Consider the following 70,421-nt stretch of genomic DNA (forward strand, 5'->3'; position numbering starts at 1 on the left):
GAAAGAAAAGGAGTAGAGAAGTTAACTTACACAGCAACTGTGAAGTAATAAAGGGACAGTGCTACTAGCAGTCGGAGCTGCTACCTGAAATAGCAGAAAAATATACCTGTGCATTTGCCCAAACGCAAATGTGAAATAAAGTGTTAAAAAAAAGTACTGTTTGGGCAATGAAGCAGTAGGATCAGCCCAGTCCTCCCTGTTTATTTACACCCTGTACTCTGTTTTTACATTATTAGGTAATCTGAGATAAGGTATGAGGTAGAAGTAACTCACACAAATAAAATGTAGGATTCTTAATGTTCCATTATAAACAAACCAAGTTTGTGGCACAATGTTTGCTTTACAGATTATATAAAATGTTTATTAGGAAGTAAAGTGCTCAGTTTTACAGATCAATACATTCTTGATCATTGTAGAAGACTTGCATAATTAACAGCTTCCTAATAAGACCAAACACTGTACATTACTATGCAAAAACCTTACCTTTGTAATAAATGACAAATAATATTATAATCTAAAGTTGAAAAATGAAGTAATTAAGTGTTTGTAACATTTGTCAAGTGGCCGCGCACTGACTGCAAGGCCCACTGTCAGCACACACGGGTACCCCATGAAAACTTACTGCACTTCAAGATGAAGTTTGTTCTTAAGTAACGACACGTTACAGAAATATACCTCAACAAATACAGCTATGAATGCCAACATTTTCATAATAAACATATACTACAAATAAAATACGAACTGCGTGATTGAATTTACATTTTGAAAGATACATTTTTTACAGGAAAACTATTTAAAACCATACTGACAGGTTTAGTTTTGCTTTCTTCCCCCCAAGAAGGCCCGACGTCACCAACAGATGACCACTAGATCACTTCCACACACTCCCCCAGTGTCTGCTGCCACAAACCTCAGCATGCCACCTGCGTTACAGGCCACAGGCACAAACCTTAACACAGCTGGACAATTCAAGTTGGGTCATTTGGCCAAAGTCATTGATTTTAAGCACCTGATTAATTTAAATACTATCTTGGCATTTAGGTAACCCTTGACCCCAGAAACTCAACATCAGTTACATGTTACACGCATGTAATTAGCTAGCATGCCTCAAAGTTTAAGCTGTAAATCATGTCACATACCAACACACTACACATTTTGAATATTAATATAAAGACAAGGCTATGTATATTTAAATTGCTTTGTATTGTATTTTCTATTTTCCTTGCACACCAGCTGGCCATGTGTACAGATAGTGTTTCTTTGGTTTGTTTAAAGTCAGAAATGCCAGTTCAACACTGAAAAGCTTTCCTCAGGAAGGTTTCTAAGGTCCAAAAACTTTCAATCAAGGCAAGACAGAGCTTAGTCTACGTGTCTCTCGTTTTACACAAAAGCCCTAACCACTGTGCCGTGCGCCGTTTTGGGAAGTTGTCAGGGTCTCTTGTGAAAGAGTATGAATTTCTTCCTAGGACAGGACAAAATAACCCACAGAAAGAAAAAAAAAACTTCACAAGAATCACTACCTGTTTTCCCACATCATTCTGTTCGCAAGCCCAAAGCTACTAAGAAATTCCAGTCACCACACTGAACTGCCTCCAGCTCCAACTTACATTATGAGAAACCATATGCACAGCAACTTTAATTAAACTTAAAAAATAGGGAAAGGCATGAAGTCTATTTAGTTTTAGCAAGTTGTCTAGTTAGAGGGAAGGCTCTGAGTCACTGCACATCCAGGCAATGCAGTGGTAAGAACATATGCAAGACGTAAGCTTTGCTTAAGCAGTACTACCATCAGAATGAGGTGCTGACCCCTGGCAATAACCTCTTTTTGAAACAAAAAACACCAACATAACATATACATGCTACTTATACTTTGTTAAATAGGCATTTTTTCCTCTATATACCCTACAAATACCTAAGATGTGTTTGATTATGTAGCGTTATGTTTTCCTTTATACCAGCTCTAAGTCTTTAAATTCAAGACAACTGGCATGTTCAGGAAAAAAAGCACAGTTGACAACATCCCTCCTAAACCAGCATTCCACATATGGAAACATCTCACTAGGCAAAACCTCAAACACTATGCCTCAACGCTTTCTATGGGAAACCCATGTCATTTCAGTGTTGCATCTCCTTCCAAAAATCAAAGCTTCTATGACACAGAAAGCAGAGGAAATGAAATACTAAAAATCAGTGATCACACTACAAACACCTTCCCAAAGGAATCATGTGCTGCACCTCAGCAGAAAAACATATGTAGAAATACACCTAATAATTTTACAAGCAGTTCTGTTAAATGCAAATATAGGCTACATAGTTAAGACATGATTAGAACTTGATAGAGCACATGATCAGATTTTCCCAACTGTCAGCAACTTCTCTGCCCCCTTCCCTGTAACACCCCAGGAAGTTAGTGTTTTTCAATTTTGTGTGATTTTAAATAATATATTTTCTGCAAAGTAATCATATTTAACGAAGAATCTGTGGATTGTTTATCCCAGGAACACTTAGATCATGAAAACACAGCATTAAAAAATGGGCACTTTGCAACAAAAGCTGAAAGTGGTTATGCTAGTTGGGTGTGAAAAGGCAGTTCTCAAATGTTACTTTTGAAGTGCTAATGAAATGCAAAACCACGTAATGTGTACAGTTTCTATTAGAGAATAATGTGATTTACAGTTGTACAAACTAAGTGCACTTTCTCCTGTTTAAAGAAATGTAGTGTTTCTCAAAAACAGGAAAAAATTAACATTTTAAGTGAATTAAAATGTTAGTACACCAAGAATAACTCACAAAAATAGAAGAATCTCAAAGGAAAAAAGTGTGCTGTTTTATCACTTCAAAAAGTGTCAGCTGTTATAATGAATGAGACAATAAACTGATGCCATCTTCTTTCAAAAATTGCTTTTAAAAGCATTTAAAAATCATATTTTCCAATAGAAAACTTAGAGCCCGTCATTTGAGCGTTTTAGCCATAGCACATTATTTTGTCTGAGACCTGCTGTCCTCATGAAAGTGTCCCCCATAATACATGTATGGAACCAAAATTCTGTCCAGGTAGATTTTGTCACACCTGGTTTCTATACTGTTTTCTGCATTTTCATTTCCAAGGCTGACAGTCTCACCACTGGTAACCTGAATGTGACACATGGCTTACATAGGTCTGAAAATGCCTTATGAAGAGAATATTTACTTTTACCCAGCAGTGAGAACTGTCCTTAGTGGTCTGATCACAATGATCATCTCATGCTGGGAAAACAGTGGAGTGGTGTGTATTTGTTGGCTTAATACTGACCTGAAACATTCAGAATCACCTACAAGGTTAATTCTACACGTGGATGTTATTCCCCCCATTTCCTCCTCCCCCATCCACACCATCCGACTGGGAGGAAGATGGCCGAGAGTTCCTCGAACGCGGCTGGCCGTTCAGTCCCAGCGGTGTTCCCAACCGATGGCTCATTTGGGAGGCCGTATCATCAGATTCCCATCGCTCCAACTCCTCTCGCACGAGTCGCTCCATTTGTTCCCTGTGGATTTCATTGTCACGACCCAGTCTTTCATCCTAAACAGATTAAAAGACAGAAGCTGGAAGCGCAGCTTCCAAAGCGCAGTCGAAGCAAAACGCTATGGGAAATTCTTACACCGCTCAAGTACTTCTGTAGGCTAGTGGAGAAACACAGCTACTGCAGTAAATTGTTTTCTTTCCAATGATGTAATGCCCAGATTGTCACCTTCACTTATGAAAGCACAATTCGTACTACAGTGTCTAATATTTAAATCCACCTTCAGAAATGTAAAATATACTGAGCAGAGCACGCCAAAAAAGAAAGCCCCATCTCAAGAATGGAGCAGAATTATTGGCTGGAACAACCGTAAAAAGAGGGCAGCTGCAAGTCTGACCTACATAACCCACCAAGACAGTCCATCTCACCCACCCCTCAGCAGCCCTTTTCTGGCTGTTCTTGCCCCATCAGGAAGCCTGACAGGTTTTAGCGTCCACAGAAATAACACATTTGTCCCACTGGCCACTTCCAAAGGGCCCCTCAAGAAAGAGAAGGTGGGAGGGGAAGCAATAGAAACTATATAACCCTGGGGACAGAAGCAACCTGCTTCCACCTGCCACACACAATCCCAAAAACAACACAGGAGAACAGCAGGCTGCACGGGCCTGCTGGGCTGGATCCCCCAGACTCCAACAGACTAGTCCATAAAAAGCTTTGTATTAATCCCAACAGACACCAAGGGACGAACGAGCTGCTTCAGCATCTAACAACCAGCACTGCTGTCCAGTTCAGGGGTTTAAGTGGTGCTCTGTTGCCCTCATTGTGACACACGTCTGCCATAAGATGGATTGTCATACCTGAAACTTGCATCATGTCCCTATCATTTCATGTTTTAATTTTCCTGTTTTCCTAACACAAAGCTGAAATCCCTGAGCCACTGCCAAAGCACTCGCCTTGTCTTTACCACCACTGCCTCAACCCTCCCAAGCCAAGCAGTACGAAGTAGTGCTAACAGTAATCAAGCCATGCAGGTCATGACCAGACAGGAGAGAGTGGGTTTCTTACTTCTGTCACTCCATCTAGCAGTCTTCCCAACACATCTCTCCTTTTCAGTTTGGCTCTCTCCATTGCTTCGAGCTTCACAATAACTGCGTCGATCTTGGAGACAATACTGCCGATAGAATGCTCCATGCGATCGACCCGCCTCATGAGCCTGAGGGCAACAAGCGTGAGCTTCAGTGACTCTGACATTTCCGAGTTCTAGCTCATCAACACACAGAGCAGATAAAGATGGGACACCATTTTAATTGGAGCACACATCCGACTTTCCACAAGTGAGCCCAGGAAGGGGCAAAGTACACAAGAGCAAGAAGGTAACACAGGAGTAAGGCAGATGGGAAAAAAGTACATATTCCACTCTGTTTTCCCTGCTTTTAGGGCATCCTCATCAAAATTTGTTGGTCCTAGTTACTCAAATTCTTCATTCACCTAGTGTTGCTATAATTAATTAATATGGAGATCTATTTTAGACAAAATACACACTCACAAGTAACTTATTCTTATTAAAAACAACAGCTGAAGTTCTCACTGAAGCTAAAACAACCTCAAGGTTTTACTACTAAAAAAACCTAGAAAAGACTTCTGGGATTACTGTAGCATGACCATTTTCTCTGTCTTTTTAATGACCAGGTTTTAAGGACAGGGGTTTTTTTGTTGGGTTTTGTTTGTTTTGATTTGGTTTTGGTTTTCTAACCAATTCCCATGACCCTCTCCAAAGTACTTTCAGTTCAGATATTACTTGAAAGCTACTAAAAGGAGTGACTTAAGCACCTTAAAAACACAACATTTGCTTTTATGAACAATTTGATTAATATTCAGAGTTATAGGAGAGACTACTATATAACTGAAAGAAGAAAACCCACAAGGAAAAAATAAAACCCACAAACCACCATGCAGATTTGTTCCCCTCAGAAGAATAAACTTACACTTGGAACTCTTCATAGGAAACCCCACTAGAGCTGCTGCCCCTCCTCCTGGAGCTGTGCCCACTATCTTCATCCTCATCCTCCTCGGAGTCGTCCAAGCTCCGGGGGAAGCTGCGGCTGCTCAGAGGACGTGGCAGAGAGCTCCTATCCATGTCCAGATCCTCCTTTGTGAAAACACAAGGCACAGAAATGATGTAAAGACTTTCACCTGTACACGGAGGATGGAGGTGAGAGACCTCCTGCCCTCCATCAGCTCCCCCTTGCCTTTTTACAGTTTGGCTCAGCCAACCGGCCAGGGATGACAGGCATTGTGAAAGGAAACAAGAGGACTCTTCTAGGGCAGCAAATCAGCACAGGGAGAAGGCTGGCAGACAGTGCTGGTGGCATACCACTCCTAACGCTGAGCTCACCCTCTCTTTCTCCAGGTCATCTCTCATCTGCTGATGCTCATGCTCTGTCAATTCCTGGTCCCCATCCTGGTCATATTTGGTAAATATTGCTTCAATCTCTGCATCTGTGTGTCCCTTCCTGAAAAGGCAGTAAAAACAGTTCCCTTACTTTCCATTTTTCAGATGCTGAATGAACTTAAAAGTATTAGAAAAACAATTTACTCCAAACAGACTTTCATCCCCAAGCCAAAGGCATGACTGATCCCAGTACTGCCTATAAATTCACAACACCGATAACAAAAAGCTCAGCCCTCACCTTTCATTAGTTAATAGCACAAAACTCTAGACTGCACCCTGCTCCTTCACAACCACCCCTTTTATACCTCCTTGTTTCCCTTTCCTTGGGACTCCTGCCTGTTCACAGTCCTGTGGTGGCTCTCATAGAAACATTATCGCTTCCTCAGAGGCCTTCAGTCTCTCCTTCCTCAGACCCTTTTTGCCTCACAACACAGCAACTCAGGGAGGTCGGGCCTCAGAGCACCAAATCCTTCCTTCGGTGTGGGATGCTGCCCTACTGCAGGAACACCAGCCATAGTGCAGACTCCACAGGCCAGAGCTCAGCAGACCTCCTTAGTAAAGGCTTCTCTTTTCCATTCTTTTCCCATTCTTCTCCTTATGCAGTTCCATGCCAGAGTGAATTTTCCCTTCTGCAATGCCTGCAGACCCATATGCAAAGATTGGCTGTTTGTTTACATAAACCTCCCAGCAGACAGTGAAAAGCACTTGCTTTGTTGCCCACTAACCAAAAGAAAAGTACTCAGCTGTGTTGTCTTTACTCACATTAGCATACCCTTGACAAATCACAGAAATGAGAGAAGCTCACATCAAAGACTTTTAACATCACATGTCTCTGCGGAAACTATTCAAGATAAGAAGTAACAGCTTCTTTACCCTTTTAGATCTTGCCGGAGTTCATCAAAATTTAGTTTTCCCCCACCTTGTCTCAGACTTTCTGAAATGTCATCAACAGTAGTTTTCTTCAATTTAAGTTTGATCATGGCTTTGTTGTAGCCCTAAAAGAAAAAGTGAAATTTTGTGTTTTACTTGTCATGAAATGTTAACACTTGATTTCTAATAACTTTTTTGATTACAAAAATCAGCTAGTGTACACTATCATTCAGTGTGTTAAAAAAGCCCTGCAAGAATTTGTCTTTTCCTCCAGTTTATCCATCTTTTATTTCAGCATTTAAATGGGCAACATACAAATACCTTTGCTGTTAGAAGTAAGGCTTTCATCATTCAATTTGAACTGCAGGTCAGTAGGAATGGAGTATTTTGTCCCAGTAAGACAACTCTGGCAGTTACTGACAGTTAAGTGACAGTTTTAAATAATGCTGACAAAACAGGTACAACCTTCTCTGGTCATTTTGCTTATCTTCAGTTGTAGGAATGACTTTTTTTTTTTTTTAAAGTCCTCCTCCCAACAAAGTAGTGCTTTTCATTTTTTCTCTGCTCTGTTTTAATAACCAGTTTCCAAGGTTTAAACTCTGAGTTACTGGTTATGCCAAGTATGTGTTTAGACATTTCTGACCATAGTACAGCACCACATCCATGCCAGAGTGCATGGACGTGCACATGTTTTTCCTAAACTGGGATTCAGCTCAAGCTCTTAACCTTGTATTCAACCACCTTACTGGCAGCTGCCCCTGGGAGCTCCCAACACATTGTCCAAGACTCGCCTCATCGTATTGCCTGAAACAAGGTAATTCTGAATTCTGTGATCAAACTAAATAGCAGTGTAGTTTCACCAGTTCAGTATTTCTGCATGTACCTAGACAGACAAATCCTACATCACATTCAGTAGGCTGATCATTCAATGTAGTCTCAGATGACTAAGATGCATCGCGATGGAAAATTTTGATTAATTTAATTTACACTCGGCTCAGATTCATTTATTTTAATTAAGAGATGTGTATTTTCATCAGCTGCTGCCAGCTTTACTTTGCACAGCTTTGTATAGCGTTTTATGCAGACGTGAGGAATGAGATGTCCCGAACAAAACATTACTTTTACCTTCCTGATAAGGTCAGACAGTTCCATTTCTGCCTTCTGTTGTGCCATATCCGATTTGACTTCAGAGTACGTATCATTGATAATGGCCAAAAACATGTTCTGTTCATGAGAGAAAAAAAAAAAGCCCACTTAAGAATTTCAACAAGTCTGAGCCCTGCTACTCCTATGACCTATACATGATTTTTTTTAAAAGGTCCAGGAGAAAATGGGGGGCTGTTTAAAAAGCATCAAGGACTTGAGATATTGAAATATGATGCACTGAAGTATAAGAACTTTTAATCAAGACTACTGGTTATTAACATAACTGGAGAATTACTTTCCAGAGAGGGTTCATGCCTACACACAGCAGCTGCAATAAACCATGCCTGTTTAACATGACATGTTTGAGTTCAGCCTTCTACCTGCAAGACCAAACTTACACAGATAACAACTGTGAATTAATCTAGGCAACACAGCTGGCAACAAAGATGCCTGAGGAATCAAGTTAACTATTCATCCTGTAATAACCAGCACAGACACAAGGTTCTTATCTAGTTACAGCTCTGCTTGCATTTCAGACTAAAGGTAAAACCAAAAGAAGCTTAAAATCAGACACTTGGCACTTATGCCACCAAATCTGAAAAGAGTCTGGTCACTTGTTCAGACAAAAGAGAAAAAAAACTGGTCTCACCAACCCTGTGCCGAGCATATAATTTACTTGAACCACACTGTCATTACTGAAAGGCTCCTGCTGAACATGGAGTAAACATGACTGAACCGCAAGCTGGACATGCAAGTTCAAAAAGAATTACTCAATTTACTGGCACGTTCAAGGTGCCACTCATGCAGAAAGGCAGTGTTAGCCTCTATTTCCTCATGGACTTAAAATGCTTTAGGAGAGCAATCTTCCAATGCGGTATCTTTATGCATTCTTGCCCAACACCAGAGAAGGAAGAGGTAACTTGACTTCTGTCTGTTTTGCTTTCAGCTGCCCAACGTTAAGAGTTGGTACTTTCTGCCCATCTTTCCTAATTTAGTTTCCAGGTCTCAGACTGTTCTCAAGGAGCTTACAGCAACATTTCACTCCAGCCAAATGACAGGATGGGCAGATATTAATAAGCACACCAATGACAGCGAGTAATTTGGATAACCTGCTGCGCCTTCACACTCCAGTGCTTTTCTGCTACACCTTAGAAAAAATATTTCTTTCGCTTGCTGGACCCTAGCCTCTGCTCCTCTGTATTTTGTGAAGTGCTTTGAAGCAAATATGAAACCCACTTCATGTGCTTCTTTGGCCAGAGTAACCCATATGTTACTTTCCTATTGACTACTGGTCCATCTCATGGAACACTTGAGATTCTCTTCCTTACTAGTGAATAGCCAAGATGAAGTCTTCTCCTACAATTATATCTGAATGCCATTTCTCCTCATCTCAAAGACTAATAAAAAGCCTCATTAAGTACAAGGGTCATTAAATAACTCTAAAAGTTACGATGACACAGGACTGCTGTACTGTTTAAAGGTTAGTAAAATCCTGTTTTAATGCTTGCCACCTTACCAAATCACCAAAAGACACACAGTTTGGGGAGTTATCTGAGGATTTCTTGCTTACATAACAGCTTCTGCCTGGTGGTATCATCAGAAACAAAGTTACTGTATATTAATGTCAGTACCCAACTAACTGAAAACTACATCCAGGCAGAAGATACTAAGGCTCTTCTATCAACATAAAAAAATTTACTTGGTCTCCTAGGTTTCTAAGAGAGGTCTCCTCCCTCTACTTTGTTATATAAATTATTAGTAAGACTGTTATATGGATTCAATACTAGTATTAACAGAGAGTCCACAAAAGATGAGCACTCACAATATACTGCTTGAATTTATTTGTCAGACAATCATGTCTACATACTGCCTCTCAGATAAGCTGAGCTTATAACACTCTTTGTCAAAAAGTGTACAGGTAGTCTGCACTGGGAAGGTAAGAAAGACAGGGCCCAGCTCCGCCCTGGAGAAGGCAAAGAGGACAGAAAAGAGGCCTTTTCAGGCAAACCTGCATATCTGAAAGCTGCTGCACTGCTGATGAATTAGGCTCTTCTAGCAGACAAGCTGTGTATTGCATGTGTGAACTAGGCTGTTGTAAACACAGCCAGCCATGCATTACAACACTTTATAAACTAAGAGCCTGTATGGAACATTACAGTTACTTTTCACCAAAAGATATGGGCTTGCTGTGTATGCCAACCAGGCACTATACAGATTTTAAAACTAAAAAATTCTTTATAATAATAAAAATTATAAATTAAAAAAAAAACAACACACAAACACTATGTGGAGCACTATATGGGAATGACAACAAACATACAATGCAAATCTATTTTAAATGAAGGAATAATGAAAGAGTGTAGTGACTGGCCTTGAAACAGTCAGGCACCCTCATGGACTGCACACTCACTATTATCAAAAAAAGCCCCAAGTAGCAGTAAGAATCAAAGAATAAGAGGTACAAAAATGGCCACCTACCCACCCCGCATAAACAGAGACGTACATACCAAAAGAATGAAGAACATAAAGAACACAAAAGTAGTGAAATAAATTGGTCCCAAAATTCGATTAGCTTCTTCAACCTCTGTGAAGTTGAAGTCTCCCAAAATGATGCGGAACTGAGTAAATCTTAAAAAACAAAACACATGCAAGAGTTGAAAAAAACCACTTTTGGAGCTGTGCAAGTATTCTCAAACTGTTTTACCCTACCAGTCTGACTGATGGGCAGCAGAGAGGTCCACACTACTGTAATACTTTATCAGGCAAATTCCTCAAGCCCCTCTCTAGGCATAACCAAACTTGCAGTCAGATGCTACACACACAGAACAAAACTAGGCTGCTTACTTCTGGCTTTCAGTCACAACTGATAATGGGGGCAACAGGAAGCAGAGCAAACCAATGATTACCATTGTGAAGCTTTAAGACCCACTCCTGTCCCTCTCCTATGCCTTCTGCCTTTCGCATAGACACAGCCCCAGCCCTCTCTCCTTCTAAAGCTTGTCTGTACAGAAGAGGCTTAGCGCTGTACAGCACCATCAGCACACTTCGAGTCTCTCCACTTCTCTACGCTTTTTGCGACCCTGCCCCAACGTAAAGGGGTGGGGGGAAATCGATAACTAACAACCTGGTAATTACCTCAGTTAGAATCAGGTTATGCTGTACCAAATCAGTAAAGGGAAAACTGATTAACGACCCTATATTAAGTCCTATCCCTCTCCTGGATTCCAGCAGATACTCACAAATTTACTAGTTGGCTAACACGGACTCCATTTGTGAGTCTACCAACTACACATACTATCAGGAACACAGGATTATTATGCATACAACAGTTCAGTAAGCATTACAATCAAAAGTAAACATATAATCATTCAGCTGCTGAAGACAGAGTTATTGCTTTGTCTAGGAATGTGACCAACTGTTATAAAAACTATGTCACTTCCACCAACCAAAATCTGCCTTTTTTAGCTCATTGATCTAACATATTTTTAATCTCACAGCAAAACAGTTTTTGAATTAAAAATGTTACCAAAAAATGCATTTGCTACTGAGCTGCATCAACAGCGATATGTCTGCAGCTTCTCTGTTAAGATGGATGTCATAGGATTTGTTTGGTCTCTTGATGAGGCAACCAAACCCATTTACTAATATATTGAGAAATTATTTGCATTTTTTATTCTTGTACTTACATGCAGTCCTGGAAAGTGCTGAAGGCATCGATTTGAGTGCCAAAGACAAGAAAGGCCAACTGAGCATATGCTAAGAAAATAATAAAAAACATAATAGCAAAGCCAATGACATCTTTGACACAGCGAGACATGGTGGTGGATAACTGACTCATTGTTCTGTTGAAGTTAACAAACTTGAAAAGCTGTTAAAAGAAAACCAACAACTGTAAAGACAAGGAAGGCAACAATTTCTTAACACAATCACTCTCCAGCCTTTTACACATGAGATGTCTTACTGAATTTGACTGGAGACAAAGTCAGTTAATTTACATTTAGAAATACATCACTTCCTAAAAACACTGCGGCTTGAAATGTGAAGAAAATTCAGTGAGAATGACAAGGTCTTGTTTGGGTGTGGTGTTTTATTTGTTTGTTTTTTCAGTCCTCTATTTGGTTACCAAAATGCTTCCAAAAGCCTATTTATTTATCTTCAAATAAAGGTGCTAGCTATGAAGTAGTAAAATGCAAGAAAAGATCTTGCAGCTGACTGCTGTGAGCAGGTGCTTGGACCAGAGACTTCCCAAGGTCCCCTCCAACCTGCATTATTCTGTTACTCTACAGTCTTATAATGAGCCACTTTACTGCTAGAACCATGACGCAAAAATTAGATGCAACCTTGTCTTATAAAACAGTAAGAGATTAGCTAACTTGCTTGATAAACCTAAGTATCAGTTTGGAGCATCAGAGTGGAAATTCACTTATTGATCTCATTTTCCCCCATTAGACAGTTTATTAACTAAATGTTCCTCTGCAACTTTATACATACAGAGGACAGGAAAATTGAGTACGGATGCAAAAAGAAGGAGGCAGTAAAACAGAAATTAAGTTTAACTAAAGTAATATACCTAGTTTTAAATGAATTGGACTAGCTTTATCAACCGTTCTAATGACTCAGCAGTTTTACGTAGACTAAACGGGCAGAGTTAAACCAGGCTAGGAAAAAGCAGTACCCAGTAAGAATTACTGACTTACCAATTCAGCAATAATAAAAACGTTTCTTTACGTGTCTGCTGTGACAAAGCACTAGCACTGACTACATCTTCCAGACTTAAACAAGGGCTGACTAAACCTATGTCAAATTACAACCTTGTTTTAATCTGCAAGAAGTTACCCCTGTGCTCTTTGGTCATGACTTTCTCGCATGATCAATTTTAGGAGATACACGACTAAACCTCAAATAACGTATCACGCAAAACTCAGAATACTGCTTACATTCTAATGTTAGAATAAGGATGTGTGTCTTGGAGTTACCTTAATCCAGACAAAAAACACAGTGACTGCAGCAATGTTGTTGAACTGCATCTGCCAATATGCCAGAGGTTCAAAATCGGGGAACAAGTTCTGATCTTCCAGCAGCTTCTTCAGGAGCAGATCAACAGTTGATGTCCTATAGATGCTAATTCCTATAGCTACCACGGAGAGCTGAGTACAAAATAAACACACAAATATATGAAGGTCGATTAGGGTTTTAAAACAACTTGGTTTAGCCACATACACCAAATAAATTTAAGATATGAGGAACTTCACATTACTTATAGCACTGCTAATAACGTGAGCTTTAAGTAAAAGCAAATATATTGGTTTTAGGGTGTCCTGACTATAAAGTTTCAAACAGGAAAGTAGCAGCTAAAGACTGCACAGAGCCTAGAAAAAAGTCACTGATACAAGCTTCTCGCAGTCCTTCAGGATCAACCCCAACGGCCACTGATCACATCACTGCCAGATGGTTACGGGGACTGGAGGTGGCCAGGTTTCCCCACTGTTCACTCACGAGTAATTTAAGAGCCCAGTGGCTGCTGTTTGAGATACGTCCAGAAACTCTACTTTGGATCCTATCAGGAAATACATTTCACACCACCACTATTATACTCTTAGACTACAGCCAAATAGCCTGGGAGTAAGAAGATTTGGAAGTCATTTCCTTGCCACAGTTGAAGAACAAGATGATAGCGAAGCCTAGTGGGCTCAGAAAAAATGAAGCTGTCACAGAGAAGGAAATGTAAGAAGAGATAGATGACAACTCAAAAAGACAAAGGTGAAAAAGAGTAAAGAGCAGAAAGAAAGCAATAGCCAAAAAGGTACTACAGTTTCTCTGGAGTATAGACTGACCAGTATTGCACAGAACAAGCAACAGCAGAGAAGCTCTAGTTTTACCATACAGGTAAGGTATTTTGCTTTGACATCTGCAAATGTGCTTTTTTATTAGTGTAAGTGAACACTTCAGCATGTATACAGTCATAAAGTACATAATCCTAAATTTAAACAATGTCCCTCAGACAAGGTACAAACAGAATTTTGACCCTTTGTGTGAAGTGAATTTTATACCCACACTTGAATACACTCCAGTGACTGCAAGAGCAAAGCATCTTATTCCTGGCACCGCTGTTAAGTGTAACAAATGGCACACTGTGTGCGTAAACATCCTCCTAACTGGTCCTTCATTTACAAAGAACTGTGATTTCTCTAGATTACAGATACTATCTTCAAGACTTAATCCTTTCATTCATCCAAGCCTGAAGATGTGCGTGCAACAGGAACTGTTTCAGCACTGCTGGCTTTGCATGCTTTCAGTAAGCACATCTTGATACAAGTCCAGAGAGAATTATATTATGTAGCTTTAAATTCAAAGCTCAGATTTTCTGCTGCACCAGGATTACTGATGTGCAACACTGTCCACTTAACCAAGAAAGCATCCCTGACAGTTGCTAGCACTCTACAATTTAGAGACACTTCTTCAAACTTTGTACTAGCTGGTGAGTATTTTAATACCACATTAAATCTTTGTGGTTCTTTGCAAACATGCAAATCCCAGTCCCATTCAAGTGCAAATCACTACTTGAAAGCAGATGATTTGCTTACTTGAAAGCCACTGCAATGATCTGTATCAGATATATAGAAGAGAAATGAGGGTGAGTTTGTTATGTATGTTTGTTATTATGTACCCATAATGGCTGTACCCTTATAGACAAAAACGGAAAGAGTATACTGAACAAACACTCTTAACTTTTCACCTGGATGCGAAGGTTAAAGCCACCGAAGACAGAACAAGCAAATTTGCAAAACACGCCAACATTACAACACAGACTAAAACTGTCTTATTTGGACTGAACAGCCCAATAGTCTGTAAGTATCCTTCCTAACAATGGCCCTACCCCTTAAACCCACAAGAGGAATACCGAGTCATTAATGTCTCCCACAAAGTACATTTCAGAAAGCAATTTTAGCCATATTATAAAGATTACTTACCACAATGATAAGGATATCAAGGCAATTCCAGAGACTTCTGAAATAGTGCAGTCTATGAATATGGATTTCTAAGATCTCTTCCACCATGTAATAAAGAACAAAAAGACAAAATGCCATTTCACAGGCTGCCAGGAAAAAATCAAAAGTGGAGATGTAGTGAATCAGCCTCACTGGCTGAAACTGCCAAGACGTAACAAGGCCTCCAGTTGCCGGAAACTCCACTAACAACCTGTGTTCAGAAAAAAAGACAAAGAAAAAAAATTTCATTTACACAGCATTGGTGAAAATCACTACTAAAAGATATATAGGTTTATTTACATAATTATTTAATAGAACAGGCAAAAGCCCACATATGATTCAGAGAAGACACTACATAGAACAGGTGTAAACCAGACTGCACTCAATTTTGACTAAAACCCAAAGCATTTCAGGAACAGCAAGAAAACCGAGACAGAAAGACCAGTCTTCATCTGCATCTATTTCACGTTGTCTAAAGACTGATGTTGTATATCCACGTATTTACTTTAATAAGCCAAGTCACTACAGAAGTTGCCTGCAAACTGCACCCAAGCTGTTGCAGCACCAGGAAAGTCAGAACTGCCTCCAGCTGGTGAGTGCAGCTGCCAAGTGGAGCCCCACTTGTCTGACAGTGAGGCATGCCACTTTGTCTGTCGCTTTTATACAAAACATACCTTTACCCATGTCCTCAAAACAAAGCCATCACAAGAAAACCCCCAACCCTACAACCTACGCTATGCAATTTGAACACTGTCGTGGTTCTGTTCATACCTGACAACACAAAATAGGTTGATGTTTGCATTGTATACAGAGAAATCAATGAAAGCTGCTCTGGTCCCTCTGTCCAGCCACAGGTTCTTCTTAAGACTAGCAATCTGCACAGCTGTCACTTCTCTGGTCCTTGAGAGGTCTTGGTAATAACCAGCTCCACTGTATGTGGCAATCAAGCCCCAGTGGCTGCTCCCATTCAAATCCTTCTCATTCGTGTACGTCCAGCTAGTTCAGAAGTAAGTGAAACAGAGCACATTAGTCTTTCCACTTTCAACTTATATTTGTTTTTTGGTTAGGTTTCACTGGTGTCTGTTCTGTTAATTCTGATTTCATTTAAGAGGTACTTGTAGAAAGTTCTGATGTACCCTGGAGTAAGAGCTTACAAAGTTCCTTTGACTAACACAACAAAATTAAGACAGGAAGACGGGTCACAAGTATATTAATTGTGAAAAGAGAACACATCTATCTACTCACTTAAAATTTCTGTCCTCAGGAAAAGAAACAAAAATTGCCAGTTACATAGTTACATTCCACCTCCAAAACCTTTTACAGTTCAACTCACACATGGTCCTCCAGGAGAGGCAATGCTATTCCCATTTTTAGCCAGGGAAGACAACTCAGTGAAACCCACTGCAGTAAAACAATCTGGAATTACAGACCAGGTGCTCATGAACTGCAGTGCTGCGCTCAGACCACAGCGTGTCTCCCATGTGTAACAGATACCAATGGCACAACCACAGCACCTGAACTCCAGTGGATCAAGAGAACAGTCCTCTCCAAGTTTGGTAAGGTTTCTCCATGAGCAGAACTGGCAGCTGCTTTGGATTTCCCTGGCTTTATAGACAGAACATACAGTAAATGCAGAGCTTCCTCTGCCAAGTGACTTATCATGTAATTCAGCATAACCCAGGTCAGGAAAAAAAGTATTTGTCTACAGGAATACTACGTACGCTGTTCCATTTCGAAGTCCAAAAGGAGCAGTATCTTCATTAGCTACAGAATAGACATCATAGCAGTCTTTGATTTCATCCTTTAAATCTTCAGGTATCGAGCATGAACCATTTCTCACTTTCAGCTGCCGAATGCGAGGCACCCCTAGGAGCAGGTTCTCATAATAAATGAAGCTTTTGTTTTCTGCCATGGTTTTGTTGTTGTACCACATCTCCCAGTAAAGACCATCCAGCAAAGGGCCTTCTGTAAACTGGGGAGGAAGAGAGAGTTTTAGTTTGTATGTTGCCAGCACTGTTTTTATAGATCTGCATTCCATGGATGTGTTAGAATTGCAGTTGATAATTTTTCTGACCTAAGGCCTTACTGTTACCTGTCCTCCAAAGACATCTCACAATCATGCCCTACCCTGCCCCACTAGCAATACCTGGGTTCTAAACTTTCGCATATTAGAGGCCTACTTTGTTCCACAGCTTTGACACTGTGCACATAGATCTTCGTGCACAAACCCTACGGCATTAGAAAAAAGTTCCTGCAGGTTAAATTTACAGGCCATGACAGGACAAGTGCATCTCAGCAACAGAGAGAAAAATTGTTTTTAGATTACCTTCCAGAAGTCATCCATTGTGGACAAAGTTTTGAAATCAGTTTTCTCCATTTTTGATACAGGTGTTTCCAGGAAGAGCTGCGACATAACCCTTGTGTAATAGTACATACTGGAACTCACTGTCCCATAAGTCACTGCAAAAGATTTAACAAGGAGTGAGAGGTAAAGACATGGGGGAAAGAGAAGAGAAGAGAAAAAAAAGAAGAAAGAAAGAAAAAAAAGAGAGTACTTTGCTTGTTTTGAATACATCAGGTTGTATTTGCACTGAAAGGTTCAAGCTTCGGAACAAAAAAAAAAAACCCACATCAAGCAGCATTTGCCTGTCAACTGCGATTAAAATACAAAAATCAGTGAAGAACAGACTGATCAATTAGTTTAAAACACACAGTACTTCTTCCAACACTTCATTCTATTATTCATGCTTCTACAAAAGCTAACTTCAAAAAAAACAAAAGCATGATTCATCATCCTGAAGAGAGGCAGCTAGCGCCTTTTTAGTTGACTTATGCTATCCCAGACATCCATAGATAGCTGGCACAGATGGCACAAGACCTCAGAAAAACTGCCCTGCTTGAGCAGATAATGATGGTCAACCAGGATATCAGAGGGCACTGTGAATGACATTAGCCCCCTATGATTAGACAACAACACATAAACACATGAAGAAATGTGTTTTCTGTAGCAACCAGAGAACAAGAGCTATTTTTAATAGACTTCTGCTGTGGCACATGGAATGTATCACATGACTATGCAATACCTGGATTCTCTCTAAATATGTAATCTCAAAAACACAAGAGTACAAGAAATGCCCATATCATTTAGCTTGTACTGGAAAGCTCTTTCCCAGGGCACGCCAAGACACAGACCAGTCTGTCCCATAGTTACCACTTACCTGTAAAATTAAAAAGGATAGTATTTAAAAAAAATACTGAGTTGGCAATATCTGTAGATATTTAACACACTACACTTTTCCTTTGTTCTGTTATCAAAAATCATTTTCTATAGCCAAACAAATTGTTAACAGCCTGTAAACTTCTCCCACTGAAACCAACTTCACTTTATTTTAATTCCGGTCCCTCACCGCCACACCCCTCCTGGTGGTACAGCATACCAGCCACAAGCAGTCTTACACTACTTTGTCCATAAACTGAGGACTCAGGAAGGAAAAAAACGTGATATTTAGTATATAACCATACTTGCAGTACAACACGAGAACAGTTGTGTCAATGGTACAAAGTTTGGGGGTTTATTAATAATTCTACTTCAGACAAGCAAGACAGGCTTGCTCTTGGAGCCAGTGGGGTTTTGCATTTTCTTTTCTACTCCAAGTTTCTCTCTCACAAAAAATAAAAACATCACCTTGTTCTATGACAACTGATCATAAACGACAACTTAAGTGTCACTGACATTACAGGCATATAGAACAGAACTGCCCACACTAAAACTGGAGGATTGAAACACAGGTGATTAGTGACAGAACAAGAGGGAATAGCTTTAAACTGCAACAGGGGAGGTTCAGACTGGACATTAGGAAAAAATGTTTCCCCAGAAAGAGTGGTCAGACAGTGGAATAGGCTGCCCAGGGAGGGGGTGGAGTCACCATCCCTGGATGTGTTTAAGGGTCGTTTGGATGAGATGTTGGGGGATATGGTGTAGGGGAGAACTTTGTAGAGTAGGGCTGATGGTTGGACTCGATGATCCCAAGTGTCTTTTCCAACCTGAATGGTTTTGTGATTCTATATCAGCTTTCTAAAGATACACTAACTTAATACATACAGATTTTGTTGTCATTCTCCCTAGTAACCAAATAAAACATCTATTTCACAACTCCATAGCAAGTTCTACTTTGCACTGTCTTGCTAATTTTTATGCAAATATATGAACATGCCTCGTTTTGACTATTAACTCAAAAAACCCTAGAGATCTTGAAATAGAATCATGTAACAGTTTCAAGTTCCCAAAGCCAGAAAAGAAGGCCATGCTCAGAACCATTACATTACACCAGCCACAACTGTTCACTGTGCTGTGTGAGGCCTGTTACAAACATCCTGTACTATCTGTACTCCAGCATCACAAAGGTTCTTCACTCTGAAAAAAGAGCAGCAAGCTCAGTTCAGGTTGCTTTCTTAAACTCTATTTGGGTCCAGAACATTGTTGTGTATGAGGCTAGAGATCCATCAAAGCTCCTCACTTCTTACTAAGTCTGTATTTAGTAGAATCTGCTAATACTATCTTCAGAGTTGGTTCTAGAGCACCTACCTCAAAGCAGTCACCTATTTGAAAGCCAAATAAAATAATAATAAAAAAAAGAGTAAGTTGAATGTTACTCTGTTCTGTGTTCTGTAGTGTTACAATACTTCACATGGTATCATAGACAATGAAACAAACAACACTTAAATCATGGAAGTCTCCAGCTGTGATCCATATACACTTGAGTGTATATAGGGTGCAGATGCGTTTAAAACATCCAGCACCATGAAAACACAGATTATCAGATATTTCTAAGTAGCTAGCATTATCTCTGCCTTTCCAGCTACTATCAAGAACTTCTATTCTTAGAATGACCTGTACATAAGCTTGGTGATAAATCCAAAACTTGGTGATTTAATTTAATTTTTTGTCCTAGATGACTAACGCTTCACATTTAACAGTTCTCTTCAGTGATTTCAGAATGCGTAGCAGAAGCATTACACTGTGGTACAACATTAAAAAACATGCTCCCTTAAAACAAAGAGTAAGTACATTATCATCCTGCTTAAAGGTTCAAAACTTGTTAAGGCACAGAAAGTTGCAGTATTTTCAATCTCAAGCAACAATCCATGCGCAGAAACAGGAGAAAGATTTAATTCCAAATATCTGCCTACACATCTGCCCATTAATTCTTCTCCAACATCACTGAAACAACCTTCATTCTGGAATCACAGAGAGCAAACAGATAGTAAGGAAACGGATGTATTAGCGCTGAACAGTACTTACGGACACACAAGACCACAAGGAAAATCATGTACGTAACCAACTCCCGTAAAACACTTTTCAGATATCGCTCTCTGCTGGTGTTGCTTTCTTCCATGAGTCTTGTCCCCCACAAACCTTAAAAGGAAAACATATATAATGAGGTACACAGATGTGAGACCCCCCCATGCAGTGCTGTGTCCAGCTCTGGAGGCACCAACATCAGAAGGACGTGGACCTGTTGGAGCAGGTCCAGAGGAGGCCATGAAGATGCTCAGGTGGCTGGAGCACCTCCCCTGTGAGGACAGGCTGAGAGAGTTGGGGGGGTTCAGCTGGAGAAAAGAAGGCTCCGGGGAGACCTTAGAGCAGCCTTCCAGTACTGAAACGGGCTACAGGAAAGATGAGGAGGGACTCTTGATCAAGGGGTGTAGAGATAGGATGAGGGGGAACAGTTTTAAACTGAAAGAAGGCAGATTTGGATTAGATATGAGGAAAAAATTCTTCCCTGTGAGGGTGGTGAGGCCCTGGCACAGGTTGCCCAGAGAATCTGTGGCTGCTCCCTCCCTGGAAGGGTTCAAGGCCAGGTTGGATGGGGCTTTGGGCAACCTGGGCTAGTGGAAGGTGTCCCTGCCTGTGGCAGAGGGCTGGAACTGGATGATCTTTAAGGTCCCTTCCAAACCAAACCATTCTGTGATTCTGTGTCTGATACTAGATACACAAGTGACATAGGTTCAGTGGTTTGAAAGCTTAAACTGTGTCATGTCTGCTGCAGGTTCTTCTATGGATTTTAAACTGATCTAACTTCAAGAAAGAATAACTACTTCTGTAGGCTGAATGGGGCCTGAGGTAGTATTAGCTATTAATGAGATACCATAATACTTTAATAACAGCTCAGCAGAACTCTAACAGCATCTGCTGCAGATTTGCCAAAGTGAACTTAAAACCACAAGGTATGAAAACAGATACAAGTATACAAACACACACACAGTTCAAGAAACGAAGTGCAGTGTTTTGGGTTTTTTTCTAAATATGAAAAGCGTTGTTAGATGAGTGAAAAGGCACGTTCAGCATTGAATCTTTATTAGTAGTCTTAACTAACTTTCTACCTGAAGGGAGGATATGTCAGTCAAACACATTTTTAAAGAAAACAAATTGTAACCCAAATAGGCAAGACATGTCCAACAGAGACACAGCAGGGATCTTGGTGAGTATTTATACATGACTTCTTTCCCTGCACAACAAAGAGTTATTATTGAAACATTAGTAGCAGCCTAAATGAGCAACCGATGTCTAGCTGTCAAACTGGGCAACTTCATTAACTGAACTACTTCTGTCTGTTTTTTCCATTTCACATTATACTTGACTTTCTGAAGCCAGAGTAAGGGAAGTTATTGAATTTTGGTGATCCCTTCCAAAAGGATAACAGAAAAGCAAAAGGATCTTTTAAACGGAGTCTTTAAAAGATGAGAACAGAAAGCAGTTAGTAACCACTATACTTATTTCCTGTGCCTAATACAGAACAGAAAAAAAGCTGGGAACAGTTGCTGATACTCGGACCAGAACTGCTACCTTCAAGGAACTTCTCTTCATTTAAGCCTAAATACAGTAAGGTGATTTGACCTTACTTTATGGTGGGAGAGAAAGCATATAAAAATAAAAATTCAGTCTTACAGAAGCACATCATACTTCTTTTTCAGGTATTTTAAACAGCCAACCTTTTAAAACATCCTTTATGCTCACAGTAGGTAAAAATAAAGTAACCTCAAACTCCCTAGGAAAAAATCTTGGATCCATCAAACATACCACAGTAATTTGAAGTCGAACGGAACAGCAACCACGGATAGCCAAAACACGTTATAAAGCTGACAATGAAGCAAGAGCTCAGCTGCTTTGCAACCACTACTGTAAGACTAAAACGGACAAATCTGCCTGCTGCAGAACCTCATTTGCTAACAAAGAGGTGGGAATAAGGAGGCTCTTCCCTCTACCCGCAAATACGAGGTGTATTCAGAAAAAAAATGTTAGAAGTTTTTAGAAGCCTTTCAGCTACCACATTTTTAAGTTGTGACCTAACCACAAAGTCAACCAGGAAACTTCTCTTCAATAGGCACAGCAAGCACTGACAGTCTTAGCATTAATTTCTGTTCACACTCCTTAACTAGTAATTTAAAATCTTCACTAGTGTCAGCCCCCGAAACGAGAGCTTTTTCAAAGCTGTTCTTTAAGGCTAAGTCTGAAAATTTACAGATAGAGACTGCAACTTTACTACGCAGAATGCCAAATCCTCACCATTAGGTCATTCTTGAAGACAGAAACACAAAAACATTTACAGAGTCACTAATAATAAAGAACTCAACTAATTCACCCTCTAACACAGCAGTACGTTGCACTAGCAACCCTCATAATAAAGGCAGGAAAACATTACGGAAGAGAGGAAGAAAAGGCTGGAACAGCCAGTGAGCTAAGCTGGCGAGAGAGATGAGTCCCGGCTGTCAGCACATTACTCACCAATAAGAAATGTGGCGAGCAGAAAGCTTGCAAGCTCAAATTCTGTCATATTAGAATGTTAGAAGTCAGTCAGCAAGGAACAGAAATTTACATGTGACAAAAAAAAACCCCACAACAAACAAACAAACAAACCAGCACCAGAGATCATACAAAGATCTTTAAAATGAAATCTGGATTTGCCTGTCAGCCAGCTTAAAGTGTTCATTAGCTGCCACACTTTCAGAAGATGCACACATTATTCCCCTTTTTGCCTTATTAGAATATTGGGTTAGATACATCAAGAACAGTGGTGGTAAGTAGTGCTGGATTTAAGCTGACATCTACTGTGAGCACCAAAAATGTTTCGTTTCTAGCCTCTATTAATCATTTTCAGTTCATTCCTTATCTAAATTTGCTATTCGTTGACTTTGACAGAATCTATGTACTCTGTCACTTAGCAAACAAATCTGCAACCAACAGTTCTCTCATACTCATTCTGTAGCCCAAATGGCTTACCCAAGGAGTGTAAGAACTCTTCTGAGTTGTCAAAAAATAATGGTCAAATGCAAATAAAAAAAATAGATGAAATTTCATCTTATAATAAAAAGTCTAGCTTGTTAGGTAACACAGGAAATGAAAATTTTTATTTACACATATATAAAGTGTTATATACCTATATATACACACGTAATATATATAATGTATATGTACTTACATCTACACATATACCTACATAAACATAAAGTCAAATTTATAAGGTACAGAATGCATATAAAGTAATTCAAATTTATGTAGAAGTCTTAAATTCTGGAAGGGCTCAAGCCAAGATACATATCACTAACTAACCTGCCTACATAGAAATGCAGATGCTGCAGGAAGAATGGGGCTGGGGGAAGGAGAGGAAAGTGACCCTCAGGCAAAGATGCTTTGTCCCAAAACACCACCACAATACAGTCTCACAATCCTTAGTTCACAACCCTTAGTAATGTACGATTGAAGCCTGCACTAGTTCAACTCAGTAAAAATGTCATGATGCATTCTTCACAAAAGTAACAATTAATGAGTGACTAGGAATGATATCTGAAAGCTCCATTTAACAGTAACTAAGAAAGTCTTTCAAGAAATGCCCTACACACGTTCACATGAGGACACAGTAGTGCTGGGTGACCAAGTGCAGCTCTGAGGGACAGATTACGTTTCCAGCCTGGCTCTTGAATGGGGCTTTGCCCATCCAAACTTTTGATGACTTTCTCCTTAACATTGAACAGTCATCCCCACCTCTCCCCTCGGCATCTGGGATGTTTGCTGAAGACATCAACTAGAAGGACTAAAGCTACTTCACAGAGACTCAGGTTCGAATCTAAAAAGAATCCACAAAGAGAAGAACCTAAACCACAGTCTGAAGTAGCTGACTTTCTGTTCACTTAGTAACTCCTGTTACAGTCTCCCCAATAGTTGCAATTACCAAAATCCCATTATCTTAAATCCTCTCTGCGTTTTTATTTCACAACTGACAGCACGAAAAGTGTAAGCTGTCATTCCTTATCCTTCAGTTGATGAGTGACAACTTGTTTAGCCATGGTAACACTATCACTGTTATATCCAAATGATTCATCCATCTTGTTGAATTCTGTCTAGTGAAATGGAATTTCATTACATAAATCTATGCTAACTTTCCTCTGGTCGTCTAGAAATAAACTGAGTACTGAGGACACCATTTTCCAATCTTCAAAGTTATCCACGAAATGTCAAAAGAACTGAGTGCTCTTTCCAGTATTAAAACCCCAGTTATCCTTCAAGTGCCCTATATTAATTTCAGGCTTGAAATCGGAGCTTTCAACATGTAGCCTGCAGCGATCACATTTCTTCAGAAAAGGTTCAATACCTATGCCACAGGCAAGTACAACACCCTGCAATACCTCCACGGCATGACAGGCATACCTAGCCATTTACTGTGGCTATGAATTAATGGCAACATTCTCACCAGAGAGCCAGAAAGGGATCCATCTACTCCAGTAACGTTAGCTACACTTGCTTATAAACACAAAATGTACACAGGTCAGAAATCAACAGAAACTGTGGATAGTAACCACAGGGATAAATCCACTCTGCACATTCCTAGAACATGAAACCAAGACTTTTCATTTTACAGCTAAAAATAGAATACTACCAGTGTACACTGACTGTCTCAAACAGCAAGAGGCAGCGTGGTCCATGGCCATTATTGAAAACATTTATTTCTGCTTTCTTGCACTGCAACTTTGCACCACTGCACACTTGATTAATGCAGCATATTAATACTTGACTGCACACAGCACACACTTGATTAACAGGCTCATACTTGACTGCACACAGCACACACTTGATTAACAGGCTCACACCCAGGAGTGTAACGAGAACCACACCATTTGAAAGAACGCATAACGTTACCATGTCAATGGTAGCCCTCATCTTTCAGCCTGAAAGCAGAAATTAAAGCTACGGATGTGTGTCAGCTCCCAAACTGGTTATTCCAGCCCAAGATACATTGCTTTTAGGCAGAAGGACAGGCAAGAGATCCATCTATCAGAGCACGGTTAGAACATCTTCTCTGGCAACATCTGCCAGATGCTGATGCTGCTGAAGGCTCAGCTGCGCTCATTCTGCCCAGCATATCATGCAGCTTCACCAAAAGCCAATTCCTCTTGGTTCTGCTGCTTGGTCAGCTGAACAAGGTGAAAATACATACACAGGCTTAAAAAAAACCTGCTAGGAAAAAAGCATACTAAAAATAAGCAACCTTCCTCTACCCAAAACCAGCCCTAAGCTGTAGATGTAGATGAACCCTAGATGATTGAACAAAGCATTTTACCAAGCCTTTGTTAGAATGGTATCTCATGGCGGGGGTTGGAGAAAAAGGAGTCTGAAGGACTTTCCATCTGCAAATACTCTGACCTTACACAAATCACATTAAGTTCTGCCTTCAGGTTCAAAATGGCTCAGAAACCACCACCAAAATCAGTCCTAGTGTGGATAATCTGTTTTGAGTATTACTGCAGAAACCAAGACAGAGATGAAGCTGTAGCAACTTATGCCAGGACATCACCAAGTCACTCTCACACTCACCTCATGTTCAAACACCACTATTTTTCATCACAGTTTAAAAAAGCACATACAGGCAGTTCCTTCTCAGCCAGAACTAGCATGAAGGGAGCAGCTGAAGAGTCTACTTAGATAAGAATTTTTATAAGAGGACTTCACCTTCTCCATGTGAAGCAGCTCCTTTCCTAGGCTTTTATGTATCTCAGCGATAGACTAAACTAAACACACCCTTGAAGACTCCAAACACAGCAAGCGCCAGTTCATGCATAACAAATAATTATCATTGATATTTTTTCCTGGCCATTCTGGTCTCGTGCTGTGAACTGACTTAGTTCATTGAACACTCTTCCAATAAAACCTGCTGAAAAGAACACATGTTCTATTCCATAATCTCGGCAAGTCTGACTTGCATCCAAGTAAAACACTGCAATGATCAAGGGGGATTTATTTTGGTGCAAGACATCTTAAGTCAGAGAAATCACTATAGCAAATAATTTTTGCATGCACACGAAAATCAAAGTGAAGACATACAGGATGTACAATAGCCTAATTTACAAGTCCCTGCTTAAAATTGAGTTGGTTTTAAAACCTCTGCTGATGCTCTGCCAGCCAGTAACAGTACTACCTATCACTTCAGAAAATTCACATTTAAGAATAAACCTTATTTTCTAAATATGGTTTACTTTTCCTGCAGCTTTATAACTATAAAGATTTTGTCTGACACTTAAACAAATTCTATGTTTAAAATCCTCACGATTTGATGCTGTCATTTTAAGCTTCTCTGAAAAAGAACTGGGGTTTCCTCGCACATGCTCCCACAACACTGAACCTAAAGAACTCCCCATCCACCATTTTCTCTGCTGTGTCAAATCAACCCTGTACAGGGCCAGCTCAGCACACGGTTAATGTAGTAAGCTTAGAACGAAACTCCAAATGCTCATTTGATGTGCTCCTGCTTGTGCTTCAAACTATGTCCCTGGTCACCAGCTGCACGCCAACAGGCAGCTCTCAACAATTGAGGGCAACTCCAAGGCACTGCACAATACCACAGAAAAGCAATAATTAATAAAACACCCTCCCAACAACGCCACTCTAAGCACGAATGCCATCCTAACCACCTCTTTTATAGGACAGAGAATGCTGGAAAAAAAAAAAAAAAAGAGAGAGAAAGACAAGTATTCTGCTCCAACTCTCCAAAGACCTGGTGTTGGGTCAGAAAAACCACATGCATCCAAAAATTATATACTGCATATACTGTGTTAGTATACTGAAAGCAGCCAGGACTGAGACCTGGGGGGCTGAGAGCTCTATGTTCCAGAGGAAAAGAAGTTGAGAGGTGTGTCTGCATTTGTGTGTGCGGGGCGACATAACCAGCGCAGGGATTGGAATACGGATGCACACAAAGACGTGGGGACAAAGCCAGGGGTAAGACGGGAGACGGGAAAAGAACACGGGCAGGGGAAAGAAGAGGACAGGTAGCAAAGGGGTGGGTGGACGAGAAGGGACTACAACCAACTCCTAACCGATCATCTCAGCGACGGCCCGCAGGAAAAGGCAGCCGAGCTAGAGAAGCCTCAGTGCCCCGCTCGGGCAGGAGGGCCCGGGGCCGGGGCGCGGTGCCGCGGGGGGCAGCGGCTCTCACCTCGCAGCCGCCGCGCCAGGCGCTTGGCCCAGGCCGCTCGGTGGGGCGCGGCGCCGTCGGACGGGACCTGGGGGCGGTCCGGCCCCTCCGCCCCGCCGCGCCCCGCCGGGAGCCGCCGCTGCCGCCGCCCGCCGCCGCCCTGACCCGCCGCGCCGCTGCCCAACGACGACGAAGCGCCGGCCGCGGGGCTGCCCCACTCCACGTCCATCTCCAGCACCGGCCCTGCCGCCGCCTCCTCCTCGGGCTCGAAGCCCGGGTTGTCTCGGCTCCAGGCCTGCCGCGAGCAGGCGGAGAGCGGCGGCGACGGGCAGGAGCCGGCCCGCACCGCCTCGCCCAGCCGCTCCAGCTCCAGCTGCTCCCGCCCGCGCCGGCAGCTCCCGTGGGCCGCCATCAGCCCGCCGCCACCGCCGCCCCTTCCCCGCCCTCCAGCGCCGGCCCCGCCGCGGCCTCCGCCCCTTCCCCACCCTCCGGCGCCGGCCCGGAAAGCCCGGGGCATGGAGGGAGATGTAGTTGCGCCGCCTCGCAGCGGGAGAGGCGGCCGGAGCCTCCTTCCCTCCCCGTCCCCTCAGGGAGGGACGCGGCCGTCGGCGCCTCCTCCCCGCTCCTGGCCGAGCCGAGCGGCGGGAAGCCCTGAGGCGGGAAGCCCTGAGGCGCCTCTGTGGTAGAGGTGCAGGGGCCGGCGCCGGGTGTTTCAGGCCAGCTCACTGCTCACCCTCGGTAAAAGCAGGAGGAGGCCCCGTGGAGGGGTTTCACCCACTTAATAAATGGCGGGGGAACAGCTATTTCATATAATATTAAGAAGGAGAGGTATTAAAGCACCTCACGCAGCCCAAAAGCTCCCCCGCTGCCCCAACCCAGCAAAACCAGTGACACAGCCCACAGGTACAGGGTTTTGTGTTTTTTATTGAAATCCAGTTACAGCAAAATACAGGCTGGCAGTACAGAGAGCAGCATGCCAGAGAGGTAACGCAGGCTCTGGGTGGCCGGCAGCGTTCGCCTGACTGCCCCACAACACATCCCGTGAGGCTGCTGTGACCTGCAGCGCAGAGGGCTGGTGGCCCAGGGGAGGCCACCGGGTAAACAAGCTGCCCCAAACCCAGTAAGTCACCATGTGCTCTACATTTACAGTTACCTGAAATGAAGCTACTCCCCCCTCCCCTTAGGTAGGACTTTAAAAAGAAGGGAAACATTACACGCGTCTCCCTTCAAAGGGTGACTTCGTTATTTTCGATGCTGTGATGATCTTGAGCATCCTCTGCACTCTCCAACGTTTGATTGCTGTTATCGTCGGGGTTCTCAGCTGAAACGCGGACCTGGCTCTCCCTGCTTTCCACGCTCTGGTGGCTACCCCCTCTGACACCAGCCCTGCTATCATCTCCTTCTGCCTCATGGCTATCAAATTTCTGCCGGCTGTCGTTTTCCATGCTCTGGTCACGCTGCTTGCTGTCCAGCTCGCCGCTGTCCTGTGCGTGGCTCTTGTCAGCCCATTCCCCGCTGATGGCGTGCTTGACCAGGGAGCGGCGGGCAGCGGGATCCTCCCGGGAGAGCCCTGCTTGCTGGCTGTCTGCATCCAGGGCACTCTCGTCCTCCTCGGTGGCATCATACGCAATGAGCTGCATTAGAGAGCAAAACAAGAAAGTAATTGTCACTCCTGAGGAGCTGCTCTGTCAATAGGTACTGCTGTACTGCACCAAAGCAAGCTGCACAGGCTGCGGGGACACTCAAAGCCTGTGTGACACACCACTGCCTGGAAAAAACACTGTGGTCTTTTATGGAGTTACATGAACCTTTCTCATTACGAGAAACTCAAGTTTGATCCTGGCCTCAGATTTCACGTGTGCAAGGACAAATTGCAGTATTGCATAGCTTGCAGCAGCAGGTTATGTTCCTGCCTCGGCACATCAACAGCCTTCAGTACCCCCTGATCTCCAGAAAAAGGAAATGCATTCCTTCACTTACACCTACTTTCCCCTCACCAATCCTTTTCAAAACTGACACCCCTAAAGTAACACCTTCATTTTTAAGTTCACTACCCTTTTCCAAAAACCTAGGTACCACTGCTCAGCGCTATTTACCTTTTTTGCAGCTTTGCGGAGTTTGCTAGACTTCACCACTGTGGCTTTAGCCCTCACCCTGTAGGCCACGCTGTCGCCTCTGCCGGCGTTGTCTCCCCGGGTGAAAGGGAAAGGAGGGAAGGGTACAGTTACTGGAATGTCTGTGGGAAAACTCGTGACAACCTCATCAGATTCATCCGTGTCATTGGAATCATTATCGTCATCATCATCCACATCTTCGTTGCTCTTGCTTGACACATCAGGAAAGCGCTGGAAAACATTTATTATGCATCAGGCAAATGAACATATCTGTGAGATGTGCAGACTGCTATCTGTCCTGCTCATCCAGGGCTTATACACTGTTGAGGAGCTATGTGTACGAGTTGCTCTGAATTCATCTCACCCTGCCTGAAGCTTTGTTTTACTTAGGGAGAGATGTTACCACAAGAATGACATTTGATTGAGGAAAATGAGTGCTGCTACACACTGGCTGCCCTGCAGCATTCAACTGACATTTTGCTGTTCAAAACACTTACTGGTTGTACTGGGACATCCACACTTTCTTCTGAAGAGTAAAGAGTCTGAAAACAACATAAAACTCACTGTTAGCACACAAAGGCATATACAGTAGAGCTGATCAGCATGTTGACTATTCTTTAAGCATTTAATCCTAACTTGCAGATCTTGGCATTGAAAGATGCTCTGCTTTCTCTTCCAGTTAATTTCCCATACCTGCTGAGGTGACGCCAGGTCATTCTGTGGGTGCTGCAGACTCTCCCAAGACTGAGAATTCACACGGTGGTGGTGATATCTGTGTGAGTGGTGGCCCCTGGGGTCCTTGAAGAGAAAAAAAAAAAGGTGGTTTTAATCCACAAAGGAGCATACAGGAGTGTGTCTGCATCACAACCTCTGTTCCCAGTCAGATGTGGCATCTGCAATACATACTCCTTTTGTACAGCATGTGTCGTCAGCAATTCATTGCACTAGGAAGAGGACTCGGAACAAGCCATGATCCCAGATGAACATTATACCCAAACAATATAATCCAGAAGATGTGCCTCTCCCACTGAGGAATTTCAGATCATTTTCTCCAGCTCATTTTTATTGACTGAAATTTGGAGTTATATCTAATGACCATAATTTCTGCTAATTCTCAGGTCCTTTTACCAAGAGTGGTTTATCTCCCACATCATGAAGACTCTAAACTAAATGCAGTAGCTGATTCTCAGAGCAAAAAATTGATTTTACATGGGTAGTAGCTGGCTATGGAGTATAAATCATATACAAGACTAATACAATTCACTCTCACCACTACAAAAAATGATGGGAATTGGATTAAAGTGCTCTTCCAACACCAAATAATTGTCATCTGATCCATGCTAATGAATGTGGGTTGTACCATGCTACAATCCTTTTCTCATTTAAGTGGCCGCTTACACATTTAAAAAAGGTTTCCAGTGCTAGTCCAGAGACACAACTAACAGAAGTCCACAACTAGGACGCTTAACATGGCAAAAGTCTAGTGACATCAGTGGCTCTCTGCTTTGGCTACCTGAGAAACTGGCTTATAACAGCCAAGTGAGGACATGTTCTGCAGGCTACAATCATAAAACAAGTATTGGACAATGTGTATTCGAGGAAAAAAAAAATCAAAAAGGATTTATTAAAGAAAATTAATAGAAAGACAAAAGGAGCTTACATATTTTTCTTCAGAGCTGGCAGAAATGGCATGCTGCTTGGATTTACTCACCTTGAGGGAAAAAGGAGAAGAAGCATTTGTCAGTATTAATTTCTTGTTAATATGAAAATATGCAAGTGATTGCTGATATGCATTTGTGATTTACTCACTGGCCATGCAGCGGTGATGCTGATAAGGCATAAACACAGTACTGCCACCTTCATTGTGATGTTTTACCTAGAAAATATTTTGGAACAGTGAGTCAGCAAGGTAAAATACCACAAAAATGCCATGGGCTTTTTCTTGCTCCTGGGGTACTTCACTGTGCTGAGACCAGCTCTCTGCTAAGGATTCAACCTGCCCACACCAATCTTTTCCCTCTGTCCCCCATCACCACCCCCCACCCAGCTGGATTTGTAATGACTTGGCAACTCAAAGTACCTTAAAAACAGGTACTAAGAAACACTGAGCAGTGGTGAGAGTAGGCACACTGAGAAGGCGAGCAGACTCCTGTCCTCTATTGATTTGCACTGGCAAAGGAAAAGCTTTGTGAAAATCAAAGTGCAGTAAAGATCAGCTTTGGTTTATCTTTGTTCATTTAATGTCATTTAGTCAGAAGAGACAGGACAAGACAAACTCAACTTGGATTCTCTTTTCAGTTATTTTAAAACTAGTTTTCAGGGTTATTAACTGGAGTCGCTGCGAGTAAACTCAGTTTATATGAACATAAACTGCTTTTATTGATAGACCTTTATTTCCCCCTCCAGAAGTTTGAACAGAATAACCTGTGCTTCCAAGCAAGAGATGAAGCAAAATATCTGCTCACATTGCAGTTTTAGCAATTTGATAAGTGAGTGATACCTGCTGAAATTAGGAGAGTAAATTTTGGTGCTGACAGACCAATTCCTAGGATAAGGAACATCCCTGAGAAATTAAACTGATTTACTGATGAACAAGAGGCATTTAAAACTTTAGTAAATCATAGCAGGAAAGAAAGGCTACTAAGGGCACATTTACAATATGTTAGTAAGGCTGGCCCTGAGACAGGACACTCTATATAATACATTGCATCGCTGAAGCAGCCTGGCTCCTACAAAAGCATACCTTTTTCCACAGAGAAGCATCAAGCATCCCTGCCCAGCGAAGCAGTTTTCAAAGATCTCCTGCCCAAAGCTTCCTTGACTAAAGCTGCAGACAGAATGGCACGTGTCAGGCAAAAAAGCAAAAAATTACCTTTTCTGATGCTGGAGGAGTCAGCTGCGACAAGAGCACTCAGTGATGCCAAGCAGCAGCTCCAGCCAATTGGGTCTCAGCAGCTCTGGCTTTCTCCCCTCGTCCCTGATCGCCTGACATCTCCAACCTCGGGGAATTTAAACCCTGTCCCAGGCACAGCCACCAATCCCCGTGTGGCGGAAAAAGATGAGGTCATGAGGCTCCTGGCCACCGTCCTGCCCACGTTCTCCTACACTTCCTCTTTGGCTTTGTGGTTTTTGAAGCAAACAAAAGCTACTCTATGGTTAAAACATTACTTATGGGCAGGATCATTAACCGGCAGGTCTGTTGAATGCACAGCATTTGGTATTGTGTAGGAGGACTTCAGGGCACGTCTGCCCTCCTTTTGTGAAAAGGCAGAGCCCAGTTTCCCAGAAACCTTTCATGCCCTGTTCTGTAGGGGGTAGGAATATGTAATGTGTGCAGGAAGAAAGAGATCTGAGCATAAAACTCCCCAAAAAGTTGTTAATACTTCCACAAATTTAGAGATTTACTCTCCAGGGTACACGTTGCACCGGGAATCACAAAGACAGGGTGCAGAATATGGTCTTTTGCCTTTTTGGTCTGACCTGGGTCAAAAAAAAAAAAAAAATTAGTGTGTCTCAATAGGCATTCTGCATCCAGAAACTTGTTTGTAAAGGTATACGAGAGCCACTGATAGTCCGATTAAAAAGGGTTTATGCACCATTACCAGAATATCTCACTCCTATTCATCAGTATCCCTCCTGGATCTTTCTAGTTTCAGTCACTCTCTCAGATGTTTGTGTTGAGACACCAGCTACAGCTGTCTGCTGCCCCAAACCTGCTCTAGAACCCTTTTCAGGGACCAGATGCCAGATATTTTTCAAGCTGAAAAAGGAAAAAAAAAAAATCAAAAAGCAGCTATAGCTTCAGTATGGGGAGTGCCATGGCTAGCACTGGGAAGCAAGGGACATCATGGGATGAAATTCCATGTCTGCCGTGGAGCAGTGCATCAGCCCTGCTGATGGGCGACAGATCTATTCTGGCAGCACTTGGCTTGGATGGATTCTGCCTCATCTGTGATGTGCTCTAAGACACTCGGCCCCTCTTCCATTTGGTGTTTCTTTAAAATGGCAATGAGTTGTCATACAAACACAGGAAAAGATTCCAAGCAGCCCTTTTAAAAGGGCAGAATATTTATAATTGTTTCAAAGCAATTATCTTTCTTCTCTTTTCTGATACCCAGTTAATGTTTGATGTGTCCTTAGTCAAGCAACAATGAAATAAACACCTTGTTGTCCCAGCCCATGGTACCAGTTATCCTGTGCTTACTATCACTTCTGTGGCATGTTTAGAAACGCCATGAGAAACGTACCCAAGTTAGCTCAGCAGCTGCCCATCACATCATCACACATATTTTTGAGCTGAGATCAGCAACAGCTAGAAGTTTAACTTAGTCTGCTTAATATTCTAATATCCTAGGAGGAGAATTGGATAAAAAGATAGTATATCATTAATAGTTCTTCATGTCCATAAACCCACGTATGCATCCACCTGAATAAAGACTATCCTAGCTTTTATTTTTGGACCTATGTGACCATTATTATTTACTAACTTGGGAAAGACTTTTCAAGCAAAAAAGCCTTCAATAACTAGGATTTCAGCAGCGTGATCTTCTGTGGATTTAGACAGCTTATATCATCTCCCATCATATCTGCAGCTCAGTGCTTCTGGAAACCGGTTAGTTTACTGAAGCCCTTGAATGCAGATGCAGTATTTGAGCTGTAAGTGGGTGCTATTTAGAATTTTGGGCTTGAGCATTATGTAGTAACTAATACATCCAGATTATAATACACCACTATTACTCAGTAAGTAGGACTGCTTCAAAAGGCCACTGTTGTTGGCTCCAGGGAACCCTTAGGTAGCTGAGTACCTTTGATCCCAGCCAGCAGTACAAATGAACAGTGCAACTTGCACTGATGGGTAAGAAAAAACTGCTTCTATCTGATAGAGTGCAAAACTGAGACAGATTGAAGCTTGGTGGCTCATACCACTGAATGTGGGACTGGGTGTGCTGGGTCCTGCTCTCCTGTCCACACACACTGGATCAGATTTTAAGCCTGCAAAAAGCTACTTTCTCTACCAGTCACTCATCAAGAGACATGGAACTGAAAACCAGCATTATACTGAAACATCCCGTAGAGCTGTTCTCTGGCCAGAACAAGAACCTTCCAGCACCTGCAATCTGCACAATGGTATAGTACTGTCTGTCAGACTTTCAGGAAAATACCTATTATGTCAGGACTTGTAAACAACCTATTTCATCAAGTTCAACAGCAGTTATCAGTCATGCTGATGGAGAAGCCCAGAGCCATTAGAAACAACAGTCTTCCTGCAGTTTGTTAAAGACCTTCCTGTACAGCTCAGTTATCACTGTGGCTTTTCAAGGCAAAAGTTTTGTGAGTGCCTGGAAGACGTATCTCCCAGCAGAGACACTATGTGAGCCCCAGGGAGTTTTTTCTGGCAATAGCTGATATTTCCAGTGTGCTGGGAGATGGCAGCATTTCTGAGTGCTGTTGCCAAAGCTATATGGTTGGGTTTGTAAGAACTAAGGAACACCAGGGATGTTTTGCCGTAATCCAGAAGGACGTGAAGTGACAGTTAGTACTGAATGGCTTCATTTTATGCAAGATCAGTCAGTACAGAGCTGTAGTAAATTTAGCACTTGCCTCACACCCGTCATTATGTGGTTATTCATCCTGTAAATCATTTTGTCTAGCTGAGGAGTCCTTTGCCTTGGTAGGAGATAGTGCTTCTCACCCTCTCAGTGATATGGAACAAGCAGGGCAGAAAGGGGGGAACTTTCACCATTTTTGCTTCCTACATTAAAATGCCTAATTCTGGAGAGAGCACTCAGCTGGCGGTGGCACAGCAGAAGCAACTTGCTCGAATTGTACAAGTGGGAGGGTACATGATTTCAGCTTTCAAGAGCTGTCAGGGTCTGTGCAGAGCGCGACCATGACAGGCTGTAATTTGTTGCATGTAGGTAACATTTTCTATTTGGCTATCCTGTCAAACAAAGCTTTTGACCACAATTTCTTCCATGTGGTTAGGTTGCTGTTTCGTGTCGAGAAGCACTATCAGTGCCTCCCTGTACAACCTCTGACATGTACCTGAGATCCTGAGCTGAGACATCAGGATGATGCCTGGCCATACCTCTGGCCGGTGTGGGAAAACTCAGCCTGCCTGCAGTGACCTGTAATGCCCAGTCTTTCAGGAGAGCTTGTTTAGATTTATTCACCAAAAAACAAGTCTCAGGGTATACCAGAGCAGCATCTTCTAGGTGGCAAAGGCTAAGAGTGGGAGAGAGAGCTTAATTTCTTCAGCAGCATTAAGAACTCTATCAAGTAAAAGCCCCAAGGAACCCCAGCTTGGCAGTGTTCTTAGAAACAACTGTTTTGCAACTAGAACGTCCTGAAGAGAAGCAGACTTAGTAAACAGTGGTTTCTGTGAAAAACAGATGAAAACCAAAACTTTCTTGCATTGCTACCATAAAATACTCCTGAAAAGTACCTTGGAAACTCAGCATGTTGACTGATATATCCCCAAAAGCCCTTAAATTTTCCCAATTACACCTTCAAAAGCAGGGAAAAGCTTACATTCAGCAGCTGACAGGCTTCAAAAAACCTTTTGCTTCTTAAATAGACTATGCAGACCACCACAGCATTTGTGGCCAGGCCTAGGAGAGTACTTGGTATGCAGAAGGGATACAGGTGTCAGATCTGTTCGATAAAGAAATTACAGCAGAGATTTGCTCCTTACATGTCTGAGCAGGGCATCCCAATAATGCATGCTGTGCAGCACAACTGTGTGTCTTTTGCTTTGCATCACTTAGAGCATTTCCAAACCAGAGCAGCAATCAAACGAGCAGCAGCAAGTTTCTCCCAAGCAAAATTCTTGTGGAGTGACAGGGCAGTTCAGAACAACGTGGGGTCTGTGACCTTCCACTCCCTCTGCCAATTCTGATCTGCAGTGCAGCTCAGATGACTAGTTGGCAAGATGAGCTCTATTCACAGAATCACAGAATCATTCAGGTTGGAAAAGACCCTTGGGATCATCGAGTCCAACCATCAGCCCTACTCTACAAAGTTCTCCCCTACACCATATCCCCCAACATCTCATCTAAACGACCCTTAAACACATCCAGGGATGGTGACTCCACCCCCTCCCTGGGCAGCCTATTCCACTGTCTGACCACTCTTTCTGGGAAACATTTTTTCCTAATGTCCAGTCTGAACCTCCCCTGTTGCAGTTTAAAGCTATTCCCTCTTGTTCTGTCACTAATCACCTGCGAGAAGGGACCAGCACCAACCTCTCTACAATGTCCTTTCAGGTAGCTGTAGAGAGTGATGAGGTCTCCCCTCAGCCTTCTCCTCAAACTGAACAGTCCCAGCTCCTTCAATCTCTCCTCACAGGATTTATTCTCCAGGCCCTTCCCCAGCTTCATTGCCCTCTCCTATAAAGGGGTTATAGTATCTTACTTTCCCAGAGTCAGCCGTAGCTGTGCCGGGGTGGGGGAGGGGTTGCAGAACTAGGCACAACACTGACCTGGATCTGCGGTAGGTGATTAAACAGGACAGAACAGAGACTTTCTGGGAAACAGCCCCACCGTAAGCAGCCAGCATATTAGAAAGTGACAGCGTTTGACAGATAGCACAGTCTATATTTGTCTCCCTCTGCATGAAGACAGCCCACTTGCTTGTCTCTGACTTCCGAGACTAGTTGCTACCTATCCACATTTTCAAATGCCTTTTTAGGAACAGCTTTGGAAACTGAAGAAAAAAATAAATATCTGAGAAACTGCCATATACATCTGTGGCCCACAAATCCTGTAGGCTGAACAGCCTCAGTCAGATCCCAGCTTTCACAGAGCCGAGTGGCCGCTCCTGCTACAGCATAAATACAGTCCAGCTGTCTGTAGCTTCCTAAAATGGAGCCCTACTGACGTTTTCTCCCTTGACTTTTACAGCCAGCTAGAAAAAACAAAATTTCTGGATTTTTTTACCTGTTGAAATTAATGTATTTTAATACCGAAGTCCATGGAGCAGCAGCAGCAGGAATTAAACCAGCACAAAACATTATGCTATTTTCAGGTCATCATAGCTACCAGCGTGAAGAGCAAAACACCAGATATTCCAGTGCTGGTCTTGTGGCTGTGTTTCAGCTCTGAATTGACAGGAAAAGAATTGCATTTTTCAACTGAAAAATTTAATAGACAGTCTGAACTACTACTAGAAACAAAAGCAACCAGTGAAAGTATATACGGTGTACATCATGTTTTCATGACTGTGCCATTCTGTGATGTATGCAACCCTCAAAAACCAATTGTTTGAGAAAAGGAGGATGAGACTTTCAGCAACTCAATGGGAGCTGAACTCAATCCGCTCTCTTAAGATGCTGGTTCTGAAGCCTGAACGCTGCTGCAGAGACAATGCTCCAGGATGAAGCAAAGCATGGAAAGTGCATGTGCTTAAATCATCTCACAAGAAAGCAACCATCAATTTTCCAGCTCAGGGCTCATAGTCTGAGTACTGAGGAGAATTTGATGGTAGGAAATAGCTTCACAGAAGATTGCTTTTTTAGACAAGCATTGCAAAAACTTTGTGACAAGTTGTTTCCCTCCCTCTCCCCCCTGCAATCTCAGTTCCCTGTTTCCTATCCTACTGCAAAATTTTGTCCTCCCAGTGAGAAAGGACACATCTGAATGGAAACATCTGAATCTGCAGAATGGGTATGGAAAGAACAGCATCTTCTTGCTCTGCATTGTGAAACTGCTGGAAAGTCACAAGATGCTTGTTCCACCTAGTGCAGGGACTTTTGGCAGGGCACCGCAGGAACGATTCTGCACATCCAGCACCCCTCCGCTTGCATCTTCACTAAGCTCCACTGGCAAAGCATGAAGAGCCACTCCTTCACTTGTAAGAAACAGAACAGATTACAGCACAGCACAACAGAGAAGAGGTGGACAGGGAAGATGATGAGCCAACTCCTCCTCCGCAGCCACCTGCGCACTGCTTTTGTGCATAACTGAGAGGAGCACTGCAACCCTGTACTGCACGACAGACTGAGTCTGTCTAACACAGTCCTAACTGTGCCCCGGTAATCCTTGTCACACAGCAGCCTTGATTTTGCATTCCACATATACCATGTTGAGCTCATGTCCTGTTTCCACACACAACCACACCAGTCTCACAACATGAGGAGCAGAGTCCAAAAAAAGGTTGTTACCAATCCCGGAGACAAACCTTTTACAAGGCACACTATCTGAGTGCCTCCCGGAAGGGACCAGTGCAAAACAGACAATTTGGAGAGGTGCCGGGCATTACACAACGCAGGATTGCAGCCTGCATATCTGTGGTTATCTGTATGCAAGGCATCTTTTCTGCAGCCTGCCCTGACTTTTTCACCTCCAGAAGGTCTGGGGAAGGTGAAGCATGTGCTGTACAAGCAGTGCAGGACTGCTACGACAGGTTGTGACCTCAGCCCCAGGCTGGGCTATACACCAGAAACCCTTCAGATTTCACGTGGCTTCAGGTTTTGTTGTGAGCAGTTTTCTTAACTCTCAGTCTAGGGCTGCTGTGGTCTGAGGTAGGACAAATGCAGAACTGAGTCAGTGTGAAAGTAAACATCTCCCAGGCACTGTGCACTGGGGTGTGGAGCTTCTGCTGGTGGAGTGGGAGGAAAAACCCATCTGTGGGCCTGATGAAGGGAAATTAAAGGGTTGGGGACTGGATTTGGGGAGGAAGTTGTTTGGTCGAGAAGCTGATTTGATTTTGTGGGGGAACCAAAAACCAGCAGGCTAGGGTCAAGGCCTCTGCCGTCTCGACTGAGTCATGGAGAGATTCCTCACAGCTTGCTCCAGCTTGGAGCTGATGAGGCTGTTTTCCCTCGAAGCCCATCCAGGCAGGAGCTCTGCAGGAACACTGCAGCAATGGATCATTTTGGTTCTGGCTTGGAAAGCTGGGACATCTCCTGCATGTCAGGATACTTCACCTTAATTGGTATTCGGGGGGCCACCTCTTGTACAACATGTGTGCCAACAGAGAACATCAGTCAGACCCAGCAATTTCTCCTTGTGTTTTGCATATTAAAATTGCATTAATGCTTTCAATTTTTAAAAATTGAGGGGTTTTTGGATGGAATGGGAAGTTGTAACTCATACCTGACAGGTATTACCATCAACAAGTCAAAGGAGATGTTAATTTTCTTAATTGTATAATTTTTCAAGTAAATAGGATAAATCAATATACTGAATAGTTCAGATGATGGGTAATATAAGCGTCTGGGAAAAAGTAAAAAGGTTTCTTTTCATTATTTCATTCCCTGCCCTGGCCCCTCCTCCCCCCAATCTCATTCAGTCCGTTTTCTTTTGCTTCCTGGCCTTCCTTTTAGCAGGACCGGAATGCAAATATTTTTTTTCCCCAGATTTGTCACCTCCTGGACTGGCCAGTCTCTGATCCTGCCCAGCGCAGAGGCAGACTGAGCTTGGCTAGCCAGCAGACCAACAGTCTGTGAGGTACAGGAGCACAGCAGCACAAAAACTTCTGACAAGCCCCTGTCCTCCTTACCAGCTCTCTTTGGAAGGGAGGTGCTTTTTTTTTTTTTTTTTTTGGAAATACACAGTTAAGAGATAATCGCATCCAGATTTAGGAAATAACATTTTGCACATAATTCATACTGGCTACCTAGAGAGATTATTGGTTGAGCAGCATGTAGCTATAAATTTGGCAGAATAAATGGCAAACTGTGGTTGGCATATGGATACAAAGCAGGAAGCAAACTGCAGCTATACATTAACTAGAGCAAGAAACTGGTAATCAGCAGGCTCTGAAGCAAACAATAAGAAGGGGCAGCTGACAGGGCAACTAACTCTTGAGGAGCATGTGCAGTACCAGGGCTCTTTGCATGAGGAAGAACATTACCAGTCAATAAGTAACAAGGCAAAACTGCTGTTTTGCTCACTGAGTCTTGTTTATCAGAAAAGTCAAATGACTTCTCCTCACCCACGGAAAATGTGAACACAGAGGATGACAAACAATTTTGGGAAGCAACATCCGTACTGCATGGAGAAACTTGATCTGCCATACCCAAAATAACTGATGTTGAAACACAGACTAAATCTCATCTAAGCAATTGATTAGTCAAAATCAGGAAGCACAACTTGGAGCTGTGTTGATCTCACCTCAGGCAGCAGGGCAGTAACAGGGCAGAGGCACATGGGCTGAGCCAGACTAGAAATCGAAGATCTAAGGAGACAGGTTGTCAACAGATAACTCTGTGCCCTCAGGAGGCTGCTGAAAAGCGTTTATTATGGCACTCGGTCCCTGAAGGAAGTGCTACAGAAACTCTGGCACTCGTACCTTCGTCAGCACTGATGCAGTTGCAGCCCACGGGAGTCTGAGCCCTGCAGGACCGCACTGCTGCCCGCATGCCTGATGCTTCCTACTCCTGAACTGCCTTAATAGTGCAGGCAACTGCCCATCGATTGAGCTATGCTATCCAGGCTGTCCTAAAATAGTGTGGCAGCTACAGCAAAAACCAGAGCTGGCTGCTTAGATAAATGACTTCTGCAGAATGGGTCCTTCTATATTCACCTTTTGCAAAAAGAAGCTAACTTTCCCTAGGACAGGCCTTGGTATGGAGAGACAGCGCAGTGTTTTGTCTCCGTGCTCAAGCAGAACTACTTTCCAGGCTGAAAGTCTGATCAGAGCAGGCTTCCTGCAGCACTGCTTCACTTTGGCTCAGCCACAGCAATACACACACAGAGATGCACATATATAGTGCTGAAACGAGGGCAGAGGAGGGCAACGAAGCTGGTGAAGGGCCTGATCCCAAGGGTCTTTTCCAACCTGAATGATTCTGTGATTCTGTGATAGTAACATGCCTACGCGCATATAGTTAATATTTTAAATTCCACTTTCTGGACCAAATGAAATCCTGGCATTCTGGGTCACATGGAAGTAACACAAACTCCCAAAAATCAACAGCAAAAGAGAGCGTTAGACCAAGCAAGTCCCAGAGAGGCTAGTCCAAGCCGCCTGTTTCAGGCTTGCATAACAATGGAAAGAGGAGGGCTTAATTTCAACAAATATTCACAGCCATGGATGTCTCCTTTGCCTCTGGCCCAGGCAAAGAAGCCAGGCTGATGCACTGGGCATTTTTAGGCATACTTTCCAATCTTTCCAATCAGCTGATTCATTCATCCTACCTCTTTTCTAGGTGGCTGCTATCACAGAATCACAGAATCATTCAGGTTGGAAAAGACCCTTGGGATCATCGAGTCTAACCATCAGCCCTACTCTACAAAGTTCTCCCCTACACCATATCCCCCAACATCTCATCCAAACGACCATATTGTGATAGGGAGTGGTGTAACACAGCAGCAGTCCCATTTGACACAGATTACTACAAGAGGAAATGCAGGACCGAGTCTCAGAGCAAGGGTGAGAGGAGGTGGACTGTCCAGGGAACACTCACCATGGGTTTTTTTGGCCAGTGCCATGAGTGTCATTGCTGGGATATAACACTGCTGCTTTTACAGGCAAGTTACAAGGCATGCTTGCTGGCTTGTCTGGGGTCATGAGATGATAGGAATAACGTAGGTTTTCCAATAACTAAAAACCCAGTAGCATCAAAATAATAAGAAATGCAAACTACCATGGCAAGATTTTTTTGAAGTAGCCTTTCATTTAACTACCTGCCCTTCCTACGCTAATGTTATAGCATATGACTGAAATAATTTTCAGCAAAAATAATATTCATTATGGCTCTGATCTTGCAGAGCTACTGTATGGACACAAGCTTTCTCTTACTGATCATACAGTTACTGCGTCCTGTTATTGGGTAAAGACTATTAAATATATTTTTAAAAAGGACACAACTATAAGACTTGATGTCAGCTTCTGGCTCAATACTGCCCACACATCAGACAAGGCACAGGTACCAGAGAAATACTAAAAATCTCACTCTGAACTCACAATTATGCTACCATTTCTCTTAACACATGGATTTCCCATCATTATTGTCATGGAAAGCAAGGAACAACACAGAGGCAAAACAGAAGAAAAAACAAATTAACCTGAACAAGTAATTGCATTCTCTGGCTGTAGTTTTTAAGCATCTTTAACAGGAAGTCTTCACCATAGACCTCAGTGAAGAACAGCTATGTTCACTCATACACCCACTGCGCATTGGAGACAGGGAAAGAGGGTGGCTTTTTTTATGTGGGCTACACAGACACTGCAAATTGAAGCTTAAGTCAGCAGGACTGTTTCACCCCGATATGGCCTGCTGACAATTAGCCTGTCTGCTTGGGGCTGCTCTTCTTCCCTATCCCATCCTTGAACAGCAATTAATAGGGGCAAAAGCAAGGCTGTGTGCTTCCTTGTTACGTGTTGGAACAGTTCCTTGGGTTATCCAGGGGGTCCAGGTCAATATCCAGAAGATCTTTCCTGAAAAGCTGACAACTCTACCACGCCTGAATTTGTAATACGGACAGACGAAAATATACGGACATACCAGAGGGTGAGGATTTGATGATTTTTAAAGCTAAAACAGACTGTCTTTTACTTTGACCCCCTGCACCAATCAGAGTGAAGGACCAACTCCAGATACTACTGAGCTTAACAGCTTGCATTTGGCCAAATGCAGTTATTCCTCCTGAATTGGGGTTATTCTGTGTTAAAGGCATTTTCCATAAAGTCACACTGATGAGCGCTAACTACACCACCTATCTGTAATACTAAGAATTAATTTATGGACAGGCTTTTCCATTGTTTTTTGTGGGTGAGTGATTATTTATGTCATTTACACAATTTGGCCATCTATAAACACAGCATCCTGGCTCACAATTATTCCAGCCCCTCCAGTACTGGTATTAACAAGTTATATTCTGGTTTTAAAACAAAAATAACCCTGATGGCAATGCTCGTGAGGTTTTTTCCATCACCCTTCTGCTCGTAGCTGAGAAAGCCTCCCCAGAGCACTGGCTTCTCATCCTGCTCCAGTTTCAGACTTTGCTGCCTAACAAGTCTTTGCTTTACTGTACAGTGAACAGGCCTGTGCCTCTTGGGGGAAAAGGAGATCCCCCAACATCTCCTGGCTTTCCAGAAGGAACATTTCTTCTCCCAGTGATCAACTCTGAAAGACAGCAAGATGGTCACAGTAGCTGAGCCACTGGTAGACAAGGGATTAGAAACACACAGGTATTAAAAAACTAGAAGTTAGTTCTAGAAGTGACCAGTGACAGTATCTCTCCATTCCAGTATCTCTCCATTTCTCTTGTGATGCAATACAAACTCCCTGTTATCCACTGTTGTTTTATCCCACTCCAAGTTTTTGTCATAGAAACCCAGAGGAATAACTTTTCTGGATTTGATGGAATTAAAGCGGAAGTGTGGGGGAAATCCCCAAGTGAAGGATCCTTCCTGCCTGCCTGACTACCTGCTCAGTATCTCTGTACATAAGAAGCAACATCACAGCTTTCAGGTTATTCAGTGTGGTGTAGCCCAAGTGTGCTGTGCAAGGGGCCCACCTCCATGGGGTCTCACCCATGTATGTGCTCCCTCTCGGTGGGGGCCTGGTAGGGTCAGCATCTGTCATGCTGGGGCAACCAGCACTTCTGTATGTTGTCTGTGCCCAGCAGAAGCAATTCTTCATGCAGATTATCCAGCTCTTACTCTCCATGAAATCTCTTCAGCGTAGGCCCTACTCTAATGAGCAGCAAGGTGGAAATCAGGCTCTCCAGTGAAAACAGCTATTGGTTTATTTGTTTGTTTTTTTATTTCCACGTAGTAATCTCCCTACAGAATGTTCTAGGAAAGCACAAGAGAAATGTTTCTTCTGTGAAATGTAATTAACGTAGTTTTCTTCCTGTTGCAAAGTATAATTGCAAATATAAACCGAAGCACAAGAATGGGGTTATTTTGGGTGATGGTTTGTGCATCAAAATACTGTGACAAGTTTGGTTTGTCAAACTGAAGACGGAGCAGACGTCTCTCTCCCTTCCTGTTTAAGCCAGCAGTCTGGGAAGGGCTGCTCTAACCTATAATGATGGTTAGCTCACCGAAAGCAACTTGTTTCCCCCAATCTATAAATGCAGTTTTCGAAAGATTGAACATATGCCACAACATGCACATGCTTTGTGATCCTGTTTGACATGGCAAACCCTATTCTGATCTCAAGTAATATTAAAACTTACACAGAAATACTCAGTTCTGACAAACCTGATACATACACTTTCTCATACACAGCTCACACGAAGTTGTGGAATATTCCTTCAAAGTCAAAGAAATTAGTCAAACTTTCCTCTGCAAAAGCATTTCCTAACCGTAGAAGAACTTGACCAAACTTGGGACCATTTTGAGATTTCACTGTGTATTTGCAGTTGCTCTTGAGGTGGCAAAGCATTTAAACACATACACAGCCGAGCCCTGGGAGCTTTTGAGAGAAGAGGAGCGCAGCACAATGTGGCTGCACAGTTGCAGCCTAGGAAAGCAGTGGTAAGGCACCTTCTGGCTGGAGGTCATTTTACCCAGATGGGTAATTCCCTGCAACGTGTCCCCACATGCAAAACGTATAATCCGAGACGGAAATAGAGGACTGAAATAACAAATGGTTTACTTTCCCCTGCTCTCCAAACAAGGTCAATCATTAAACAAAAATGTCAGTGGAAAGCCTTACTAGTATAAGTAGGTATAACACACTTCTGAACTTGTTCAGATCTGGGCTGAATGGTCATTACTAGAAATCTTTCTGGGCCAATGTACCTTAAAAAAAAAAAATCAGCTGCTTCCTATCTTATTTTCTTAAGCACTGCAGGAATTTAGAATACTCTGGCCTCCATCCGTAAGAAAAGACACTGCAGCAGAAGTGGCATGGCTGAGTAAACCACTGGGCAAAAGCAGGCAACGTCACACAAGCAAACTCCTTGCATTGTACGTAGCCCAGGTGAAGTGGAACAAGGCTGGTCTGGCAGAGACCACATGGGAGCAATACCCGTTTGCCTGAGAGCTGCTCTCCCCTGGCACTGGAACGCGGGAGTGCACTGCTGTGGCCCTCTCCTCTCTCTGCAGAGCCTGTCTGGCCATCCCTTTGCGCTGTCAGGGCCTGGGAAGGGAAGAAAGGAAGGTGGAAAGACTAAATATTTTGATTTCTAGGTAGTTGCACAAAGGCCACTGGACAAAGCCTGAAGAGCTTTTTGAATCAAATTCCTACTGAAAGCCAGGAATCTGAAGGGTGTCCCCTCACATGTGTTTTACAATGTTTTGGCCCATTAGGTCTGGCAACTTACTCCGTCATAACACAACATTGACAGCTATGGCTCAGCAAGGGTTTTCCCAGAGACCTGACACTTCCAGCAAGCATTTACTTTTTATTACTTTTCTACGCTGTTTGTGGAGCCTGTGACAGGTCTAGCCTTGCGTTGAGGGCAGATGTCAAGGACAGAGAAGCTGAGCCTGTTTCTCTCCGCAGTCAATGCACGCCCCTACCCTCCCGAAACACCATCAGGGTGCTGCTGTGAGCAGTGCCCTCCTGCCCACCCCAACTCTGGCTGCCTATGGCTGGGCAAGTGCCATGGAGCTGAGTGCAGCCTGAGGCATCAGACACATTTCACTCTTGCCTGCCAGCAAAAACCTGCAAGGAAAATCCAGTCACAAGCACATAAGTCACTTCCTTCCTTAGCCACACGCACAAGGCATTAAATCCTAAACCAGCTCCATTACTCAGCAAGGCTTCAAGGTCCTGCTGCATTTTGCACTGACTCATGCAGGGTGCTGACAGCAAAGGATGCACCCGTAACACCCAGGGCCACGGTGGCCTGGCTGGTTCTTACCTGGCCAAAGAGATAGCACAGTCAAACAGGTCCAAGGAGGGTGGGGCACAGCATGGATTTACCATTCATCCAACACTGATGGTGATCTCTGCGATTGCCACAGGGTCACGAGCCCAAGCGTGTCTCCCCGTGGCCTGTCAGGGTGTACAAAAAGGCTTGGAGGCTTCTTAAGGAAAAAGAAGGAGGGAAAGGCACAGAAATTTTGTCAGGTAAATCAAGGAGCCAGCCAACTCGTGGGGAGGTGGTTTAAGCCAACCATTGCGTGCGTTTGCCACCGGAAGGGTTCTGCCTTGTGCCCAGCACATGAGGAGCAATGCTTGCATGTGACCCCCATCTGCAGGCTCTGCAGGTATGCATCTCTCAGACCTTGGAGAAAAAAACCTGACTGTCAGGAGGAGCTGAGGTCTCAACTGCTCTTTTGTGTATAAAAATCACAAAGAAATACAAATCAATTCTGAGCAGCTCCAGAGATGTGACAGACTGCTTTGTTTCAGTAACATGTAAGGCTTTTAAACTGGGATTTTCCAGCAGCCTTCCAGTGCCAGGCTGGTGGCTTATGAATCATGCTTTGTCTTTCACATCAGCAAGGTGTGTCAATCCCGGCAGCAAAGGGGATTAAAGCTCTTCCTTGCTCACACTAATGAGAGCAGGCTCCAGGCTGAGCAGTGCTTTACTCTCTTGAAAGAAAGAGGAAGATGTTGTGTGGCTGGTGTGAGCATCTCTCCAGTACAAGCTTTGCCTTCCTGGGGGGTCTTTAATGACAGCATGACATTACAAGAGAAGAACGACCCCAAGTAAAAGTCTCTCTCAAGCACACAAACACTGAATATCCAGCAGTGTTAGGAAAACACAAGTAGCTATCAGTAGGTACTTGTATATGAACAGAATTGAATTATACTAGCACTTTGCTACCAATGCTGCTAACAAATTCCTTTATGGTTTCTGCAAGAAGCAGGGGGTAAAAAGGGCATGCCACATGAACAGGAGAGAAACTGAGGCTAACACCAGTTGCGGGTGAGGCTTTTGTACCGTGAGGCAGGAGTATTTTATTGCTGTCATTAAAAATGGAGAGATTTAATTTCACTGGTGTCCTAATGCATACCTTGTTAACTTAATCTCATTTTCTAGTTAGTCATGAACTCTCAGACTGCATTCATGCCTTTAAATGAACAGGACTTTCAGGAATGAAGCGTGGTGCATAGCCTGGGGCTGCCAAACCCAGCTAGTACCTTCCCCTCTCTTGAGGTGTGCCAGAGCAGACTGCCCAGACAGCACAACCCAGGGCAGTGCCTGCCCACAGAACTCAGTCCCTGGGGTCATCATACCCACCCGAGAAGCGGATGCTGTGGCCGTGGGTTGCAGCAGAGAGGAAGAAAGCTTCTCCCTCACCGCAAAACTTTGTCAGATGACACGGATGCCCCCCAGTTCCCCTCCACATCCCTGCGTGGAGAAACACAAGCCCCCACCCCAAACAAACGCCTCCACCTACCAACTATGGGGGAGGTTTCTCTAGCTCTGAAACCCCAGGCCTGGGCAGTGTTTGAGCCGCATGGAGAAAGGGCCTGTTTTGGTTTTCCAGTGACTGTAGCCATGCTCTGCTCTTTTCTGGGGTCTGGCTTTTTGTTTTAAGTGGCCCAGAGCCAGGCAGCACTAGTTAAGCAATAGCAAAACAGGTCTGGTCTAGCACAGTCCCTGTTAAAATCTTACTCCTGGCTCAGCGAACAGGAAGCTAAAAATTAACTACCACCCTCAAGCACACCTCCACAAAAGCCCCTTTTGTAAGGCACACGGGTAAGGGCAGGCAGGACAACATGGGGGCGGGGGAAGCATCCAGGGTTTACACAGAGAGGGACTGTGCGGAGTGGCAACAGGGAGTGGAGACATCCTCCTGAGCAGGGATCTGGGAGAGGGTGAGAGCACGTTAGACCTCGTGTGTCACAGCATCTCACCTTAAATGCATTTGGTACCCACCACAGCCATGGCTGGTGACAAGGGAGAGGGCACCTGGGTGTACAGAGATCACTTTTTCCCCAGGAGAAAGGCAAAGTTTCCTGCCACCTATTTTCAGGATGACTTACTCATTGCTGGGGAGTGCTGAGAGCAGCAGCTCTCCCCCAGTTCTTGCACAGCAAACCCCATCTTGCTCCCAGGCATTCATCAGAGCTGGTTTCCAGTGACCAAAGGAAACCCACGCAAGTCCAGAGGCAGTGGGGCAGTCACTGGCTCCAAATGAGGTGGCAAAATCATCTGCAGTTTGTGACCCACCTTGAGCAACTTTGTTTCGGGCAACTAGCTTGGAGGTCAACATACCAGCCTGTTAGTGATTTACATTCCTCATACCTTAACCTCTGTGCGCAGGAGCTGTCTGTGAAACCCAGGGAACCCCTCCAGGGAAACCCAGCCTGAGAGGTTCCCGGTTATCTGCAGCACAAGGCTCCTGCTACGTGGAGATGGGATCTGTGCAAACTAACCTACGGGTCTTCAACATCAGACTTCTCTCATCGCCAGTATAACAGTTATTTCCTTTTTTTACAGGTGACCATTTGACATTCCTTTGCATTAATGATCTGGATTCAGGTGCATCAACAATAAACAGGAGTAAAGGCAAAGATTTTCTGGGCAGCAGATGAGACTCTGAGGAAGTCTGCTGAGCCACGGCAGTGCTGGGTCTCTTGTGTGTCCCCCACAGCATCTTCCTTTCACTCCTGTTTGGTTCATTTCAAAAAGCAGAAAATGGAGCTTGGAAGCACAGCAGAACCAGATACACTGAATAACCAGGGCACTATTCCAGAAAACTGATATCTAAGGGATTTCATGAAGGAATCCCTTGACCTCCGTTTGGTTGGGGATTTTTGGAAGTTGGAGCAAGAAGCCAGCACCAGTTTATTCAGGATAGAGCAGAGAAGGCAAGCACTGACAGAGGGCAGAGCAGGGAGAAATGAAACACCAGGGTGGAAATGCACAGAGGAAAAAGCAAGGCTGGAGAAACAGGAGTGGAAAAAAGGCCTAAGGCGAAAAATGGAAATAGAGGGGAAGAGTCAGAAGTCTGGCAGGCTTGAAGCACAGGTAGCTGAAGAAACTGAGCTGGAAAGGGGGAAGGAAAATCAAAATGAGAAAGAGAAATCCGCTCCAAAAGGCAGAGCTGTTTAGTCAGAAGCAGTGCTAAAGTAAAGGAAAAGACCACAGCCCTGAGCCACCCTGTCCTCACCAGCAGTACACAGCCTTCTGCCCAAGCCTGTGGCAATGGTCCCTCCTGGGGCAGGTCTGCCAGCATCTATACTCCTGCATCAGCATTGCTTTCATGAGCCCGATCACTTAATTGTATATTATCCTCAGAGAATCAACTTGCAAGCTCTGAGTCAGAGCTTGGTGTGATCTACATAAAAAATGTAGAGTGTAAACTTAACCACTGTTTGTGGCACAAATTTTGGTGTTCACACAGGGCTCTGAATTTCTATAGCTTACCTAAAAGTGGCCCTGCTATCACTGGCACATACAGTGTGCACTGTCAGTAGGACTCCACTCAAACACACTGCCAACAGCAACTATTTTACCCAATTTCTCCCAAGGCATTTTCCACACATGCCACCACCCCCCACCCTGTGCTGGAGTGTCACCTCATTTCTTCATGGGCTCTTGGGGACATGAGACTTCCTGCCAGCCCTCCTGGGTACCACCAGCTGCCCTCGCCTGCCTGCAGGGAGGCAACCCAGCCCTGCTTTGCTCAGGACCCAGCAGTGCTGCCATTACATTCAGCTGCTTTAATAGAAAATAAACAGGGAAGAGTCAAAAGCCAGTGTGTTCCTCAGCTACATGACTGATCCTGCTTGAGCACAAGCCTCCCTTTTCCAGCCAAGCCTCTATTTCTAGCCCTACAGATTCAACCCCCTCTTCACAGTGCTGAGGGATATGGTGTAGTTGGGAATTGTCAGTGTTAGGTTAATGTTTGGACTAGATGATCTCCAAGGTCTTTTCCAACCGAGATGATTCTGTGATTCACTTTCAGATGAGCAAGATGCTTTTTACAGTGCTTCCTTGCACTGCTAAATCTTTGGCCTTCAAGAGTTAACATTGCAACTAAAAAACATATATATAGTCCTAAAGCATGCTTTACAGCTCAGACAGAAGTCAGGTGTTCAATGCAGGAATCAGTGGCTGCAGACATGTCAATGCAGTATGTTGCAGTCAACGACACTAACTCCTCTGTCCATGGCTCTGTCCTTGGCTACAGGTGGGGTAAGGCAGCCAACAGAAATATAATAGAACCCTAGAATACCAGGTTGGAGGGGACCTCAAGGATCATCTGGTCCAACCTTTCTTGGCAAAAGCACCATCTAGACCAGATGGCCCAGCACCCTGTCCAGCCGAATCTCAAAAGTGCCCAATGTTGGGGAATCCACCACTTCCCTGGGGAGATTATTCCAATGGCTCATTGTGAAAAATTTTCCTCTTGTATCCAGTTGGAATGTTCCCAGGAGTAACTTGACCCACCACCCCTTGTCCTTTCCAAGTGACTCCTTGTAAAAAAGGGAGTCTCCCTCTTCTTTGTAGCCACTCTTTAAATAATGGAACGTGGTGATGAGGTCTGCTCCAAGCCTTCTTTTCTCCAGGCTGAACAAACCCAGTTCTCTCAGCCTCTCCTCACCTGGCAGGCTGCCCGGTCCTGTGGTCATCTTTGTGGCCCTTCTCTGGACCCTCTCCAGCCTGGCCACAGCTGTTTTGTGTAGCAGGGACCAAAACTGAACACAGGATTCCAGGTGTAGCGTGACGAGCGCTGAGTGGGATAACGCCTTCTTTATCTCTGCTGGGGATGCCCTTCTTGATATGCAACCCAGCATCCCCTTGGCTTTCTTTGCTGCAGCAGGTCACTGTTCACTCATGTTGAGCTTCTTGTCCCCCCAGGTCCCTTTCCACAGAGCTGTTCCCCAGCCAGGTAGATCCCAGCCTGTGCTGCACTCCCAGATTATGCTTTCCTAGGTGCAAGACCTTACATTTGTCTTTGTTGTACTTCATAAGGTTCTTGTCAGCCCACTCTTCCAGACTATCCAGGTCTTCCTGCAGGGTGGCTCTCCCTTCGGAAGTGCCCGCCTCCCCACTCAGTTTGGTATCATCAGCAGACTTCATCAGGGAACACTTGATCCCATCATCCAGATCACTTATGGAGGGATTAAACAACGTTGGGCCCAATATCGATCCCTGGGGGACCCCACTTGTGACACGTTGCCAGTTTGAAAAGGAGCCATTTCCCACCACCCTCTGGGTGGGGCCTGGCAGCTAGTTCCCCGCCCACCACACAGACCCCTTGTCCAGACCATAACACACCAGTTTCTCTAGGAGGAGGCTCTGGGGAACCGTATCAAAAGCCTTGGAGAAATCCAGGTAGACAATGTCCACCGCTTGCCCACATCAACCAAGCAGGTTACTTTGTCATAGAAGTGATCAGGTTTGTCAGGTATGATTTGCCCTTGGTGAATCCGTGCTGGCTTTTCCCAATCACGGGCTTCATTTGACTCACAGCAGCCCCCAGGAGGGTTCCTTCCATAACTCTCCCAGGGACTGAAATAAGACTGATGGGCCTGTAATTTCCTGGATCCTCCTTTAAGCCCTTCTTGTAGATGGGGTGACATTAGCCTTCTTCCAGTCTTCTGGGATGTCCCCTGATCTCCATAACTTCTCAAAGATGATGGAAAGCAGCCTTGCAATGATGTCAGCCAGCTCTCTTAACACCCTCAGGTAGATATTGTCAGAGCCCATCAATTTGTAGAGTCAAGCTCCTGTAATAGTTCACATACCAACTCCTCCATCACTGATGGTGTGTCTGTGTTTGCATCAACCTGGATTTTTGTTCCCAAGGCCTGGAGCAAACAGTGCTGGTAAACGCAGAGGTGAAGAAAGTGTTGAGAACTTCTGTCTTTTCAGCGTTGTTGGTGACTAATTCAGCCCTCCTGTTGAACAGTGGGCTGATATTTTCCTTCTGTTTCTGCTTGTTGTTTACATACCTGAAGAACCATTTCTTGTAGTTTTTGACATCTCTGGCCAATTTTAATTCAAGCTGAGCTTTTGCCTTTCTAACTGCATCTCTGCAGTTTTAGTAGTAGGAAGACATGCTCCTTAGCAAGGATGTGGGATCATGACCTGACCAAAACAAACTGTGTTTAACATGTGATGGCTGGTCCACATCATCGCTTCCCGCAGCAGCATCCCCTGGTCCCTGCCAGACAATCATTACATGCTTTTGATAGATTTCTATATATTCTCTTTTCTGTAAATTTGAAGAGGACCTTCCCTTCCAGTAAATTACAGCTTTCTTTTGGCTTTTGGGCCAGTCTGCAGCTCATGTTTTCGTACAGTCTGAGTTGCTCGCGTTTGGCTTTTCCGAGGCGCTGACTGTGGAGAAGGTTAAGCAGTTTAGCGGTTGAGTCGCTGGTACAAAAACAAGCCTACAGATTTCTGATCCAGAACACACACCAAAACAACACGTTATAGAGAAACAGCCCAGCAGGAGCCAAGTATACATGCTATCGCATTACATACCCCCAATGTTTATTTACAAAGTAAGCCAAGTAGGACTGCCATCCCTCCAGGTTTCCTTAAACGTGTACTTTCCATGCCCAGAAATTGTCCTTGGATCAGGTTTTTGGTGGGAGGGGGGGTGTAAAGCAGCTGTGCATGCAGGACCTGCGGACAGCAGGCTTCTCCAGCACATCTACCAAGAGGTGAAATGCCGGTGTGCATGGGAGGGCTTGTCCACAGCTGATGTGAGCTCTAAAATAACCAAGACAACAGCAGATTTTCTGCCCCTGTGCTGTGGCTTTCCTCCCAGAGAGCACACCCATCATCCCACCTGGGGGACCTCAATTATCACCACAGAAGAAAACACCTTTCCAGTGTTTCCAGACTCTGCAGCTTCACACAGCCACCCTGCATACCCCAGTCCACAAGTACAGCCCTTCACTGAGCTGGGTCAGCACACCCTGAAATCTACGGGAGTATTTCCAAGTTTTGAAGTGGACTGGTCCAAGGATTGTGAGCACTAGCAAGGGGAGGAAAGTGGTGGAAAAAATGCCCCAAAAATGGGAATTTCCACTAAATATTGGGAAACTTGATATCAGTACCTGGAGGTGCATATCAAAGCCTCTGCTAGCTTTTTACACAAAAAGCTGAATTTTTCTGCCCACCTTATTTTCCACACCCACCTTATTAGGGAAATTTCTGCCCACCTGAATTTTCCACACCCACCTTATTAGGGAAAAAACAGTTTTTCCCCCAAGAGAAGACATGGTTTAATTCTCACTTCAGCAGGGCTATACAAGTCATAACACAAGGCAGGTAAAAGCCCTTCCCTTTATAAAAATGCTTCTGTATCCTCTAGGAGCTGAAACAAGCTGAATATTAATAACCATTTTCCAAAGCCCCAAAACCCCACTATTTGTCCAACGGCTCAAATTCCTCTAGACCTACGGCTCCAGGGCAACAGGTTCCTAAGTACCTAGGTGACAGCATGGTCACCACCAGATTAACAAAGCACTGGGAGGTGACTGAGACCAGTTACAGACCGGGACAGCAAGGTAAGGTAATTCACTCAGCATGCCCTGGGAGCCGAGGATATCTGCAAGGTGCCTGCAAGCCCGCAGGCACCCAAGCTCAAGCTGCAGCATACAGCTCGCTGCATCATATAAAGCCTGATGCAGCCACAAGGCATAAAGCTACAAAGAATAATTACAAAGAGAACCATTTTTAAGACATGTAGCAAAGGTTTAGTGTTTTTATTGTTGTTCTGTGTTCCCTCTTTACAGCAAAGTCAGCCAGGTTCCCAGTCCCCGACCTGCCCAGGTAAAAGCCAGTCCTAGGCAGAAGAGCTCAGGAAAGGCAAGGCGGGGCAGGCTGGGCCTTGCTTCCTCTCCGCTCAGCAAACCCAGGAAGACTCAGCCCCGCTCACACCTCCCTGCTGGTGTTGCTACAGTGCTGGCAGCCCCAATTCTGGGAGCATGTGATGCTCACCCCAGGGTCCTTGGCACCCGCAGTTCCCTGGGCAGAGCTAGGCTTGGGTTTGCAAAGGGGCTGGTACCAGTGTCTCGGACAAGAAGCAGCTCACAGCGTGAAAAAAACTTTGCAGCTAGGCGTGCTTTGGGGAAAGGAGCCTTGCCCAGCTGGTCTGCTGTGGCAATCCCCAGTTAGGGGTCACAGCTCACTCTCATCTGGCTCACTTGACTCAGGGGGGAGCTGACCCCTTTTTCACCCAGCACCAGCTTTTTCCAGTACTGCTGCATGCACTGGCCCATGTGCAAAAGCAACATTAACAGAAATCCACTTTTGCAGAATCTGAGGGGTTTCCACTGCCACAGAAAACCCTCTGCACCTCACATGTGAGGGCTTTTAGGCTCTAGAAATCAGTGATAGCCCACAATAGCAGATGTTGCTCCTCTAAGTGTGACATTTACCTGAATAAACAACCATCCATACTTGCCTGACCACATCCCCATAATTAGTATTTGTAAGGGAAGCTGGGATTTTTAGGAACAATTTCTTTCTGCTTCTGTACCCCCAGAAAGTACTCTAGTGTAGATATCACGCTTCACTTGAGTTCACTCCCTTACAGGGTGGGATGAGCGACCCTAAAGCACTTCAGCAACAGCCTCTACTGTCCCCACATGAAGAAACACCTGTTGATAAATCACTGCTGCCCTTCAGTAAAAAAACAACACGTGGGAACAGGAAGTAAATCACAGAATCACAGAATCATTCAGGTTGGAAAAGACCCTTGGGATCATCGAGTCCAACCATCAGCCCTACTCTACAAAGTTCTCCCCTACACCACATCCCCCAACATCTCATCCAAACGACCCTTAAACACATCCAGGGATGGTGACTCCACCCCCTCCCTGGGCAGCCTATTCCACTGTCTGACCACTCTTTTTCTGGGAAACATTTTTCCCTAATGTCCAGTCTGAACCTCCCCTGTTGCAGTTTAAAGCCATTCCCTCTTGTTCTGTCACTAATCACCTGTGAGAAGAGACCAGCACCAACCTCTCTACAATGTCCTTCCAGGGAGCTGTAGAGAGTGATGAGGTCTCCCCTCAGCCTTCTCCTCCTCACACTAAACAGTCCCAGCTCCTTCAATCTCTCCTCACAGGATTTGTTCTCCAGGCCCTTCCCCAGCTTCATTTCCCTCCTCTGCACTCGCTCCAGCACCTCGAGATCTCTCTTGTATTGAGGTGCCCAAAACTGGACACATATATATTAAAGGTCTAAATTAAAGTCTTCCCAAAAATACACAGCTCACCAGAGCCAAAGACCAAAGAGCCACAGAGGAACATGTCCCAGACCTGGTGGCCACTTCTAGCCTGGATGTAAAGCTTGCTGTGGGTGTTGGGGCACAAGAGGTGGCAGCAAGCCACCCTGCCAGCTCCCACCCTGCCAGCGCTCATCAGCCCAGGCTTCACTGCAAGGAAAAACCAGCTCCCTGCTTTGCTTCGATACTCCAGGAAAACCCTTTCCTTGGGAAACTGGCAGTTTGTCTGTTCAGTGGCTGCTTGTGCTATTTGCCAAGTGAATTTTGGAAGACCGTAACCAGGCACCTCGATGGTGGTGAAGAGAAGGCTGGGGGTGAGCATCCCAAAATGCTGGGTGCCCCAGGATGTAGAGCCAGAGTCACCACATGAAAATTCCAGGTGCTTTAACAGCAGCTGTGCAAGGAGGTAGTACTGTTTTATAAAGGTATGCCATTTATACCTGAACTAACCAGTTCTATACCTGACCTTAGGCAGGGGTCCCCAGGACCTCAGGGCAGCAGAGGGGCAAGAGGTCAGCAGTGCTCTTGCCAGCACCAGGCAGAGCTGGGCATCATTCAACAGGCACAAAACATTCCCAGCAAAAAGCTTCTTATTCCACTAGATGGTGCCCAGGCCTTGCTTATGGATGTTGCTTCATGGTGTGGACAAGGCTGAGGCCAGGACTGGGGCTGGAAGTGTCTGCGCACCACGCTGGGGTCCTCATGGGGCTGAAAACCCACCATTCCCAGCCCTGCCAGTGGTGAGACCCCAAAACTACCCTCTTCATTTCCCAGGTAACAGCGTATGCCTATCCTGAGCTCCTTGGAACATCGCCCTGCTCCATCAGACTTGGGGTGTGGCAATTCCGGGACAGATCACACAGCCCAGGCTGCCAGCAGCCCCACGGCCCCTTTTGCTGTGAGCTGGGTGGGGCAGCACAGGAGGTCCCTGAGCCTTTGGGGGTTTTGTGGATGCTGTTGTGAGAGGTGAAAAACAGGCCAGCGAGAAACACAGACTGAGAAAAACAGCCTGAGAAAGAGATAAAAGTTAGCAGGAGGACTGGAGGCCCTCCGAGCTAAGGAATGTCTCAGACATTCACAAGTAACGAAACTATCTCCTTCTATGACAAGATGACCCGACTATTGGATGAGGGAAAGGCTGTGGATATTGTCTACCTGGATTTTCGAAAAGCATTCAACACAGTTCCCCACAGGATTCTCATAGAAAAACTGGCTGCCCATTGACTGGATGAGCGAACGGTCTGCTGGGTCAAGCACTGGCTGGATGGACGGTCCCAGAGAGTGGTGGTCAGTGGAGATAAATCCAGCTGGCAGCCGGTCACAAGTGGTGTTCCTCAGGGCTCGGTGTTGGGACCATTTCTGTTCAACATCTTTATTGATGATCTTGATAAGGACACAGAGTGTATCATCAGTAAGTTCGCAGATGACACCAAGTTAAGCGGGAGTGTCGATCTGCACGAGGATAGGGAGGCACTACAGAGAGACTTGGATAGATTGGATCAGTGGGCCAACGTCAACGGGATGAGCTTCAGCAAGGCCAAGTGCCGGGTCCTGCACTTGGGCCACAACAACCCCCTGCATGGCTACAGGCTTGGGGAGGTGTGGCTGGAGCTGTGTGGAAGAAAAGGATCTGGGGGTTCTAATTGACAAGCAGCTGAACATGAGCCGGCAGTGTGCCAAGGTGGCCAAGAAAGCCAACGGCATCCTGGCTTGTATCAGAAATAGTGTGACCAGCAGAAGTAGGGAGGTGATAGTCCCCCTGTGCTCTGCACTGGTGAGGCCACACCTGGAGTATTGTGTCCAGTTTTGGGCACCTCAATACAAGAGAGATCTCGAGGCACTGGAGCGAGTGCAGAGGAGGGCAACGAAGCTGGGGAAGGGCCTGGAGAACAAATCCTGTGAGGAGAGATTGAGGGAGCTGGGACTGTTTAGTGTGAGGAGAAGAAGGCTGAGGGGAGACCTCATCACTCTCTACAGCTCCCTGGAAGGACATTGTAGAGAGGTTGGTGCTGGTCTCTTCTCACAGGTGATTAGTGACAGAACAAGAGGGAATGGCTTTAAACTGCAACAGGGGAGGTTCAGACTGGACATTAGGGAAAAAATGTTTCCCAGAAAGAGTGGTCAGACAGTGGAATAGGCTGCCCAGGGAGGGGGTGGAGTCACCATCCCTGGATGTGTTTAAGGGTTGTTTGGATGAGATGTTGGGGGATTGGTGTAGGGGAGAACTTTGTAGAGTAGGGCTGATGGACTCGATGATCCCAAGGGTCTTTTCCAACCTGAATGATTCTGTGATTCTATAGTCACAGGGTGGATGGTGTGGAGGTCAAAGCTGATGAGGCTGCCCCAATAACAGAGGATGCGGCTGGAGGGGATAGCCCTGTGGAGACAGGATGGCTCTGCTCTGGGGCACCTGGTCAAGTTCCAAGGAGCATCTGTCCGGTGAATGCCCTTCGCTTCATTATCCATGAAATGCATGTTAAAGTTCACACCCTCAATATGCTAACGAAGATTAACAAGATCATGCTAATTACATCATCTCATGAAACACCTTACCCCTCCCCATCCATGGGATACGACCCAGGGGACAGACCCAAGGAAAGTGGGTATAATTTGAGGGGGGCAAGGAGGAGGGGTGGTTTGGAGAGTGCAGTGAAGCGAAGAAGACGGCTGCCTCCTGGAACCCTCGCTGGCAGGATCGACGCAGGAACCCAGACCGGTGATCTCTATTCCTCTATTCCCTCCATCTCCCTCCTTTCCTTTTTCCCCTTTTCCTTCACTACCATTAAGCAATGCAAGGCATACTGTATTGCTTGCCACAACTCGTTATATACTCAGCCAATTATCGTGTGTCCAATTAGCACATTGTGGGAAGTTAATAAATGTTTGGACTTTGAGACTTGTCTCACCGTTGCCTGCTCCATTGGGGATTTACAAATCTGAGTCACTTGTGTCCCTCATCTGAGCAGGATGGGACAGCTGTCCATGCCTGGGAAGGTGCAGGCAAACCCCTGCCCGAGGCTGCTTAAACCTCCGTGTCCCACAGTGCTGGCACCAGGGGCCCGATGCTCTGGTGTGGGACGTAGTGGGCATACACGATTTTTGATTCTTTCAGCTGGAGAGCACAAGCTCTAGCGAGGCAGAGCCCTGACAGGTGGTGCTACTGATCGCACCAATGAGATACTCAGTGTTATCCTTGTCCTGGTGGTTCCAGCATCAATCGTCCATGCACCATCCCTAAGAACTGACTTCACACTGACTTCAGTGGTCCGCAACAGGACCTACGCCTTCCCTGCAGAGGGCAGGGGAGCAGACGCGCTGCGGGTACGTCACTGACTTCGTAGCTTCTCCCACCCCATCTCCCTGCCTGGGAGTCCCCTCCTGTGCATGCTGAGGGTGTCACCCCTCCCCGCGAGGCTCGACGCCACTCCCGCTGTGCCGTTTGCTTCAGGACGCCCGTTTTAGCAGCTTCTTGGACAGAAAAAGCAACCTGCAATTGCATAAACAGTGATTAACTCCGGGCACCGCTGGCAGCACGGCTCCAGCGCGTCGAAGCTCATGTGCGGAGGCCAGCAGTGGGAAAGGTGGCGGCATGGCCAGGGCGTTATGGTGCTGTTGGAAGTCCAGCGTGGCCAACAAGTGCCCCGGCAACGTGCTGGGGTTTTCTCTCTGCGGGAGGCAGACGAGCCCAGGCGAGTGATGCTCTGTGGGGCTCCCCAGCAATGACAAACTTCCTGGGGAGGTGGGTGGCCCTGGACAGGAACTGGTGGGGTTTGATACCCCAAGGGAGGGATGTGCAGGGCCAGGTGGCCAAATTGCAGCCAATCAGAGGTGATGGCTGTGCCAGGATTGCGCTGGGACCAGAAAACACCCCGTGCCCAGGGACCAGCCCCCCCACAGCACACTGCTCATGGCAAAGCAGCTGCCTGAAGTCCCGCTGCAAACGTCAAAGTTAGTAGAGCCTTAGGTACAGAAATGCCTTTATTTCTGCATTACGCTGGAAGTGAAACGGCAAGGACAGAGGCTTTTTCTCACCGTTTATTGACTTGCTTCGCATCAGTGCACGAACAACGCTACCCTATGCCGTGTAGCACGACTGCTGTTACGTAGCTGTCTAGCACAGCAAACCCATGCATTGCCATCGCAGTGCCAGATGCAGCCCCCCTCAAATTAACAGCAGGGTTGCACGAACCAGTGATTTTTGGGTACTGGGCTGCGAAGCACCGCATGACCCCCAGCAATGTGCAGGGTGCCCCTCACCCAGGCAAGAGCAACGCCTGTAGCAGGGATACTGGGGGAGGAACGACATGTGGGACCCCCCAACTCCACCACTGGAGCCCACTGGGGTGGATACCGGCAGCCTCTCAGAGGGCCTGCCGGCTCCAGCGGCTGTGGGGGTGCCCTGGGGCTCCCCACTCCGAGGGCTGCTGTCCCATCTGTCGACTGTCACTGCGGCTGCCCCGCTCCCCCTCAGAGGACTGGCTGCTGCTGTCTGCGCTCCCGAGACCAGTGTAGGAGCCATGTGGGCCACCCCCTGCCCTGCCAAGGGCGTAAAAGGCCCGCTCACGGACATGGAGCTCGTCGGCACGCTTCACCTGGTCCACCTGCCTGCTGTGGCCCAGTGCTGCAAATGCCCCTGGCGCTCCAGCCCCTGGCCTCCTGCCATGGTGCCCAGGGAGGTGGCCACCCCTGGTCCCCACCGCCGCTACCCTGGCCTTGCTACCTTGCCCTCGCTCCTGGCCTTTGCCCATGGCCACGCTGCCCCCAGTTTGCCCTGCCTGTGGAGAAGGGCTGCCCACTGCTTCAGTGGCATGCGACTTGACCCCGGCATTGCCACCGTGGCCACCAGCCCTTGCCTGAGCCCTGCTTGATGCCCGGTTGCTGGCTTTCCCATGTGGGGACGGCGCTTTGTCTGTTCTGAATGTCTTGTCCAGCCCTGCTCCTCCCGGCCGGACCCTTGCCCCCACCCTGGGCTGTCCCTCCCTGTGGGGCTGAGGGGTGGCTGGCCCCACTTCCCCACTCCCCCCTCTCCCTGCCACAACACTCTTGCCTGCCTTCCGGCCACCAGTTGTCTCCAGGGCTGTGGTGCAGTCCCCCTCACTCACCCCGGGGGAGGCCACAGTGGTGCCCAGGTGAATGCTGACCCCCCCACCTGGGAGAGCAGGCGCAACCTCCTTGTCAGCCCCCTGGCTGGGGGTGGTGACAGCCAGGCTGCCGGGCCTCCCCTCAAACCTCTGCCCCTCACCTCTTGCCTCATCATCACTGTTCCCACGGATGCCAGCCCCCGTGGGGACAGTAATGTCACCACCAGTGACCCTCCAGGGGCCGGGGGCCACCAGTCCTTCTCCATCACCAATGGTGGTGGCACCATCCTCATCATCTCCTGTGGGACGGCCAACCCCAGGGCTGCTGGTGATGCTGTCCCCACGGCTCAGGGTGGCTGCGGTGGCCAGTCCTTCAGGCTGCCTGCCAGCAAGGATGCCATCATCATCATTGCCATTGTGTGCTGCAGTGACACCCAGCCTGGGCAGGGGGCTGCTGGTTCCCACCGTGAGGATGCTGTCATCCTCACTGCCAACAGTGGCACCAGCCTGGGTGGTTTCTTGCTCCCCCACATGAATGTTGGCCCTCCCAATGAAGATGTTAACTTCATCATCTTTGTCCGGAGAGATTTGGGTGAAGCTGGTGCTGCCCACCTTCCCATGGGTGACAGTGACACTGCCTGAGTCGGGGATGTAAGCATATTCATCCACACCTTTGGCATCAACTTGGACATCCTCCATCTTCTCACTGACAGAGGCGAGAGTGGCACCTCCTGTCCCTGTGCCCCACATAACACCCTCCTGCCCTTGACCAGGGATGGTGGCCTCGCCGCTGCCCTCGTCCCCAGCCCCTGCGGTGGTGGGGTCCCTCTCCCTCCCAGCTGTCATGGCCCCCTCCACTGGAACCCCCCCAGGGGCACCATCATCCCTGTCATCACTCCTGACACCGGACCTATTCCCTGCCATGGCCTCGCCAGGGCGTCCACCCTGGGGGAGAATGGAAACACCACCATTGACTTCAACCACCAAATCCAGGTCACCGCTGCCCTCTGCGCTGGCCGGGGTGGGAACCACAACGCCGACACCACCGCGCGCTCGCGTGCCAGTGCCCAGGCGAGGAATGTGAGCACCCCCACCGATGCCTGGGGCGCTGCGGTTTTCGGGCTTGAGGATGGTCCTGTTCTCCATTGCATCGGCGCTGCCATTGTCACCGTCCTCCGTTGGCCCCTGCCTGGCATTGTCCTCACCCAGCCGGTGGCCAGAGACAGTGGTCTGGCTGTCAGCCTCTTCCTTCTGTGTGGTACACACGAGGCAGAGGTCAAGGCCAGCCCCAGCGCCTGCCAGCAGCATGGGGTGCTGTAGCCAAGGTCCTGCCTGGCCCCCTCCTTACCTTTATCTGCGTCTGGTTCCTCCGCGTTGAAAACGAGTAGACATATTTGAAAACATAGAAGCCATGCTTGGTATTGCAGCCTTTCAGCAGTATCTGTTGGGGAAGAAAATAACCAAAACCCACAATTTTCTTATTAATTGCAACAACAGGAGCTTCCCTTGCTGTGCCTGACACCGCAGGAGGGTCCCACCATCATCCACCGGGGCCCCAGGGAGGGTAGTACGTGTCACCACCTCCTGGCCACCAGCACGGGCAGGGACCTGGGCAGGATGCATATGCTCACCTCCTGGGCTCTGGGGTTTGGTTTTCCCTTGGGCTCACTTTCTGCCTTTGCTTGCTTTCAGGAGCTGTGGGGTTTTGTTTTGCAAGGTAGCTTATGGCTTGAATAAACAACTTCGTTGGTGGTCCCATCAGACATGGGCGATGGGACTGAGGGTGATGAAGCACTGGGAGGACAGCACCTGGCTTCCAATAGGCAGAACCAGGCATTTACTTCCACACTACTCATCTGAAATTTGCTGCTGATGTATTTTACACCAATACACTTTGAAAAGACCCCGTAGCAGCTGGGCCTGGAACATTTACCACCTTACCTGTGGGTACACCAAGCATTTGTGGTCTGGGGCTGGGCACAGGCAGAGGAGCAGCCTATGGGTGGAAGCACTTCCCTCCCCTGAGCACCTCACACCTTTCCCCTCCCCTACTCTTTGTAAGGGTTGCTCAGATGCAAGGGGACTGCCAGTCTCTTTTTCCACAGCTCACTGGGCTCTTCTCCAAAAGCAGCTTTTTCTCCCTGTGCCCCCGGTGCAGGGCACCGCACAGAGTCCGAATGGGGCAGGGCGGACGTACCCGGTGCTGTCCCACACAGTTCCCGGCAGCTCTCCCAGGCAGTGGTGGTGGCACCTGAGGGCAGTAAAACACAAGTGAGAGCTGACATGTCAAATGCTGCCCGATGTCCAGGCAGCTGCCAGCACCTGCTGTCAGCCGCCCGCCCTGCCCAGCATGATTCAGTATGCTGGGCAATAACTATGCAGGACAAAAATGATATTTATCTTAGTTTGCCCTTTGTTTCAGTTACATCTGTTGGAATTTCCCATGAGGAGAGCTGGGAGATGATTGCAGGCGTCCCTCCGACCCCTGTTACCCACGTGGGTAAGGCGAGCATCCTCCCCGCACCTCCCTTCCTGTGGCTCCGCTCGGGCTGTTCCCAGGCCAAAAGCTCTGGGCAGATCCCAAATCCACATAAATCAAGGGGAAGAGTTACACCGTGGCATGACGGGGAACGTCACGGTGTCCAGGGAAGGGTGGGAAAACTGTGTTGATAAGCCAGTAAATTCCCGGGCACTACCTGGAGAAGCCAGCTTAAAGCAAGCAATAATAGGAAAGGTCAAAAACTCATTTCCAGGGTCTGAAAAGTTTTGCAAATTCTGCTACATCATGCTTGCACCGCACGCTACTTTTAAGAGGATATTGTTGGTCTCCAAATACCCTTTTTACTGGATTCTGCTGTGGAGTATTTTTATTGCAGAGCAGTTTTAATACACGGCACCACTGCTCACACCACAATGCTCCTATTTTACAGCTGGGATCTGACTGCACTGGGAGCCTGGAGCTGGTTAACTGGTGGTGATTCCCAGCGTTCACTGGGCAACTGAGCAGCAACGCCTGCACCCTCACAGCCAGGTTTCTGTATGTACTTGCAAGCTCCTGGCTTCCCCTGATTATTCTGGCATCTTTCGGGATGTAGTGGCCAGTGCATCCCTCAGGGATGGCGTACCTGGAGGTGGGAGCATCCTTTGAGCCCCACCAACCCATTTCGGGGCATTATCTACATGCCAGAGCAGGAGGTGGTCCCATGGAGGGGAGCTCCCTCTGGTCTGAGCAAAATCAGCCACTGAAGCACCCCAAGCCCAGCTGAAAGGGACAGAAACACACCCCAGAGTATTAAATATTGCCAGCTTATTCCGTTGTTTGTGAACAATGTCAAACGCTAGATTACAGCCCCAGTTATGCAGCAGAGGGTTAACCAGCTCTCTTCCATGCCCCCATCTGAAAAGCAAATCTGCTCTGTTTTATTGCCTTCCTGGTGCTGCCTTGTGACAGACTCAGTTGTGCAAGCTTGCCCCGGGAGATAAAGGACACACAGCCGGGGCCCAGCCCTCAGGGAAGATGTGGTTTCCCTCCTTCTCATCCTTCCAGAAAAGCCAGCCTTTGTTAGGCGCAGACTTTCACTATAGCTGTGTATTTTGTATGCTGGGCAACAGTTATTCAGGACAAAACCGGCTGCTATTGTATTTATCTTAGTTTGCCCTTTGTTTCAGTTATATCTGTCCGAATTTCCCATGAGGAGAGCTGGGAGATGATTGCAGGCATCCCTCTGACCCTTGTTACCCACGTGGGTAAGGCTCCACTCGGGCTGTTCCCAGGCCAAAAACTCTGGGCAGATCCCAAATCCGCAGAAATCAAGGGGAAGAGTTACAGGGACCCAGACCAGCCCTTGCACAATGCCCTAAAATTAAAGGGACAAGCTCAGGCGCCTTCACTGCTAATATATATTTTTCCTGCTGGGTTCACCTCTGCACCAGCACCTCAAAAGCACCCCAAGCCCCAGAGGTGCTATATGCAAGTACAACCCATGTTTTTCTGCTGCTGAAAGCACGCCAGGGCGTGCTGGGTGGCATACCCCATGCTTCTGGCGGTGTGCTGGAAAGCTGGGGAGAGCCATACTCACGGGTGTCGAGAGGGCTGTGCTGAGCAGGCACAGACACAGGCACACGAGGGCTGTTTGCATCTTGGCAGCTCCTGGGGGGCACAAAGTGAAGAGTCACTTGCAGTCCCCAACAGTCTCAAAAGCGCCTGCTGTCCCAAAGGCCCCATGGCGGTGGGGTTATCCAGTGACACTGGCTTTTGCCAGCCTTTGTGGTGGCCCTCAGCATCGCTCTGCCTCTCTGTGCTCCTTGCAGCACAGGCAATGCCTTGTGCATAGAGCAGTGAGGCAAGGACATGTGTGTGGCCAGCAGCGCCCAGTGGGCACCCTGATACCGGGTGTTAAAGCTTCTTAACTCACTTTGTCAAAGCAGCTCTGGTGCAATAAATGACCACCAAAACCACTGCAGGCTAAGCCATACATTCATAAATCTGAATTAAGAAACCCGCACGCTGTTTTCAACAGGAGACAATAGCTCTGTTGGCTAATAATTCCCATTTCACCTGGCCACCCTGGCTTGGGCTCCCAGGTGCAGCCTGGAGGCTATTTTTAGCCATTGCTACAGAAAACACTGGAACTAAATTCACGCACAAGGATCAGCAGTACAAAGCAACATAGGCTCAAGAGAGCGTGACGCAGAGATGTGCAGAGTCACGGCTTGGGCCACCTCCCCGTCCCCACCACAGCTTGCCCAGAGTGAAAGCAGGAGATGCCCTGATCAGGGGCGACAGAGCCAAAGGGCTTAGGAGAGAGACAGGGCAGGCAGACTAGGTAAGAAGATTACCTTTCGCCGTTGGAGGCAGGTCTCAGCAGCAGACCTTGGAGGCTGTGCCCACTTTGCTGAAATTTAAAGTTGGCCCCGGGTGCGTGGAGCCAATCAGCTCCTGCCCAGGGACATTTGTCAGGGCTGGCAGTGCCCGCAGATAACCAGGGGGAGTAATTTCCAGCTAAAAATGTGTTTGTGGTGGAAGACAGCTATCAAATGTTCCACCTGGCTGGATAAACAGAAAGCACGGTTTATAAATATCTGTTCTGAAGGCGAAATTGCTCGATGATTAGCGCAGATCTTAGCGTGGCACACATCCAGCCCCGTTATTGATAAGAGGGGGTGCAGTGGGTCGTAGCATGCTCACCGTGATGGACATGGGAAAGCTGGCAGGGCTGCGGAAAGGGAAGGGTGATAACCCTGAACCTGGCCTGTTTGCGGCCACAACCAGCATCATGGGGCAGTGCTGGGCAAGCTGAGACCTGCTGCCACGCCGCAGCCTCCGACACTTGCTTTTTGTGTTTCAACCTCAACCTCCCTGAGCTAAGCCTGGTGCAAGTGCAAAATAGAAGAGTGCTAAAAAAGAAAAAAAAAAGGATTTTTTTTTCCTGTCCTGCTTGCACAGGTCCCTTTGAGCCCACCTTTGCTGTGGGAAGGTGCTACAAGGATGCGCACAACATACATACTCTCCTCCTGCCCCCCTCTAGCTTTGGTGGGATTACTGGTTGCCCACACAGATGCCATGGGGGGGGTTCCCACTGCTGCAGCCAGCCTGGTTCAGCCACTCACTGTGGTGATGATGACAACAGCTCCAAAATCTCACCTGCCACCCTGCCCCAACCGAGACCCTGGGAGCAGGCATGACCGCCGCGTTAACGCCAGAAATGCTTAAACCATCAGCATCCAGCCTTGGGTGGGAGCAAATCTCAGAGCCAGGAGGAAACTTGCCCTTTCCCCGCAGGCCAGGGGACCTGCAGTTGGATGCTGTCCCACAGGTACTGGAATGCCTTGGATCAGGGAGACAGAGCTTTGGCCAAGCGCCCAGGGGGGCTGACGCACATGGGGCAGGGCTGTGCACCCCGTGGGAGCAGGACCTGGGGCCCAGCAGTGCCAGGGCCCTTTGTCCATGCCAGTTCCTTGACGTCTTTTGGCACCCCCTGAGGATGGGGATGATGGGGCTCTCAAGTTCCCCCCATGGCAACAGCCGTGAGCGTGTGCAGGCCTCCCCGGTGCTGCCATACGTCTTTCGGTCCCAGGGGTGCCCACCCTGCAGGCAGCACCTCTTGCCACCCCAGCAGCTGCAGCCTGGCTTTGGCACACAGAGGCGGTTTTGTACAGCGGCCAGCAGCTTGCTGCTGCCAGAATAGAAACTCATTTTGCAGTTGGACCTATATTGGGAGCTGAACACAGGTTTCCTTTCTGGGAGTGCGAGGACAGCGTGGTACCTGTCATAACCCGTACGTGAGGGCCATCACTTTTCCTAAATAGGGGCACCTGCCTGGAACCCAGGGGGATTTGGTCCCTCCCCACCCCTGGGGCTGCTCCCCGGTTGGCTGGGGCCATGCTCCTGCAGGGAGGTTACTCAGGGCAGGGATCCTGGGGACTGCAAGCTGGGCATCCCCATCCCTGACACAGGAAGCGAGGGGATGCACCGCTGTCACTGTGACAGCCCTACTTTGCCCTGGGGACAAGGCTGCGTGGTGGGTAGAGACCATAGACCATTCTGGGCTGCAGCACTGGGGTCCGAAACACAGGTCTGAGGTGCCCGGCCTCGGTAGGACCCACATGCCTGGCACAGGGATGCAGAAGCAAAGCTCTCGTTACGGGGATGTGCATCTACAGCTGGTAATGCACAGAAAGAGAAATTAATCTCTTTATTAATATTGTCTGGTGTGTGGACAGGCCGTAGGAGGCATGCTACCAAGGACTGGAAGATGCAATAAAGTTATCATCACCCACATATTAAAAAATCATGTCAACTCTACATAAGATGTGGCACTAATTCCACAGCAGTGACGCTAAAAACGCCCTTCCATTTTTTGGAGGGGACTCTACAGAGGCTTTCCTAGTTAGCCGTTGTGTTCCTCCCTCCTTTTGTGTGCATCTGAGCTGGAATAAAGAGATTTAACCCTGAGCAGCATGAGCACCTGTAGGCCCTCAGCCCGCCAAGCGCTGTGCCAGCCCACTGACCCCAGGAAATTTGGCAGCAAACCCTTCATCACGAACAAGCTCAGTTCGGTTGCTTTATTTCATTTCGCTTTGCAAGATACAAAAAAAAAAAAAAAGCCTGGGACGGAGCTGGTGTGCACCGTGAGCCGCCTGGCATCCTCTCTGGCGCACAGTGGCTGCAGTGAGCCTTCATATGCACGTTCCTGAGTGGGATGAGGCAGGCAGGCAGCAGCACCAGGGCCATCCCCCCACCGGCTCACTGGCTGTAGTAGTAATCCTGGCCATACACGTCATAGCCATGCCCCTTGTAGTAGCCATACTCATCCTCATAGGCCCGGTAGCTGTCCCCGCGGGCATACTCGTCCTGCTCCCCGTAGCTGCCCTCCGTGGTGCCCTCATCCCCCCGGCCATGGCCCCCAGCCGTCACCTCGTACTCCCACTGCTCCCCGGCTGTGGTGGCATCTGTGGGTCCCCCATCTCCTGTGGTGGTCGCCTGGGACAGTCCTTCTTCGCCTGTGGTGCTGGCGACAGTGGTGGTGGCTTCAGTTTCCTCCTCCTCATCCTCTTCCTCTTCTCCCTCCTCCTCTTCTTCTTCCTCCTCCCCTTCCTCCTCCTCTGCCACCGTGGTGCCATTGCCGTGAGGTCCCTCTCCCCCCTCGGTGGTGTTGGTGCTTGTGCCATTGACACCATTCTCATTCTCGTCTATCTCTTCTTCCTCCTCCTCCTCCTCCTCCTCCTCCTCCTCATTCTCATCACTGTCTTCATTTTCGGAGTTGCCCCCTTTGCCAGCCGCACCGTTCCTGACCCCCTTCAGGGGCCCTTGGCAGCCCTTGCCCTGGCGAGGGGAAAATAACATGGCATGAGTTGGGTGGCAGGAGGTTGCAGCTTTTTGGTGCCATGTGGCATGGGGCAGGCGTGGGCCCAGCTGAGAAGCCCCCCCTGCACCTTGCATGGCAAGGATGCCTTTTTGGGGTGCCCCTTCTGACCCTCCCACCAGGTTAATGCCCAGAGTTTGACCCAGCCGTGGACATCTTGCACAGCAGAGCTCCAAGCGGGGTGCAGGGCATCCCATGGGTGCAAGTGAGCATGCAGGGAATATCCCTCCCCTCCAGGGGTGCTCCCTGCCAGCCCCTGCCAAACCACACCTGCTGAGGTGATGCGACATCTCCTCCCAGCCTGCCCTGGCAGTCGCCAAGGGCTGCTCCAGCGGGGTGGCCAGCTGCCTCAGTGCCAGCATAGGATGGCTCCTGCAGGGACAGGGGGAGGACAGGGCAGGTCGTCAGCAGTGGGAGTACAGCACAGCCCTCTCAGCAGCCAGGGGGGCATGCAGGATCCCCACGCATCATTTGGGCACTGCTCTGAGTTTCCTACTTTCCCAGGCGTCTTGCCCCAGAAGCTGCAGCAGGGTAGCCCAAGCCATGCAGTTAAGCGGTGGTGGCTGGAGTCAGGTGTTCCCATTCTAGCTATGCATTTTGCTTTACGAAGCATCTGAAGGTTTGCTTTTGAAGTTACCCATTCCAGTTTCCAATAACCAAAGAAAGCCACAGGCGCATGAGGTGCAGACACACCACACCCCCGGTGGAGGGCCGGCAAGAGCTCAAAGCCAAGTGTCAGCCTGAACCCCACCAGCAATAAGCCATCAGCTTGGCCACGCACTGGAGCAGGTCTCACCACTAAAAAAGGCAATGAAAAACTCAAATGCAAAGCAGAGCCTGGAGGAACTGCTGAGAAACTGGCTGGGGCAGCTCACCCTGTCCCCAAGCTGGGAGGAGGATGAACCCAGCCACGGCAGGGAGGTGCGGGGTTGCTGCCATCCCTGCCCCAGGTAATCCCCCCTGCTCGCATGCCAAGACCAAGGAAGCTCACCCTGGTGTTTTGGGCCAACTCAGATGCTTAAAATATGGGCGCATCTGATGCCAGAGAAAACCCAAGGTGTTTTCCTCTCCACTGGAGGTGCCACCAAATTGCATGGTGCAGCTGGCTGTGCCGATAGGAGCCATACCCCCCTCATCTAGCAGCTGATCTAAGGGTGCTCTTTACATACCTATAACCGACCCTGGGACCTTTCATCACGACCTTTCATCCAACCTTGGGGCCTTTCATTTTATCTTGCTGGCCACCCCCTGCCAGTGAAGGCACACAGCGTCCCTGCCTGGGAATGACCACTGCTCTGGTGCCCTTGAAATGAAAGGGGCAGCCCTGAACAGCAGCTGCATTCCTGTATATCACTTAATTTCTTCCTTGGGAATGAAATTCCCCCTTGCTGTCAAAGTTATCTCTAGTGGATTGCAGTGGTAGGGGAGAACAACAGGCAGAAAGGGGCTAATTGCAGGGATGTGCCACAGCTGGCAGAGGTGCCTGGGGGACGGGGGCCACCCTGTGCTGCACCCCAGCCCCAGGTGGGCTTCCAGAGAGGGTTTTAAGACCAGATGCCCAGGCTTATGCTCCTGTTGAAAAGACCCCTGAAATTAGCATTCAAATCATTAAACACAAATTTTAAAAAATGTGATTAGATCTGCCAAATAGGCTTTCAAGCATGGCAGATCCCTGTCTCAGAGCACCGGCGTGTCTGAGACCACTGGATTATTTTTGAGCATTTGCATCCGGTGAGGCACAAGCAACCTTTGTAATCCCTGGCATTTAATTTTGGACCTGGGTGACTCTCACAAATGCAGCGGTGCCCAAACTCATATTGACGCAGCAGACAGGAGCAGCGTTACCAGCTGGGCTGGTACAAACGTGTATTTCCCAATA

At 46.4% G+C, this 70,421-nt stretch overlaps 4 protein-coding genes across 4 annotated transcripts in view; all 4 read right to left on the reverse strand.

Annotated features, from left to right (window-relative positions):
* Positions 1–334: 334 nt before the first annotated feature.
* Positions 335–27,814, reverse strand: PKD2 (polycystin 2, transient receptor potential cation channel). Its single transcript, XM_074867504.1, has 15 exons — positions 27,446–27,814; positions 20,260–20,373; positions 17,284–17,417; positions 16,679–16,929; positions 15,729–15,953; positions 14,940–15,168; positions 12,945–13,115; positions 11,655–11,836; positions 10,476–10,596; positions 7,948–8,046; positions 6,826–6,947; positions 5,896–6,013; positions 5,486–5,649; positions 4,566–4,713; positions 335–3,559 (listed from the first exon to the last, which is right to left on the reverse strand). The coding sequence occupies exons 1-15, from the start codon at positions 27,651–27,653 to the stop codon at positions 3,326–3,328; spliced, it is 2,520 nt and encodes an 839-aa protein (XP_074723605.1). The 5' UTR covers positions 27,654–27,814; the 3' UTR covers positions 335–3,325.
* Positions 27,815–28,328: 514 nt separating this feature from the next.
* On the reverse strand, positions 28,329–32,560 carry SPP1 (secreted phosphoprotein 1). Its single transcript, XM_074867506.1, has 7 exons — positions 32,411–32,560; positions 31,348–31,414; positions 31,199–31,249; positions 30,232–30,336; positions 30,036–30,080; positions 29,521–29,769; positions 28,329–29,058 (listed from the first exon to the last, which is right to left on the reverse strand). Exons 2-7 carry the CDS (start codon positions 31,399–31,401, stop codon positions 28,651–28,653), a joined length of 912 nt encoding a protein of 303 aa, XP_074723607.1. The 5' UTR covers positions 31,402–31,414; positions 32,411–32,560; the 3' UTR covers positions 28,329–28,650.
* A 27,397-nt stretch (positions 32,561–59,957) lies between these two features.
* Positions 59,958–64,816, reverse strand: MEPE (matrix extracellular phosphoglycoprotein). Its single transcript, XM_074864957.1, has 4 exons — positions 64,757–64,816; positions 62,875–62,928; positions 62,026–62,118; positions 59,958–61,928 (listed from the first exon to the last, which is right to left on the reverse strand). Exons 1-4 carry the CDS (start codon positions 64,814–64,816, stop codon positions 59,958–59,960), a joined length of 2,178 nt encoding a protein of 725 aa, XP_074721058.1.
* A 2,882-nt stretch (positions 64,817–67,698) lies between these two features.
* Positions 67,699–70,421, reverse strand: part of IBSP (integrin binding sialoprotein) — a 3,820-nt gene continuing 1,097 nt past the window's right edge. Inside the window, exons 5-6 of the mRNA XM_074867516.1 lie at positions 68,813–68,914; positions 67,699–68,496 (exon numbers count right to left, since the gene is read on the reverse strand). Of these exons, the coding sequence (XP_074723617.1) occupies positions 67,924–68,496; positions 68,813–68,914 (675 nt within the window). The 3' untranslated portion in view covers positions 67,699–67,923. The remainder of the gene's footprint in view (positions 68,497–68,812; positions 68,915–70,421) is intronic.

This window comes from Strix uralensis, chromosome 4 (assembly GCF_047716275.1).
Source record: "Strix uralensis isolate ZFMK-TIS-50842 chromosome 4, bStrUra1, whole genome shotgun sequence".
NCBI lineage: Eukaryota > Metazoa > Chordata > Aves > Strigiformes > Strigidae > Strix > Strix uralensis.

Coding starts and splice junctions, on each gene's coding strand:
- PKD2 (XM_074867504.1), bottom strand. CDS start 27,653: ATGGACGTGGAGTGGGGCAGCCCCGCGGCCGGCGCTTCGTCGTCGTTG. Junction 6,948..7,947: donor TGTCTGACCTTATCAGGAAG/GTAAAAGTAATG, acceptor TTTTTCTTTTAG/GGCTACAACAAAGCCATGAT. Junction 6,014..6,825: donor CTCCGGCAAGATCTAAAAGG/GTAAAGAAGCTG, acceptor CTGCCTTTTCAG/GAAGGGACACACAGATGCAG.
- MEPE (XM_074864957.1), bottom strand. CDS start 64,816: ATGCAAACAGCCCTCGTGTGCCTGTGTCTGTGCCTGCTCAGCACAGCC. Junction 62,929..64,756: donor GCACAGCCCTCTCGACACCC/GTGAGTATGGCT, acceptor TACTGCCCTCAG/GTGCCACCACCACTGCCTGG. Junction 62,119..62,874: donor ACTGTGTGGGACAGCACCGG/GTACGTCCGCCC, acceptor CTTCCCCAACAG/ATACTGCTGAAAGGCTGCAA.
- SPP1 (XM_074867506.1), bottom strand. CDS start 31,401: ATGAAGGTGGCAGTACTGTGTTTATGCCTTATCAGCATCACCGCTGCA. Junction 30,081..30,231: donor ACCTGGCGTCACCTCAGCAG/GTATGGGAAATT, acceptor TGTTGTTTTCAG/ACTCTTTACTCTTCAGAAGA. Junction 29,770..30,035: donor TGGATGTCCCAGTACAACCA/GTAAGTGTTTTG, acceptor AATGTTTTCCAG/CGCTTTCCTGATGTGTCAAG.